Source organism: Zingiber officinale, chromosome 2B (genome assembly GCF_018446385.1).
Source record: "Zingiber officinale cultivar Zhangliang chromosome 2B, Zo_v1.1, whole genome shotgun sequence".
Taxonomy (NCBI): domain Eukaryota; kingdom Viridiplantae; phylum Streptophyta; class Magnoliopsida; order Zingiberales; family Zingiberaceae; genus Zingiber; species Zingiber officinale.
In genome coordinates this window covers 116,677,756-116,749,844 of record NC_055989.1, presented here as the reverse complement: position 1 = coordinate 116,749,844, position 72,089 = coordinate 116,677,756, and the positions used below count along the sequence as shown (strand labels likewise).

Genomic DNA, 72,089 nt, shown 5'->3' with positions numbered 1-72,089 from the left:
CTTGGAGTCAACCATTTTGTAGTCTAGGAATCTGCTCACGATGAACTTCTTGGCCCCACATCCTCTGTCTTGTACTTCTTGTCCGGGACTCTCACAGCTCCTTAGTCGTTCTCTTCATGCTATACACAGCGTATAGCGAGTCGGTAAGGCAGTTGAAGATGTAATTTTGGCAAAGGAACCCAGAATGAGTCCATGCCTCCACTGCACTGATGGTCAGCGCATTAGCATCCTCAGCACGCTTGGGAGAGTCCTTGGTTAAGAACCGAGCCAGACTGAGCGTGGTCAGGTAGAAGAGCATTTTCTGCTATCACCTCTTGAAGCTTAGTCCACTAAACTTCTCTGGCTTTTTCATTGATTGACACAGTTCCAATCGGGGTGGAGGGGGCTTCATGTGTTGAGTCTGTTGCACCTCAACATTCTGTTCTGTGACCATCTCAACAGAATCAGATCTGTTTCAAGATTGTTGGACAATCTGTTGTCGGAGATATTAGGGAATTAACTGAATTGAAATTACACAAAATCAATTTTAACTTATCTGTCGAGATGACCTGAACTGATAATCTCAGGCTGCCAATAGGACTGGTTTTGCCAAACTTCCAGTGGTCCGAGTCGCAGAGTCGATGCAGTTCGTAGCAGAATCGGGAGTCGATCGCCGAGTCGGAAAGAGAATTCACCGAGTAAGATGTCGAGGCCTGCGCTCAACGCAGTTTCCTTGAAACAGATTTGCCCCACCTCCGGCTATGCTTCGAGGTTCTCTCGGGTCGTCTGGAAAACAACGGCAAAACCACGAACACAACCAAGCACTGATTGTTCGTGGCGAACTGAGAATGCACCTAAGTGCTATCACGAGTAGTTCAGCCGAGCGGATGCACGACTAAAAGAGTTTTTGTGGGAAAATACGGGTGGATAGAGGTTCGCTCCTTGCTCTTCCTCTCGCTTTCTCTTTCGCTTATCTTCCGCTCTACTCTTTGCTCAAGATCCAGCCTCCTTATACAGGAGCTCTCACCTTGCCTGTAATAAATGATCAAATTATGGTCATTTAATGTTGGGTTTAATGTCGTCATTAATGAGTTTAATGTCTTTATTAATGTCGAGACGTTACGAAATCATTATTAATGAGTTTAATATCGCCATTAATACTGAGACGTTACGAAATCACCATTAATTAGTTTAATACCGTCATTAATGTCGAGACGTTATGGAATCACCATTAATTTCACATTGATGCTTCCGTTACACTCTTGAGCATGTAGCAAAAAGAGATTCAAGTGGCAATATGTTGGTTCATTCTTTTGGGCAAATTTTGTCTCGACCGGTCTGACATTCGACATGCACAGGTTGTGCTCGCACACGAGTCAACCTTGGTTCAGTACAATTTGGGCCTTGGATTTGCATCCACCCCTGCACACTCACGCGTGAGAGAGTCTCTTCTCATACATATGTTTACAACATTAATGCATGTGTCATAATTTAAACCAACAATAAAGCCAAGAGACTTCTAATGTGAGACTAAACCTATGCACAATAGAGTATCTTCGTCTCCACCTCTTTATTCCATTCACATTTCCAACACCAATTGGTAAAGGTTGAAAAACATATCATTTTGGCCATGCCAATGCTACGTGAGCATGGATAAATGTCATTGTCCCTCATGCCGAGATAGGCTCTTTGTTGTCAATTGGTGAAGCCTTATCCTAACGTATCTTGGTCAATTTTGAATGATTCTTGTTCAATAAATCATCTTTCTATTATGTCTGCCGATCATGAGGAGAAGGTGAGACAATATAAAAAAAAAAGAAAAAAAGAGAGGGAGGTTAAGAAAGGAAAGCAGTAGCAAAGAGGATGGATGATATGAAAGTCAAAGAAACCAGTATGTATCCTTTCCCATACCAATGCCCCATCTGTTCTAGTTACAAATTAGTGTTGGTTCTTCTCCAACTCCCACACTGTTCTTTACTGATATGTATTTATTTTCAATACTTGTGTTTGTTCTAGTTTCAATGATACAAGTCCATTTAGTTTCAGTTATGCCAATATAAGTTTGATTCCATCAACACGCTTTAAAGCATACCAAAACTTTTTTTTTAATACGGAGTGTACTTTAAATATCTTTGGCACACAATATAATTCAAAATTAACTTCTTAAAGCAATCTAAATATGGCGTTGGTCATGTGTTTGCTAAATTGTTCATTGGAATCCTTCCCTCCTGTTTTCTTTTTAATTGATTTTGGAATTACATCACTGGATGGCGCGAGAGGGGATAATTCGGGCAAACTTGTCACTGCTTCATATGTTTGGTTGAAGATCTACTGCTTTTCTCTTTCTAAGTCATAATTGATCTTAATGCTTGCTGAAGTTACAACTAGACAAATATCACAAGATCATCAGAATAACTCTGAGTCAACTTGCTGGATGATGCTCTACACATCAAACGATGCTGAAATTTGCTCATTTGTTATGCACAGGTCGGTATGCAAAACTCATCCTTGGGCGTCATACTGGCAACTTCACATTTTGCATCCCCGCTGGTCGCTTTGCCTGCTGCACTATCAGCCATTATTATGAACATCATTGGTAGCTCTTTAGGGTTAGTGTGGCGATATCTGGACCCAACTGATTACTGATGCTGCCACGGGTGTGAGCCAGAAACAGTGACGTTGCTGCATGGCTTTGTAATCTCTTGTTGTACGCAGCTAGCTCATAAAGATATTGGCTTTATACATTCACTATTCTGTATAACTACAAGTACATTGAGAAATTGAAGCTGACGTAGATTAAAGTTCTTAGATAATTCTTTTGATCTGTTATTTCGTTCTTAATTGTTTTAGTATCCTACCAGTGTTCCTTTGTCGTTGAGCAATGGTTTGTTCTGATATGCATGTGCAATATAATGTTTGAATAATTGATGTTAGCGTGTAAATTTATGCCATAAGTGACAGCATGCCTTTCACAGTGCCACGATGATCTCAATACTGGAATAATTCATGTTAGATTAAAGATAAAGCTTTATCATCTTCCGGATTGGAAAGGACCAAGTGATAATTCTTTCAGTGTTAATGACAAAAAGAGGTAGAGGTGTAGTTTTTTTTATTATTATTTAAATTGAATGGACAAGAAATAGGAGATTTACAAGGAGAAAGAGTCTAAATTTAAATGTTTATACTTTGATTTTTTTAATTTTTGTTTAATCTTAAATGGCCTGTCAAATATAAAAAAGGGTGAGATGATGATGTGATGCGCCAAGTGGTTGAAGTAAGCAATATTGTTTTGTAAAATTAGATCTATATGATTAAGGTTATGTGCAAAGTATACGGATGTATGTTTTCTTGACATTAATATTACAGGTGCAATGGGAAAGTTTAGTAGGTGTTGGTAAAAGTCCAAGAGGATTGAGGTAGATCGAATATCTCCATGTGTTGGTGGTGGATTTGGAAGCTCATCAATTGTTCGCAAATGAAATCTCAGTAGGTTAAAATGAAAAGGATATGAAGGCAGGCTTAGGAGTGAAGCCTCTTGGTAAATGAGTATGCAATGGTAGTTTTCTTATTTAAGAACTTGGCTCATGGAGAATAAACTTTGTCATGGTCGATCCTAAGCTCAGATAAAGAAGAAAAGTTGTGTTAGGTTGCAAGTCAGCATAAGACATAGACAAATATTATGTATAGATTCATCAACTATCGCGCTAATACTTGGTTGTTCTTCGAAAGGAACGTATTACAAAATTTAATTACAAAATCTCAATAAGAGTTTTCACATCGTAGATTGGATAAGAATATACATTTTAGGAATACTAATTGTCTTAGATTTGAAATATGCAACGTAGAAACACTCACTGCAAAAATAATAGAAAATATATAATGATTAGAAGAGTAATTATTATTTTATATTTATAAGAGATATAATTGGTAGAAAAGACAAAGATAGTGAATTTAAATTTTAAGTTATGATATATAAGGAAGAGTAAAATAAAAAATAGAATAGATATTAACGTGGATAATTTATTAAGGAATGAAGTGTTGGTGCATGCATCACTAATAATCGAACTTGTATTTTGATATCTGACAAATAGTTTAAAGTTAGACAGTATGTATTTGATATGAGTGATAAGTGTACAGAATAGTTGCCATGTAAAGTCCTAGTAGGTTAGGAGAACCGGACACTAGGCAACAAAATCTTAGTAGATCAGGAGAATCAGATACCAGGTAGACAAAGACTAGATGGGTCTGACAAAATACACTTGATGGGTAAGTGGATCGAACATCAAATAAGGAAAGTCCTAGTGTGTCGATCGAACACTAAGCAAAAGAAGTTCAAATAAGTCAACTAAACTGGATGTTTGACGAATAAGTAAGGTAAGTCCTGGAGAAACATTTCAGATTGGAAGGCAATGAGAATATGTCCCATTTGGGACAAACCACTCAGGCGATGGCCTGACTCGAAAACCAACTCGAATTTTTAAGTCGAGATTAGACAGTCTTATTGTCTATATACAAATATGCATTAATAACTATTTCTAACTCTATTTACAAGCTATCATTATTGTTATATCATTAACTTTATTTTGTAGAAAAATAAAGTCTTCAGTTGACTGAAGGGTATAATTAATCAATCATAAGAAGATAAGCATGACTGGTACAATCCAAATTGAAAAGAAAATAAAGAATTAGTTGACCGATAATGAGGATGAGTTGACCGAACCTATATGGAAATAGAGGATTAGATAAGACGGGATCAGGTTGCGAAGGAAACCCTGAGGATAAATCAACCAATCAGGAGGATCAATCGACCGATCCAGCGGATTATGCTATGATTTGATCTGATAAGCAAAGAAAGTTTGAGTTTAGTCGACTAATCTTTAGGTTCAATCGACCGAAAAATCCAGAAATCAAGTGTTGACTTATCGGGATTGGATCTGGATTAGTCGATCTAACAAGATGTTCAATCAATCGAACAAAGGCTATAAAATATGCTTGAGAATAGAGGCTCAACATCAATTCCAACAATCCAATCAAGTTATAAGAAAGCCTTTCAATCTTCTACTTTACGAAGCAATCGTTGTTTGTCTATGCTTCATTAACATCCGACAACTTACATTGAAACTCCAATATAAAAATTGTCAATTTTCTTTATTGCATTCATTTTATTAACAGCAATAGGAGCTTGTTACTCTATCCTTTATTTCTGTACGAGGTCTCTCTGCTTCTGAAATATTATTTAAAAGAAGAACATTAGTTGATTGTCTATCTGAAAATGATTCAAGGGATTGTAAGCCTTGGAGTAGCAGTCGCTGACTGTGAACCAAGTAAATCATTGTGTCTGAATCTCTATTTACTTTTCTGTTGTACTCTGATTTGTTAATATGGTTTTTAAAAGTGCAATATTTACCTCTTATCGCCTTTCCAATCCTACACAGAGTAGTAAGAGTAGTTAAGAAGATAGATAGGATTATACCTCTCAAGATAGTGATAGTAAAAGAAATTATTATATACTTAGCATATATTCACGCCAAGTAGGATTAGATGAAAATATTAAATATATATTTTGAAAAACGCTGATGAGGCAATAATTTTTTTTATCAAATGAAATGGTTTTAATAGGAGAATGTGTAAATGAGGGGTATGATTTTGGAACAAGAAATGAAGAAAGAAATTATATTGGATTTTATAATAGCATATGAACTTATAGAACCTAATATGCTTTTCAAGAAAAGAGAAAACCCCCTAGTTGCATTCAAAAGTGGGAACAATAAGATGCAATTGACTTTCTTATGATTAGAAAGAAGGATAGAAAAATTGTAAAGTTTATAAGTTCATCCTTGAAAAAAACCTAACCACCTAACAAAGGTTAGTGGTACAAATATATACCCCAAGCTTAGAATCAATAGAAGAAAAATATACATGACTCACAGGATCAACAGTGGAAGTTAAAGGATGAGAAGTAAAATATCTTTAAGAAGAGGACAAGAGTACAAGTATTAGGAAAAATATAATATGACTTAAATATGACATGACATAAGATGTCACCAAATTTGAAAACGGTGGCCAAGAGCATATTTGGTGAGTCAAGAAGGCAGATATCATTAAATAAAGAATTTTGATGTTGGAATGAGAAAGTATAAGAGAAAGTGATTGAAAACTAAATAAACTATAAATTAATTTAGATTTGTAAGAACAAAAAAAACTTTTAAGAATAGAGTAGTCAAGAAAGATGTCAACAAAGTAATAAGTGAAGCTAAGAATGAAGTTTTTGAATGCTTATATTGATAGCTTGATACAAAGAAGGAAAAAGGAACATATATAGAATACCTAAAGTGAAAGACAGGAAAATACAAAATCTTACTCAAATAAAATGTATTAATAATGAATCCAATATGATAGTAGTGAAAGATGAGGAAATAAATAAGTATTGAAAATGTATTTTCATCAATTTTTTAATAAAGATTTTAGTGACCAACTTAGATTTAAGTAGGTTAGAGTAGTATAAAAATTAAAATTTTTATTAAAGAATTCATATTTAACAAGTTATTCAAGCATTAAATGGATATAAAATGAAAAAATGGTCAGATAAAATGATATTTCAATAGAGATATGAAAATGTTTACAAAAGTAGGGTATTAAATGACTTATAAAATTATTCAAATTTATATTTAAAATAAAAAAAGTCTAATCAATTAAGGGTAAATACTAATTTAGTCTTCTGTATAAAAATAAAAGAGATATATAAAATTATGTTAATTATAGGGATATTAAGCTAATGAGTTATAACATGAAATGTTAGGAAAGAATGATAAAAAAAAATAAAATTAAGGAGACCAAAAAGATTGAAAATTAATTTGAATTCATGGCTGAAAGATCAATGATAGAAGTTATAAATCTTATTAGGTAAGTGATTGAAAAGTATATCAAAAAAAAAAGATTTACATATGATATTCATTGACATAGAAAAAACTTATAATAGTATTCCAACAAAAATTACGTAGAGAATTTTAAAAAATAAAGGAGTTTGCGTAGCATATATTAAAATAATTAAGGTATGCAATGAAGTAGGCTGACTTGACACTTGGGAAAGGAATGAAAATTCATCCTCTTGCAGCCTTGTGGCTTGTTGGATCAGTTGTTTGTATGCTCCATCCATGATGCCATGCATTTGAGCTGCCTCAAGCTCCTCCTTGGCACGCTAAGCACGTTCTAATATATGATAGAAATGTTGCCTATTGAGGGAGACCTGTTGAGCTTTGAAACCTTTGAGTTTCTGCTTGAGCTGAAACTGTGATGTGCCAAAATTGATTGTTGCTCCATGTCTCCTCCACTAGTTGTAGAAACCTATCATGAGATGCTCGTGCACTGTAAAATTTGAACGCCTTTTTGGCGACGAGACTTGGTGTGTGGTCAGAGGGTGCCATGAACTCTGCAAAGCAACCAGCTTTTGTTGCCAATGACTCTGTCAAGTTTGGAATAGATGTGCCCATTAGTCCATGTGAACTTACAACCCACTGATGGAAGGTCCTCCAATGCATTTTCAGTGATGAACCTGTGAAAGTCTTCAGTTTCATAATTTGTTACTAGTAAGCCACCTTGTTTCTCCTCAGCAGACAGTGTGTTGAAGTCTCCCAATATCACCCAGGGCCCTTGCACCATGTTGCTAATGCTGTGTAAGCTTTCCCAAAGGGACCTTCCACTAACGATGGAAATTAAGCTTGCCATAGATGAATGTGGCCATGGTGCTGAGTTGAGTCACCTTACAGCAGACTTTGCAGTGGACCATTTAGTCTTGCCGACCGCATGATTGTAATATCATTGACAAAGGTATAAAGTTAAATCTATGTTGGACTAACATTATGTGACAAGCTAAGTATCAAGCGCAGATTTATCTTGACACTGGCATTGTAGATGCAATGGAAAAGATCAACAAGAGTTGACAAAAGTCTAAGTTGGTAATGGATGACTATACATTTGAAACAAGTATTGGAAATGCTGGCAGAATTTGAAAGTCCAATAGGCGTTAGCACGGTAAGTTAAGGTGGACCAAATACTAGACAAAATGAAGGAACGCCCAAAGGTTAGACCTCTTAGCAAATGAGAAGTCTTAGTAGGTTGAGGATGATTGAATATTAGAGAGGGAAAAAGTCTAAGAGGCGATAACAACTGAGATCCATTAACTAATGGTAAGAAATAATCGATTGATGACATGTTCAACCAATGAGGATGACGAGATCTTGATCCGGAGGATTTGATTACAACTTTGTTTAGTCCAGACAACTGATGGTAAGTACCAGTCAATTGATGAACAAGTTAACAGGTGAAGTAGATGAATTAGATGACATATCACAGTTGAATCAACTGATAAAATGGAGCCATTGACTAACAATCAATAAATAATCAACTAAAGACAGTAACATTCAAATAACAGCTATTGCAGATAAAATTCAAAAATAGTGGATTAGCCAACTAATCGATAACAACCAATCAATTAATGGTGATCAATTTGCAACTATAGAAGGCAAACGAAGGCAACTTGAAGAGACCATCCAATAATTATTCCACAACATTCAAGTGACACCAAAGAGTGCTTTCCACAACATTCAAGTGACACCAAAGCGTGCTGTGGTTTTCAAGTTTATTGTCTTATTGTTTCTATTCCATAGTTTTCGTTATTATTATTATTATCGTTGCTCTATTTGTTTTTGATTTTAATACTATTATTCTCACCCTATGTTGCTCTAAATCATTTTTTATATAAGTTTATATACCTTTAAAATATTTTCAAAAGAAAAAATATTATAATTTTTAAAAAATAACTCACCTTATGAGCTCATAAACAATGGAGCATAAATTGAAAGTTTGTAAATGCTTTATATCTTTTTATTTCATTTATAATTAGCTGACTAAATTCACAGCTAAAAGATATATATTTTTAAAGATCTAAATGTTTAACATAAATATATTAATTAAGAATGAGATAAATTTATAATTTTCATGATTTACAATTAACTTGCACCCTAAAAAATTTGTCAAAATGATATAGGTATAACAAGATGATTATAAACTAGGGATGCAAATGAACTAAAGCCCCTCATGAGCCACTTGCGAGCGACTCGGTCAAAACTCAACTCGAGCTTGAAGTTGACCGAACTCAAGCTGACTTAATTAGAAATCGAGCTGAGTTTGAACCTAATTATTACTAGCTATGTGGCTCATCCAGCCAAATGAGTCAATAACAATATATATTTTTATAATATATAATATATAATTTATTAATTTATTTAATAAAAAAATCAATCTCAAACTCGAGCCCATAATTAAATATCGAGCTCGAACTCAAGCTCAATTCTACATGCTCGAGCAAATTCGAGTCGAGTCAGTATAAATCGAGTCGAGTTCAAGCCAAGGAAAAATAGAACTAGCAACAATAAATAAATAAATATCTGCCTGTCTTGATAGATGAATGGCTCGTATTGGAAAAATGCCCAGCAAAAAACTCAAGCTATTATATGATTTATATCTAAGAGCTGCAAAATTGACGACCAAAACATTGATGGAGAAAAGGGAGGATAAAAGTTTGTCTTAAGATTTTTAAACAAATCTACAGAACAAACCCAATAAATATCAACTACTTTAAGAAGGATTAAGGCCATACCTACTGAGACATCACGCTATTAACATAGACCTAAACTGACTCTTTATCTTATAAGTGGTCTGAACAAATTAGAAACTTAACATCCTGCCAACCTAGTCAGATAAAGATAAGCTCCACAAATTTGCAATTACATGAAGAAAAAGACAGAAAGAAGCATTATCTTAGGAAGGTTGGTTTGTGATCAGACCAACAAGCCACATGACTATTGAGCCAACAAGCCAACAGATGAGCAGGAAGATCAAGAGACCAGCCAAGATCGTGAGAAATGGTGGGCCATCAGCATTAGTTTTGGTAGTAGCTTCTGCGTTTGAATTGTCCAAAGAGAAAATTAGTGGTATCCTGTGCTTTGCATGGAAGTTTGCCACATTCCCTAACCTGCAAGGAAAAACAAAATTCTATGGTGATGAACTCTCGAGTGCATGTTCAAAGACAAATCACATCACTGACTTCCAAAAAATGGTGATGCTAGAGGTGGCTTGACAATAATGAGATATAAAGTATATTGTGCATAAAGGTCAAACTCTTAGATATAAAATATTTACCAACACTATAAAACATAATTCTTTTTCAATTTTTAATGCATGCTGGTCCATCCATATTAATTATTTTGTTAATTCTTCTTATTAGTAAAACTACATTCTGTCATACTCTTAACATTTCTAACATTGTCAGAACATTAAAATAGATATATTTTATCACATCAATATAATTACTAATTTCATTTATTTTCCAAAATCCACCACAATAATTGTCTAGAAGATAGGACTCTTTCATATGCATTTTCTCCTCAGAAACATATGTTTTTTAAACAGAATAAAACTCGTATACATATCTTTCTTTTTTATTTATCCTTAAATTGCAATTTTACAAAAATATCATCTTGATCTTTCAGATATGAAACCAAATTGATTGTAAGAATTGGGCATCTCTTATTCTCCTCTCAATATCTCTTTCTCAAAATTTTATGGTATAACTCACCATCTTGAGAACTCTACAATCAAAAGAAATATTGTATGTCACCTTTATTTCTATCAAATAAGTAGAACAGCTTTTTCCTCCATTCTTCTAAAACCTTCTTTAAGTCTCAAAATGTTAGCGAATAACACAACTAACCAAATTATATCTTAATCTCATAAACTCCTTCAAACCACAATAGGAATACAATCCAAACTTACACTTATCTACATTCATTTTTACTAAAGCTTCCTTAGCACAGTTGATCTAACAATGTGATCAAATTTTTTATTCCTAAATTTTCCATCTCTAAAACCAAATTATGCAAAGCTCATTACATAATACCTTGTAAGAATAATGTTTCCATCCATGTATAATTGTATTGTCAGCAACAAGAACCATTTGATTTTTTCATCTTTTATGCACTAGTATTACCAAAGCCTTTACATTTCTTTTTTTTTCCCTATAGGTTTCACAATCTGATAAATAGCTTACTCTCCGGTCTTAATTTCTAGATTATCGTGATTATCGTTGAACTTAGAATATGCTTTAAACTTTGCTATGCTTATACCTTTTATGCCTTTAGTTACATTGTACCTATTCAGATTTTCTCCCTTTCTACAAATTTGTAAGACTTTTCTTACTAGATTTTTTTTTTCCTTTCTACACATTTATAACTGTAAGGATTTTCTTACTAGATTTGTCTCTTGAGAAAAATACATGTAAATGAAGCCACAGAGACAGAGAGAGAGAGAGAGAGAGAGAGAGAGATGAATGGGGTTCCACATAACTGAACAAGCACTAAAAATTTTGCAACTTAGAAGAACTAAAAAATATGTTGGACGTTAGAGAGCCAAAATGAGGATTCCTACTTAAAATTTCACCTTTTTCTATTGTGCATAAGGATAATCCTCCGCGACAATTAGTATCAGGTGAGGTAAGCAGCCAAATCCATCTCAAAACACACACACACACACACACACACACACACACACACAATGATCCAATGAAGAAGATGAAAGAATCTGGCAGGATCCGATCATTGCCCACACCCTTAGCCGTAAGATCAAGTATGAGGAAGAGTAACTGGTACCTGAAAGCGAGACGAGGGGTTAAAGGAATGGAACGTGGAATAGCTCTTTTGCCCCGAGGAAGGCCATAGTAGCATCGAGGTCGGCTGGGAGAAACTGCAACGACAGCTCTGGCGAAAGCCAAGGCACCATCGGAGGGAATGGTCGTCATCAAGGCAGTGCGGTCGTGGTACTGGATAAGCCAAGGGATGCAGATCATTTCGCATAATCCTGATAAAAGGGCACGCACAAACTTGGAATTAAATTATATATAAATAAATTGGTTGTTAGCTGTAATTTTTTTCTACATATTTTATTAATAAAATAATTCAAGGCATAATCTCTATTTTTTTATTTAAATAATTAAGATATCCAACTCTCCAATCGATGAATCCCGAAGATGATGAATCCCGTCTCCTTGGGACGATCTAGTAGCTAGTACATGAGATATTGTCATTATGAAATTTAAGGTTCAAATTTCGGTAAAGTCGAGGTAAATACCTCTCTTATGTGCTAGTCATTATTCCAAAGACTGGTAGTCGTTCATGATTTACCTTCTTCGTATTGGTCTTAAGACGGATTGACGAGGGTACTGAAAATGAACATATTCATCTTTTATCACCGAAGATATGAATCCAAGTCCATATAGATAAATTTTGATGGACAATCCAATATCACTAATAGTTGAAGTATAAGAGCATCCACATCAACTACCCTATCCAAAGATTTTACCATAAATTTTGGATAGGGTAACTAAAAACCCTCTTCATTAGTTATCCTATCTATTCTTTAAATTTAAATTTGATGAATAATGATTTTCTAAATTTAGGGAATGAAACATCTACTCTAAAAATAAAATAATATTTCTTTTTAATCTCTCTTCTTCACTCAATCTCTCTCCTTCCATTCATTTCATAAATATAATAATAAAAAATAGAAGAAAGAGAAGAAAATAATAAAAAAATTAAGGATGATAGAAATTTTAAGGTATTTGATGTAGTGTGTAGTGAAAAGTAATTATCTAAATTTAATAAAGTGGATTATTTATCTTAAATTTTAGATATAGTAATAGAGAAATTGATGTGGATGCATGCATAACTGTGAGCATCCAATTCTCGTTATTTGACGGTCCTACCTATCGCTTATTATCGTGGGCGCCGAGATTTTGTACTATTACATGTTTTATTAATAGAAGCAGATTCATGCCAAAATTTGAAAATAATTATACTCTTTAAATAGAGTGATTACTAGGTATTTATGAATTATAGATTCATTGTATAATGTTCAAATCTATTATATTGTTTGAAAAAACTAAAATCTTTCAAAAAAAAAAAATTATGGTAAAGTTGCCACTAGTAGGGCAATAAACGAGTCAAGTCGAGTCAAATTTTATAATATTAAGCTTATTTGATAAGGCAACCGAGCCGAGCTTAAAATAAATTTAGCTTTTGAAATGATTGTTCAAGCTTGGTTTGTGGTTTATTTTTTACGAGTTTTAGCTTGTTTGAACCTTGACTTGAGCTTGGTTTGTTTAAATGTTATCAAACTTTTAATTCATGTTTAGCTCGAGCTTAGTGTTGGTGCGGTTAGCACTAACGGTCTAATCCAGATTTTGAAGAATGACAAAATAGATTAAGTTAGTTTTGTTATTGATCTAACACTCTGACTGAGTGTGCAGGAGAAGCCCAGACAGGTCGACGGGCTGACCGGATGTCTGGCACGAAGCCCAGCTAGGTCGACGGGCCAACCGGATAGCTGACATAAAGTCCAAACGGGTTGACGAGCTGACCGGACGTTTGGCACGAAGTCCAGATAGGTTGAAAGGCTAACCGGATAGCTGGCGCGAAGTCCAGACGAGTCGAAGAGCTGACCGGACGTCTGGCAGGTAAGTGAAGGTAAGTCACTTGAAAGAAGTGACTGCGAGGACACATTCTTGGGAAGGGAACTTAGGCGCCGATCTGACTTAGAACCATTTCAGAACTCTAAGTCGAGATCTTGACTAGATTCCAGTCTCGGAGAGACGGAATCTAATTAACACTCTTTTTGTTTATTATAACTATGCTAATACTTTGTTTTGCAGGGTAATATAAATTGCATTTTGTCTCGGACTAATCATTTCTTGCAGGAGAGGACTTCCTGGAGAAAAAGTGGTTCGAGCGCCCGGAGGTCTGGGCGCCCGGGAGGTCCAAGGTCCGGGTGCCCGGGAGGCCCCCGGCCGCTCGGAGACAAATATTATCCCTAACATCGCTGTGTCACATGGAGTTCACTGGTTGTCTCGGCTACGTCACTTCAGGGTGCCCCGAAGGGCTGCGGGCGCCCCGAACCTCCTATACAAGGAGGGTCAAGGCTGGAGCTAGAAAATTAACTCACAATCTGCATTCTTGCGCTCCTGCGACATTACGACGCTACTCCGACAAAGTGTCTTTCCGTTTTCTTCTTTTCTTTATTATTATTGTCGGAGTTTATTTTAGCATTTCCTGTACTTAGATTTGTAATAAGTTTCGAATTGCTAGTGAATTGCCCATCGAAAGCATCTTTATGTGCGGGCCTTGGAGTAGGAGTCGACAAAGGCTCCGAACCAAGTAAAATTGGTCTGTGTTAGCATTGCTTTCTATTTCCGCTGCGTACTCGCTACGATTTATTTTTAATCGCTATTCACCCCCTCTAGCGAACGCTACGATCCAACACTTAGTTCATTTAGATATTATTGAGCTCTCAATTCAAAGTTGTTTGATTGTTTAAAACTTTTAATTGTTTGATTGATTATTGAGTTTGATAATTCAAACTTATTTGTTTCTATTATTTTATTTTATTATTTATTTAGCAATTGATAAGAGTTTTATTAATGAATATGCTTCATAAATATTATTTATGAACATTGTTCACGAATGTTGTTTATGAATATTAACGAGCTGAACATATATGTGTTCAACCTTGTTTATTTAGTTTAACGAGTTGTTCAAGCTTGTTTGTTTAATTGATCTTGTGCATATTAAACGAACATAAATAAGCTCTTACCAAGCCGAACACCAAGTTTGTTCATGAACGCTTGGTTGATTTATAACCCTAGCCATCGGTTAGCTCGAATAGGTCAATACTCTTATGATTATATGACTTAAAAGAATGATTTCTTTACTTCAATGTTTCCTACTTATGCTTGCCCAACTGTCACGCCCCGGAGGAGTCCCTGTCTGAAGAAATTTCGACAACACCTCCCCTGTACGGTGGACAATATGAAACTTTCTACATACACAATATACATCAGCCACAGGCGGCTGAAATATATACACACAACCACGCAGTATATATATATCATCAGCCCACTCGGCTGGAACAAAACCAAAACACGGAAAATGACAGAAACCAAATACAAACCAAAACACAAAGACTGCTAGCCGGCTAGGCTTACACAACCAACAACCAATACAAAACATCACATACAGCATCAACACTCCGAACACAAAACCGGAACACACAAAGTCAAATACATACATCTCATATACCAAGATCAAATAACAAAAATGCGGAGATATGGCTTCTGATGTGACGTGGGGACCAGCAGACAGGATGCTCTATGCGACACTATAAATAACCTGGTACCTGAAAAGATAGTGTCAATGGGGGTGAGTTCAACAACTCAGCGAATACCAATGGACATGAGTAGTAAGATATATCTAACAGCAATAAACATGGAATACAACTTCCTAATCATATATAGGGAATATGCAAAACTGAAAGGTAACTGAGGAAGCTGTACTCACCAGGAACTCCTATCCAGACAAAAGGGTCGTCAACCGAAAGTGTCAATAATCCTGTATGCAGGTCAAAAGTATGCATCCAACCAAAATGCAGCAACCAAATGCAGCAAACACAATCGTAAGAATATAAATGCATCAATGCATATGATGCTAATGATGCGTCCTGGTCACCCCTGACGCCAGTCAGTCATCTCACACACCATGGTGAGACCGAGTGGGTAGGGCTGTGACAACTGTGTCACTGCTCCTGACGAGTGACCGAGTGGACGGGATCTCTCAGTACTCTCCTGTGACCCCAAATCATAAATGGGGAGCTCAATGCTCTCATCTCCGGACACGATGACGGGAGGTATCTCTGCCGGCTCCGACCAACGGAGCCAAACAGAGTCCACCGTCAGCCGGCTACTACCCTAACAGAGCAGAACTGCCGGCTACCAGAGTCACCGACCAACGGAGCAAACAAGAACCGCCACACACCGCTCGATATACCACTAATCCATGAGTGGTGGTGTGCGCAATACATGTAATGGCGATGTGCTCAACCATAGTAGAGCCGATAATCGCGCAAGGATGCAATCATGATGCATGACACTAAGCATGGTCATAAACGATCAACATAACCATATCCATATGTATAAAATGAGTAAAATCGATGGTCACATACCAAGATCTAGAGTACACGGTCGATAGAATATCAAAACCTATGTCCCGAACATAATAAGTATGGAATGTCCCGATCAGCATAAAGAAAATCCATATATACATAATATGGGTACCACAGTATCAGTATGTCAAATCCACGGATCTAGGGTATACAGGTCCTCTATGGTATAACAACCTAGATCCTAAACATATCCCCCTTCCATAACATATGTACCTACAATATGCACAGATCAAAGCCACAAGATCTAGGTACACGAATCATATATGATATACCAATAGAAATACACAATCCAAGCATGGCATAAAAACCTAAGTATCAGATAATTTGGATATACATGTCAGAAACAAAAATCCAGAGCCTAACCCTAACCTCAGTAAAGCATGGTATGTCACTCTAGAAACTAAGATACTCATGGTAATAAGGTACTCATGGCAACAAGATACTCATGGTAACAAATCACGAGATATAAGTACGGATACTTCACAGGTGACAAATCTAACATGCTATGGATATCAAGCAGTGACATACCAAAGGCAAACATATTCATTGCTTGTAGTTATAAAATACTATGCATATCCAATGAAAATATCATAAAAGATAAGTCAAGAGGTACCCGCCTCAGATATAGAAGAATCGTATCCAGTCCAAATCCGACATCGAGATACTCGTCATGCGTCAAAGTCCTCAAGCTCAGCCATCAAGATTGTTAGTGGAAATAGGTCCTGCCGAACCAAGGTAAACTACTGAAATCCACCTCTCTGCTTTGATCAAAGCCGTTGTGCACCAACTGGAATCCCATAGTACACCGAACCTCACCTCACCACCATGCTTATCGATCCATAGCACTCAACCTCACTGGAATCAGATCAAGATGAGGTTACAGATCAACCAAGCATTCCAAATTAAATCAATGACCTAATACCTAAAATCAACCCTTACCTTCATTCGGTTGTCTCCAGCAGAAGTCACCTAATCCAAACCATGAAGCAGAGTATCGAAGATACCACTAACCCCCCAATCAGACAACATTTGCCAAGACCTAGCACCGACAACGGACCTAGGGCACGGTTTGAAGAGAATCAGTGAAGAAGGATCAAGAATTGGCACACAAAACCCTCAACAATCAACCAACAAGATCCCTTACCTTCACATCACACCTAGGGCACAGCCTGTCGTCGTGTGGAAGGAAGCAAAAGACATCGGTGATGTAATCGGAAGAGAGGAAAAACTCCAGAAACCTTCCTCTGTCATCGACGCACGCTCCCGGCTTTCGAATCCCGATGATCTAGGGCAGAGGATGGGTCGCCAGCTCTGCTCGGCGTCGGTGGAGATGCGAGGCTCGGCGGCGGCGCTAGGGCAAAGGTGACAACGGCGCTGGGGCAGATCTGAGCTTGGTTCGGCTGGTGCTCGTGCGTCGCCGCCGCTTGGACAGGGAGGACGAAGAGATCGGCGAAATTCCTCTTAGCCAGCAGTTTTGTACGCAAGGGAAGGAGATAACCGGCGCCGAGCGGTTAGGGCACTGCCGTCGGGTCCGAGGGGAAGGCGTCGGGGATAGCTCGGGCTCGCGGGAGGGAAACGGAGGAAATAAGGAAAAAGAGAAAACAAAATAAAAAGAAAAAGGAATTTAAGAAATAAACATTTCCTCACTTAAATGGGTAATCCAAACAGGCTTTTCCCGGGCCCTATTTTTATCCCCGTTAACTCATCCATACGAGCTCCGAAAAATTCCCGGAAAATTTCCAAAAATTCCAGAAAATTCTTTTATTAATATTCGCCTATTTTTGGTATTTTACATTCCCAACTCTCCTAAATTATGTCTTCTTCCTCCCCTTAGTCAAGCATTGCATTATCTTCTTTGGCAATTTTGTAAAGAGCGTACATACTTCTTCTCTCTTTCCTATCTTCTCTTGCATGTAAATATATTTTTTCTTGGATGTTGATTTTTAAAAACCAACACTACATTCTAACACACCAATACCACTATATTATTATTTTTTAAATCAACACTACAACTTAAACACCAACACCATTAGTACTATTATTATGTTGATTTTTTAAAATAGTAAAAAAGAGTATATTTGGACTCCTTAGTATGGTAGAAACCCACGAGAGTTAGAATATGTCAAATCAAAATTCTCTAGGTCCATTAATAAGTTTTGATCGAAATCCATTGATAGACCTAGAGATTTATATTTCTCAAAAGGTGACATATAATAGAATAAGGTAGTATAGTGAAAGTATTTATGATGTCTATGCCTTGTTTTGATATCTCTACGATATATATCCATTGTCTTAAAGTCATAAACTTTGAAAACCTTTTTATCATTATTGTTAATGACTTCAAATTGATATCTCTAAGCACATATATACTCTGGAGCATTTTAGAAACTTGTAATACTTGGAATGAGTCTAATAAGATCTCTCTAGATCTATCAATAGACTGATGGACTTAGGATATTTGAATTTATGAAAATTTTTCTTGAAATGAAATATTTGAGTGTATAAAAGGTAGATATGGTTGTAGGACTAGTGCTATCAATCCGTCTTTTTCTCATGTTTCATCATTTGTTCTATCAAAGTTAGTCGTTGTAGCTGAAATATGATAAACAAACAATAAAGAGCAACACCGCCACTTTACTTAGCCCCAGAGTCAGAATGTCCAAGGCCTAAGTACCTACTAGATCTTCTCCTTTTCGAAGGCAAAGAAACCGCTTATAGATTTATACAAGCGCAAGATATAAAAGAAAGTACAGGCTTGTAAAAGAAATACAATCAAACACTGTGACCTGATCCAGAAATCCTGAGCGCAGCACACCCCTCTTGGAGCTTTCTCGGTCGAAGAGTTTTGCCTTGCTATCTTTTCTTTTGAGCATAGAGAGAGAGAGAGAGAGAGAGAGAGAGAGTAGTAGAAGAATAGTTGTCTGGAACGTCATGCTTGAGATTCTTTTTATAAGCCTCATTCGGTCTACCGATAAGCCTTATTGGTATACTAATCGTGGATAACCCTGATCCTTACGACTGAGTTTATCATGCTCTATGATCTCTTCATTATCAAGTTTATCGACATACCCATCCTTGGGATTGGTCTACCGAACTAGGTGCCACATCATCAATTCGGGTCTGGACCCAAACTCGGTCACCTGAACCCTATCGGTCAACTGATCTTTGGGATCAGTCTACCAATCCTTGGGATATGCTGACTAAACCAATCAGTCTATCGATCCTTAGGATCAGTTGACCAAACCAGCTTGGGTCCGGTTCGACTCGAGTCAAGTCTGGTTCACTCCGGACTTGGTTTGGCTGCATCTGGTTTGCGTCTGTTTACTTCTTTAGTCTTGTTTTTAGCTCCAGGTTCCTATAAGATACACATACAAATACAAACAAGATATAGGACTAAAAAGCACAATAGAAGGGGGGGGGGGGGGTTAAATATTGCTCGTCAAAAAAACTTTACAAAGTTAGACAGCGGAAAATAAAACAAGACAAGAAAGACTCGGACGGTTTACTCAGTTCGTAGCCTAGCTGACTACTAGTCTAAGGCTCACAATCCTTTGGACCATTTTCGAAGAGGCAATCGACCAATCACTAAAATCTCCTCTCCGAAAACTTTTGGAGAAGGATGAGAGCATACAGAGATGAAGGTGATAGTAACAGATAGTTATCCCTTTAATAGTAAATGCATATTATTAAAATACTAACAACTGAAGAATGAAGTTTGGGCATAGGTTGTTGGAGAGCTTGTAGGTGTAGTAGTAGCAAGACTTGTACAGACGAAGTAGTAGAACAGAGTATGAGACTTGGAGAGAATTGATTGTCCAGTGTTTGACTATGAGACTCCTTTTAATTTTTTTTATTCCGTCGACTAATCCTTTTTCGGTCGACTGACCTCTAGAATTTGGCTAACTTCACGTCTAGCTTTTGATATGCCCAAATCATATCTTCCATGAAATCTGCCTTTATCGGTCGACTAAATGCCAATTCGGTCTGCTGAACAGCTAGAACTTCCTTTGTTTCCCGATCTGATCTAATCCACTCTTCACTTACAAAATGTGTTTGGTCAATCGATCACTTGTTTAGTTGACTGAACTCTGTCATTTCCTTCCAAGCATGATTCAATCTTATGTGATATCTGGTTACCAAAATAAATTCGATAGGTTGATCATTCTTTCGGTCCGTTGAACCATTATTTCGTTCTTCAACACACTTTGAATCTGATATGTTCTCATCATTGGGGATTGGTAGAGTGAACTACTTGGTTCTGTTGACCAAATCTTTGAATCATGTCAAACTTCATTTTTCTACAAAATAAAGTTAACATAGTATAATAATAATGATGATCCTGTAAAATAGAGTTAGATATAACATGCATATATAAGAAAGAGACAGATGAGATTGTTTGATCTCGACTTAGAAACCTCTGTTGGTTTCTTTAGTCGGATTAACACCTAAGGTTTGTCCAACCGGGACACGACTTCATTGTACTCTTTTCTAGGAGTTTACCTTAACTTATCCTCTAAATATATGGTCCTCCAGACTTATTTGAACTTTCTCTAGTCCTGCTTATTATTTGATCAACCTGATTGATTAAGACTTTCCTACAACACTGAGTTAGCACAATAGATATAAAATAGTAAAGTAAAGCAGTGTTAATAATATTTAAGATTCGTTGGTCCAGTCGACTATGGTCACACTTGTTTGGAGTTTACTCTTCCAAAACTTCTCATCTGTCTAACTCCTATTAGGACTAATAACTCGGTAGACTTCTCACCACTGCCAAGCCTTCAGTCACCCTGACCACTTGGACTTGCTAGTCACTCGGTAGACTGCTCACGACCACCAAACCTTCAGTCACCTTGACTACTTGGACTTGATATTTACTCGATAGACTACTTACCACTATCAAGTCTCCAGTCACTTTGACCACTTATAATTATTAGTCACTCAGTAGACTACTCACTACTACCAAGCCTTCAGTTACCTTGACCACTTAGACCTGACTAGACTCCATTAAATATATTATCAAATAAATATCAAAATTATAGAGGTTGATTGTATCAACACAAGAAACCTAGCCTAATCCTACAAGTCTATCTGACCTACTAGGTTTACCTTTTGCTTGAAGTTCACTCTTCCAAGATTTTACCACCTAAGGATCACCTCCTAAGAATCAAACCACACTTTTATAAGTCTACCTGACCTATTAAGCTTCTTTCTTGGACTTCCTCTAAGACTTCATCACCTAAGGTCCACTCCCTTAAGATTTCCCTTTGCCAAACATCTGGTCACCTTGGCTTGCTTGGACTTGCTAGTCACTTGGTAGATTACTCACCATTGCTAGTCATCCGGTCAACCTTGATCTGATTAGACTTTCCCTTGCGTAACATATGGTTTTCTCTTAACCTGCTAAGGCTTTCCCTTTTCTATTATCTAGTTAGAACATTCTTTACTAGTCATCTCGTCAACCTTTGACTTGACTACACTTCTCACTTTCAAACATCAAGTCTTTTTTGAATCAACCCTGAGTCAAACTTGACCAAACCTTGGTATATTATCAAACATTGAAACGATGGAGCTTGATTGCACCAATAATGGTGTGCAAGCCTTGTCCTAAGCCTCGTAAATGATGTTATGGTTTAGTGTTAATTGTCACAGACTCTGGTATTAGGTTTTGAAGATCAACACCACATTGGTTCTATTATTCGAAGAATAGGACCACAATGTTATGATGATATCATAAAGTATGGTGTTGGTGTTGGAAGATCAACATCACTTTATTTGAAGAACAAGACCATAGTGTTTTGAAAGTTTAACCTTTTGCTGTGAATGCTTCAAGATGATAACTAAGGGCACATTTGTACTGAAAATAAATTAAGAAATTTGTACCATTTAGAATGGATCCGATTGCAACTTGTTAAGTTCATCAATGGATTTTGACTAAAATCCATTGATGGACCTAGGGAATTTAAATTTTTAAAAAGTTGACATGCAATAAAAGAGGGTAGTGCAGTGAAAGTATTTATGGTGTCCATGTTTGGTACTAACATCCCTGCGATAAATTATGTGTATGTATCAATTGCCTTAAAGTTTGAATCTTTTGATCACCACTGTTAATGACTTCAAGTTGATATCTTTGAGCATATATTGACTTTGGGATACTTTAAAAACTTGTAACACTTGGAATGAGTCCAATTAGAACTCTCTAGGTCCATAAGTGATATCTTTGGGCATCTAGAATTTATCACGATTGTGATATGAATTTTCAAAAGTAGAATCAGAATCAAGATAAATGATTCCTAATCGTGCCATGGGGGCATAAGTTTTATTATAATCTAGTCTCTCTATTTGATTAAATCTCCTAGCTACTAGCCTAGCCTTATTTCTTACAAATACTCCTTTATTATCAAGTTTGTCCATAAAAATCCATTTTGTATTAATAATTAAATTTTCTTTAGGTCTAGGAATCAAATCTTATACTTGACTCTTTTCAAATTGAGTTAATTCATCTTGCATTATTAAAATCCAATTCGGATCAAGCAAAACATCCTCAATTGATTTAGGTTCAACTTGGGAGATTAAAGCTACTTGACTTTCTTCATTTTTAAAATATGATTCAGTTCTCACCCCTTAAGAAATGTTTTCTAGAACTTGATCTAAAGGATGATTTGAACTTGTTCTAGTGGATCTTGGTACATGAGTTGTGTTAACCACATCTTGAAGTTATGACCCTTCTATTTCAACCTATTTATTTTCAGTTTCTTCCTTAGCACCCACTTGATCATTGCCTTCTTCTAAGCTTAATTTGTTAAGTTCAAATAACACATCATCATCGATTTTTTTTTTTGTTGAGTTAGATGGTAATTTTTTTCCTTCAAAAACCACATTCAAGGATTTTTCTACTAAGCGCGTTCTTTTGTTATAAACTCTATAGCTTTTACTAGAGCTAGAGTATACAACTAGAATACCCTCATCAACCTTAGCTATAAATTTTCCTAATTGATCCTTAGTGTTCAAAATATACACTTTACAACCAAAAATTCTAAGATGCTTAATTGTTGAGGGTTTTCCAAACCAGAGCTCATGTAGAATTTTGCCTAAAAATCTATGTATCAATGCTTGATTTTGTATGTAACATACGATATTTATAGCCTCTGTCCACAAATGACTAAGAAGTAAGTATTCATTCAGCATACTCATAACTGCTTATTGCAGGACCCTATTCTTCCTTTCCACAATTCTATTTTATTGTGGTGTCCTAGGACTTGAAAACTCATATTTGTATCCCTTTTCTAGATAACATTTTTAAAAAAACTATTATTTTTAAATTCATCTCCCTAATCATCTAATTTAACAATTGACAAATTCTTTAAAACCTTGTAGGCATCCATTATAGATGACCACAAACAAATTCTTGGGAATGCTTTAAGTGTATACCTAATAAGGTCTCAATTGTCTGCACTTGCTCCAATTGAATGAAGTCCATTGAGGAGTTCTTTGAACCTCCCATGAAGTTAGCTTACCATTTATCCCTTCTTCATTGTAAAATTCTGTATTTGTTTGATAAGGAGGTCTCTCTTGGCAATCTTGGAGTCTTTTGTGCCTTCATTCAGTTTGATGAGCTTATTCCACAACTTTTTGACACTTCTAAATGGACCCACTTTGTTTAGCTATTCTGCAGCTAGTCCATATTGAAAAGTTACTATCACCTTCGCATTTGACTGCTCCTTTTTCTTTGTTTGGTAGTCCATCTTCTAAATTCCATAATCTTTCCGTCATCCACTATAGGAAGTGTGAAATCCTTAGTCACAACAAACCACATATCTATGCTCATCATTAAAGTAGTATTCCATGTGGCTTCACCAGTATTGAAATTTTCTTCCATCAAAGAAAGGCAGATGAGTTGTGTTATAACCCTCTTGTATATATCTTCAATTTTGTAGTTAAAGCTTTGTTCCTTTGGAAGTTAGTCCTTTAGGGTAACCTTGTTTTGATACCACTAGTTGGGACCGATGCAAGCTAATTCACAACCTCCCAAGGTTATTACATCCAAGGCATAAACGTATTATTCTACCGCCACTAATAATTTTTCTCCTTCTCTGACTTAATCTCGAGGTGGAGAAACCTTTTAGAATAGTGCGTTATAGTTTATAGCTCAATGAAACAGTGAAAAAGAAGTGAAGTAAATTAATTAAAGCACCTTGATCACAATAATTTTTTCTCTTTTCAATTTGAAATTGTTGAGAGTAGAGTCTTTGAGCACTTGAGTTGAGTAGGAAATTCAAGAACCAATGCATGTCCAGAATGAAGCCAAACTCTCATTTTTAAACAACCTTCAGTTAAGCTTGTTTCTGCACCTTTTTCCACCATTAGTAGACTGATTTTACCTATCAATTGACTGTTGTAGATGTTGACTATTGACTTTTCCATTGAGCAGTCACTAACTTCTGATCTGCAACTAAAATCATTCTGACATTTGAATATTATTTGATTGCTAGAAGGGGGCAATCAACTGTTATCCACTAGTCAAGTTGAGCAGTTGGATCAAATACCTTCTGTGCTCTCAAATGGTCAATCAGTCTATTGATTCTTAATAGCAGACAAAATGTCAATCAATTGAGTTGTCTAGTCAAGATGTGAACATTCTTTTCACTCCAAAATGTGCTCAATTGAGTTTCTCAGTAGATTGTTAGGGTTATTGTGCAAAACTCTGATTCGTGTTTACACATCAATCGACTAATCAACCCTATTAGTTGAATGATACACAAACCCTCAACTAGTTTATAGTTTGAAGCATCAATCGATTCCTCATCTATGGCAATCGACTGTTAACATGCAAAACTCTCAATCTGTTTAGGGTTTGACTCATCAATCGATTGCTCGATAACAACAATTGACTATTGAGTCCAAATTAGGGTTTTGCAATCCTAAATCCTAAATTGCAAATCCCCCTTCAATTTTATAGTGCATCAATTCACTAAGACATGATATTAGTCGATTGATACATCATTTTCAACCATTCTAATAGTCGAAATACGCATAACTTCACTATTCTCGTCCCACAAATACCTCATGCTAGATGAACCTTCTATCCTTGGACTTTAGTGTCTAGGTTTCATCATCTCCAGATTTTCATTCACCCTACATCCAATCTCTTGATCTGGTTGAGCTCTTTTCATTTGCCAAGAGTTTGACTCCAACCTTCTTAGACTTTCTTGCCTTGAATTATATCTTCAAATTTGCAAGGATTTCTCCTTGCCAAGAATCCAGCCTCCAACCTTCTTGGACTTCTCTGCCTTGCATATGGTCTCCAAACTTGCTAGGACTTTTCCAGCACACTCGTCACACAAGTGAAATTTCATAATTTACCTTAACTTAACTACTATCAAATATCAACACTCCATATCTAGGACATCATTGCACCAACAAAACTTTCTTCTTCCTCATTTTATCTTGGTGTAAATTCATCGCTTGGAGATGTTGAGGGTTCACATTGCAAGCACTCAAAGGACGAAGATGGTTTCTCACCCTCACTATTAACCATTATATCCACAATTTGAGTAATGATATACATCTTTTTTCTTAGTTTGTGCCTCTTTAAATTCAATCACTGCTTTAATTTCCACAATCAATTCAATGTCTTGATATGCTTGTCCTTTCGGAAACATTCCATAAACTTTAATTAGTTTCTTCCATAAATCCTTTGCATTTGTGCACTCTCTAATCTTGCTTAAAACTTCATCAAGCAATATATCATTTATAATCTCCTTAGTCCTCTCATTGGATCTGAACCTTTCAATGCATTCATGTCCACTTTTTCTTGAGTATTTTTACCTTAATATATGTTGGAGCTTTGAAGCCTTTAATTATCACCATGATTCATTATCATCTTCTAAAAACCAACATTTGTTCTACCATACTCTAAAGTCAAGATATGGATGACAGACATTGTCCTAAGGATGTTAGTCAAAATCCATCTAGAACATCCGCTTGTACCAATTGTGTGATTGTGTTGGTTGATCTATGTCAGGCTAGAAGGGAAGGTTGAATAAATGGCATCATACAATTGAATTTGTTGCACAAACCAAAGTGTCAATAGTCAAGTGTAACATTGTGTATTATCCATATTAACTATATGAATATAACAAAAATAGGAATACAAAAATAAGATAACACAAACAAGTTAATATAACATTATTCAGATATCCCCCTCCTAATCCATGACCTGACACATTTGATGTGTCACCCTCATAAAGTTTCTCTAAAACCACCCCTTCACAAGAGGTATTAGGGTAAGCCTATTATAATACTAATCATGGGACATTAACAAATATCCTTCCTCTCAAAATACAATAAAGTAAAAAATCCAAGTAAAAAAGAAGAGTACTAAGAGCGAACTCTCCAACCTTAATAATGCTCTTGAAAACTTTTGAGTAATGTTAGCACTTGATATGAAGAGTATTAGGAATGCTTTCATGCAACATCATACAACTCAAAATGCACTAACCTTATTCCATGTCGTTTGATCCTCCGTGCTTACGAGTCTACCTTGTTCTTGGTCACCCAAGTGTTCATTCAACTCAAGTTAACCCTCTAGTCCATCGAGTGCACTAAGCTTGTTCAATCAAATGCAACAACCTTACTCCGATCCAGTCAATTAATTTTCACTACGAATGCATTTAATCTCATAATGAAATATTGTATCAAGCCTATGCTTATGGTATAATTAAGCTCCATTTACTAGCTAGAATTGATAGTACATTTCTTAAATAATCATATATATTAGGCCACCATTTTCCTCCGCAAAGCTAGCTTCTTTGTGTTTATGCTCTTCTCTCTTAGCTTTAAAATCATCAAATATCCAACAAGAGAGATGAAGGAAATGAATTGATACAGAATATTGACCGGCACGATCGAGTGTATTTACTACGTACGATAAGAGGAAGGAAATGAAAAATCTTGGTGGTGAGTCTTATCGTCCGTGGGCGTGGGTGGTCTTCTTGCTTCAAACTCCGATTCCTCATCCCTGTCCGAGTGAGAAAACCTGGGCGACGCCGGAGCGCTCTCTACGTCGGTTGACTTGGCCTTGAACTTGGAGAGCAGGTGCAGGGGCGACGACCCTCGGCTGGGTGTAGCCTCTCCGTCTCCACTGGTCAGCCCCGAACCCACGTCCGCCCCTGCATCCCTCAGCCTCTTCTTCCTCTTCGCCGCGTCTCTCCATTTCTTGAGCGCTTTTGCTGTTTGCTCCTCGAATATTGCCTTCTTCATGTGCGACCCCATCTGCCAGTATTCATCATTCATCAGCCATTCATCTCGGTTAAATTTACTTTAATTTAAAGGCAATATTTAATTAAAACAATTCAGCTAGCAATTATGAAGATCTATAGATGTTTGTCCTACTTGTGTCACCAAAGCGTACAAGGGGAGAGTGATGTAGCTGCACAAGACCTGTAGAGCTATCCCCATCGCCACCTTTACCACCGTAAGCCAAAACTTCTCGTAGAAGCAGGATTTCAAGCTGAATTCGTACTGCACGGACCCTCAAACTGCTGAAACTGATTTCTTTTTTCCTTAATTTCTCATATTTGCGAGGCAGTTAACTAATGACTTACCCATGTCCATAGAAAATGTGACATTTGGAATGCGTTCTGCATGCAGAATACAACAGCCATTCAAATAACAAACTGATATTATATATGGTTAATCACAAACAGAATCGAAGGAAGATTGATTTCACAAGGAATGAGTTGGAGATGAAGTTTATATATATATATATACCTCGAACAAAGTCAGATGTATGAGGAAGAGGATCCACTGAGGCCTGTTGAACCAAAAGTACTTGTTGCTCGGTTCGACCACCGGAGCTCCGATTATTATGTTTGTTCTATTCTGAATCTCTTGAGCCATTTCCATAATGACGAGCTCTAGTTTCGTGCCGACGAGTAAAAGAACCTACGATGTAATTCTTTTGGCACTGTAATTTCAACTCATTGATAAGAATAAGAATATTGATTATAAAAGGAAGAAAGAAGTGGAGTGTCCTACCAGAAGTGGGACAAAGGATACTGTAGCGAGTGTGTAATATCCTGGGATAGCATTTTGTAGAAAAGAACAATTAATTACTAATCCAACCATAGTTCGTTGAAATACTTTTAACTAATTATATTTACCATTGATATCTAGAAGCAGAATGAATATTGCGAGAATCCACAATGGAGGGCTGTCAAAAATCCACATGAGCAGGACGTTAATTAATTTGTTTCTGTTCGAGAATTAATTAAAGAATAGATGTCTGAAGGTAATTAATTAATTAATCAGCTGGACAAACCTGATGCCAACGACAACTTTGAAATCATCCTCCAGGGACCTTTTTATGTACTTGTGGAAATTAAAATTGCTGTTCGGAGACAAGTGCGCCTGTTGTTGTTATTGTTGTTGTTGTTGTTTATGTCAAGAATGAATCGCATTAAAACAATACACTAATTAATTACTTACTTAAATTACAAGATTCAGAAGAAAATAACAATGGAACGTGAATAGAAGAATACATTTATAAAGCCGTGGCGCATGGTCAAGTAGTCTACTTTTGTCACTGATCCAAAGAACTGCCTTATAAACGCCACCTGTCATTTTAAAAAATATTAAATGAATGATGCCTTGGCACAATCAAATTGGTGTAGCTCAGAACAACCAAAGAATCAAAAGATGAGAAGCATTGAGATGTCTAATTAGTCAGAGGAAGTTGATTATGTAGGTGAAGAGTGAAAGATGTCATATAGAATGAGTCAAGGGATTAATGCATCTAAGAAACTTATGACCTAATAGGAGATGTACTTGTGGGAAAAATGAAGATGCAAAGGTAAACACTTAAGTGAGTTATGACAGTCAAATGACTTTTACTTTGGAGTTCAAGGACACTTTTATTTAGGCACAAGACTCGATCAAGAAATAAGGGGTTTCAGGATTATAGTTGATGATCTAGTTGGTTGGAGGTTTATCCCAATCAACTAATGTGATAAGACAACAAAGGAGTCTACTCAGCCTAAATTACTGATAAATCAAATATTTCTATTTGAGTTTTATGGACTCGGCACTCGATTGACAAGAATTGAGTCGATTGATTTACTATTTGATTTGAAAAATAAAACTGTTTGAAGATCTTGTCCGGTGGAATTGATGATGAGGTTTGATTTACTTGGATTGTCAATGAGTTAATGGAGATAACATTTAGCAGATAATGATCCTGTGATCTACATTTCAATCAACTAGCGAAGGAGAATCAGCTAGGTGAAACTTATCCAAACATGGATTAAATACTATCAAAGCAAGGACGCTTGAAGATTGATAACGAAGCCATAATTCTCATACCATTTCATAGCAGCTCCACAAAAAACTTTTTCTATTTTTAGTAGGCTTTAATGCTTAGACATTAGATTTTTATCTTTATATCTTTAATCTTTTTATTCACAATTATTAGTTTTTCAATTTTAATCTTTTGTATAAATGATTTTTGCTCCAATTCTGGCAACGAGAAAAATAATGGGTTTGTCGAAGGGTGATTCACTTTAAAAGTCAATAAGCTATGGAGTAGGAAATGAATTATGGAATAAATGAAATGGGATGAATTATTCCTTAGAATGTGTCATTGCATCTCAAATTATACATCTAATAATTCAACCAAAATCATAAAGGAAATGAATTATTCACATTCCATTTCACTTTACCAAATTAAACACACTTCCTTGATCTTTATATTTTCTTAAGATTTATATAGTTGAAATATTCAGATGGGATTCAACTCGAACTCCTTTTGTGTGTATATATATATATATATATATATATATATATATATATATATATATAGACACATCAGTATAAGTAATTCATCAAAAACCATAATAGAATCATTCAAGTGGTAACCATGTATTCCATCCTTTTGAAACAGTCTAAAACTACAATTCGGACAAAATTATGTTGGTTTATTGCCGAAGATTTTGAAGAAAATTATTGAATTTGAAATTACAAAATCACATCAGTCTTATTTGTTGTGAGACTAGAGTGGATAATCTCAAACTGTGGCGGGACTGATTTCTACCAAATGTTATCGAGTTGGGACACGAGTCGCCTAAGCAGACACTGAGTGGGGAGAAGAAGATGCTTGGTATAGCAGAGTCAGGATAATTCTTTTGAGTGGATCTCTAGTGCTCCTAAGTGGATGGATGCCGAGTGGAAGTCGAGTACTCTTGAGTGGATGGCAAGCCTTTCGAGTGGCTGCCGAGTCAGGATGCAAGTCGCTTGAATTGCCAAGTTGGGAAATGAAGATGCCCACTGGGAAAGGTTCCCGATTTCTCGGAAATTGAGACGTCAAGGTTTGCATTGAACATAGATTCCTTAAAACAAATTCGTCCCACCTTCGGCTATTTTTCGAGGTTATGTCAGTCATTTATTTCCCAGGATACAATAGTCAACTGTGATCCCCATTAAGCACGGGTGGTCGTGACAAACTGAGAGGTACCTGAATGCTATCATGAATATTCTTCTGAGCCAAAAATGCACAACAGAGATGATGAGAGCGAGGGTAACAAAGGTGGATGGAGATTTCTTTGATATAGTTTTCACTTCTGTCCTTTGCTCAAATTCTAGCTTCCTTATATAGAAGAGTCTCTTCTTTGGTTGCTTTAAATGACTGATTAAAGGTCATTTACTATCATTACTGTCCGGATTGAAATGTCAGCCGACCAGTTTAGCATTCAACGCGTGCAGGTCATGCTCGCACATGACTTAACTTGGTTTAGTGTAATTCGAACTCTGAATTTGCACCCCTTCCACACCCACACGTGGGAGAGAGTTTCTCCCCATGCATTTGTTCACATCATATATACACGTGCAATAATATAAACCAACCAACTAGTCATTTGTTGAGAGACTAGAGTGGATAATCTCAAGCTGTGGCGGGACTAATTTCTACCAAGTGTTATCAAGTCGGGACACGAGTCGCTTAAGTAGACACCGAGTGGGGAGAAGAAGATGCCTGGTATAGCAGAGTCGGGATAATTCTCTTGAGTCGATCTCTAGTGCTCCTAAGTGGATGGATGCCGAGTGGAAGCCGAGTGCTCCTGAGTGGATGACAAGCCTTTCGAGTGGATGACGAGTCTGGATGCAAGTCACTCGAATTGACAAGTTGGGAAATGAAGATGCCCAGTGGGAAAGGTTCCCGATTTCTCAGAATTGAGACATCAAGGTTTGCATTGAACATAGATTCCTTAAAACAAATTCGTCCCACTCTCGGCTGTTCTTCGAGGTTATGTGGGTTATTTATTTCCCATGACACAATAATCAACTGTGATCCCCATCAAGCATTGGTGGTCGTGACAAATTGGGTGGTACCTGAATGCTATCATGAATATTCTTCTGAGCAAAAAATGCACAACAGAGATGATGAGAGCGAGAGTAACAAAGGTGGATGGAGATTTCTTTGATATGGATGACCGGTTTAGCATTCAACGTGTGCAGGTCATGCTCGCACACGACTTAACTTGGTTTAGTGTAATCCGAACTCTGAATTTGCACCCCTTCCACACCCACACGTGGGAGAGAGTCTCTCCCCATGTATTTGTTCACATCATATATGCATGTGCAATAACATAAACCAACCAACTAGTCATAAAACTTCTAATGTGAAACTAAAAATTCATACACAAAGGACCCTCCTTCATCCACCTTTTATTATTTTCCATTCAAATTCCAACAAATTAGACTATATTGAGTCATGAAGCAAGGATATAACGATAATCAGAACGAAAGCTGTTTGGTTTATTGTAAGACTCACAATCCATCTGATGCCAAGGGTGCTTGAAAGGCCCATGTGTCTTCTGACAAAGGAAGTTTGGTGGGTAAACCTAAACCTTGAAGGATCTGCAAGAAATAAATGATGGACACTGATATCAGTTCTTAAACCAATTAACTGCATATATATTGGCATGACAAGATCAACTCCATCTAGCTACCATTTGAGAACTGATATTGCTGTGAGTTTGTCTCTAACTCCCATGTTTTCCATTTCTTCATCTACCAACAAGAAGAATGTGCTAGAAATTAAATATTGGTTGCCCAAAAGAGTAATTGAAAACTGAAATGTCTTGTGTGTGTGTAATGAGAATGTCTGAGTACTTACTTTAGCTTGTGCAAGAGCCACAGTGAGAACACTGTAAAGAACATGAAGTACAGCAAGGACAAATATGAAAATGTGTAGTTGGTGAATTCCAGACTGTGAGATCAATGATACCTTGTCCTGCAAAAATACCACATTCACAATTTGAGGAAAAGTACTTACTGCTCTGACAATTAAGATTTTCACCATATACTGAATTTGAATAGATAGTTTTGAAAAGTTTACAATGAACACTAGACACTAGTAAAATTAGTTTTTACAAATATAGAATCAATATAGAAGTATTCTAATCTACAGTTCACTTGCTTGTTCTGTTCGAAGTGTGCTAATTTTTTCTTGCCACAGTTCACTTCTATGTGTTTTGTTTCAAAGGGATCTACTGAAGTTTTGGCCAAATATATGCTACTTATATTATCACACAAGATTTTGATATTTTTATAATAAGCTCAATAGCTTATGTATGCATCATCCAAAATAATTATGTCACACATTCACTCATAGTAGGTTATTAGTCGTCCGTGATTTACCTCCTCTGTGTTGGTCCTGGGACGGATTGGCGGGGGCGCTGGGGGCGAGCATATTCGCCTTTATGCCACCATACTTGGCCTCAATAGATGATAGTACAATACAATATTAGTTTCAACTACTTCAACTAACAAGAAAAGATTCAAAAAATTGACATCCTCCCACTTGTACACTTCTTATCCAATTTGCCACCTATCTAATCCAAATTGATGTTTCTTACCAAATTTAGTGCATTGGTGCTTGGATATTAAGGGCCTATATTAATATTACCCTTAAGGTATAATGACAACTACTACGTATACATATGATTCTTTAGCATACGATTGATATCATATATATAAATCAACCGTAAATAAAATATCTAGTCTATTAATGTTTAGGTAAAGTAACCTACCAATTATATTCCAAAAATATTTTAAATTCATTTGCTTACCTTTGAAGTAACTATCCATCCTAATAATAGTGGTCATTGTAGTTGCCTACTTCTTGACAATTTTCATTCAAAACATCCTAATAAGTTTCTAGGAATATTTGGTTCGCTAGACATGGATTTCCTCCTTAGTTTGTTTGATTTGAAGCCCCAAAAAGAAAATTAAATTTTCAACTAAACTTCTCTCAAACTCACTCTCCATGAAACATGAATAAACATAGTTAGGAAATCTTTATTTGTTGACCCAAAAATGATATCACCACATAAATTGTTGGTTTAATCAACCTCTATGGCTTCGATATTTGACAATATACCTATGTTTGGTTAGATTTGACCAAGAGTTATCTAAACAAGACCGGATATTTGGAAGTAAGAAGTCTTGTTAGGTCAAGGTTGACTGGATGACTAGTAAGGGTGAGAAGTCTACCGAGTGACTAACAAATCCAGACATGTCAAGGTAACTGGATGTCTGGCAAGGGTGAGAAGTCTATCGAGTGACTAACAAATCCAGACATGTCAAGGTAACTGGATGTCTAGCAAGGGTGAGAAGTCTACTGAGTGATTGAAAAATCTAGGTAGGTCAAGGGTGACCTAATGCTTGACAAGGGAAAGTTCTAGCAAGATGTTAGGTAGTGAAAAATCCAAGTGGGTTTAGAGGATTCAAGGCTTTGCAAAGGAAAATCCTGGGGGTGTGAATCGTAGGTGGTGACAATATAAGGAGTAGACCTTAGATGGTAAAGTCTTAAAGGAAGTCCAAGCGAGAAGCTTAGTAGGAGAAGATCCGCCTCCGAAAAAGTTCCGAAAAGGAGAAGATCTAATGGACGAGCGCTTCTCATACTAAGGTTTTGGACGTACTAGCCTTATGGTGTTGAGAAGCAAGTAAATCCACGCATCTTTCGTATTATTGTTTGAATTATTTATTATTTTTCTTCAAGTACTAATATGATAGAACAAACAATGAAAAAGATGAAAGCGATGAGGATCATATTCTTCCCCGCCCCCTCTATCGATTACATAGGTCCTACATAAATTTGGATAATAAAGATGTCATTCTCACAAGACTTTATGATGGGATCTACATGCCCACTCTTAGAGTCTTTGGTTAGAAAGGTAGATACTTTATAATACCAATCCCTAGGTATTTCTTTGGAACCATGCAAAATTTTCTTAAACTTAAACACATGGTTTAGATAATCTAAATACCTAAACTCAAGTAGTCATTCTACACCTCTTTCTTAATGAATTGTTTCGAAATGTTGACTAAAGATCCATTTGATAGAGTACAAAATCTTTGAAAGTGGCAATTACTTGAAGCTTCTAATTGATTATAGATGAGCTACATGTGTGTAAGTCTCATCATACCTAATCCCTTAAATTGGTTGAAACCTCGGGCTACAAATCTAATTTTATTTCTAATCATAATTAATTTATCATCTAATTTGATCCTAAAGATCCAACATATATCAACAATGTTACTATCTCGGTATCTTGGAATTAATTCCACTCCTATTAGATTAAGTCAATTAATCTTGCATAACTTGCACCCCGTTTGGGTCTAGTAACATTTGACCTATGGCTCAATTTGGGATACCAAGTCAAAATGAATCCATAAGTTCTTAAAATATGACCTAATCCTTAATCTGAATACTTAAACTCAAGTGGTTATTACACATACATCTCTTTCTTAATGAAGTTGTTTAGAAATGTTGACTAAAGATCCATTTGATAGAGTAAAGAAGCTTCTAATTGATTATAGATGAGCTACGGGCACGTAGGTCTCATCATACCTAATCCCTTAACTTGGTTGAAATCTCGGGCTACTGTTCTAACTTTACTTCTAATCATAATTTATTTATCATCTAATTTGATCCTAAAGATCCAACATGTATCAACAATGTTACTATCTCAAGGTCATGGAATTAAGGCCTAAACTCGAATCCTATTAGATTTAGTCAATTCATCTTGCATAGTTAGCACCAGTGACGGATCCAGAAATTCAAGTATGGAGGGGCAGATCATGATAAGCAAAAGGCGGTATCGTCCATTTCCACCGGTGGAAGCCTATAATACTAGGGGTTCCGCGGGCGACTGCCGATGCCGCCCCTCACTGGATCCACACCTGGTTAGCACCCAATTGGGTCGAGCAACATTTGACCTATGGTTCAACTTAGGATACTAAGTCAAAATGGAGCCATAAGTTCTTAAAATATGACCTAATCCTTACTCCTTATGAGATAACTCTGACAAATTATTCCAATGAATGACTAGTGTTAATTCTATAACTCCTAGATGGTTGAGTTTTTTTTTTTGGGTGGGGGGGGGGGGGGGCGACTGTCGATGCCGCCCCTCACTGGATCCACACCTGGTTAGCACCCAATTGGGTCGAGCAACATTTGACCTATGGTTCAACTTAGGATACTAAGTCAAAATGGAGCCATAAGTTCTTAAAATATGACCTAATCCTTACTCCTTATGAGATAACTCTGACAAATTGTTCCAATGAATGACTAGTGTTAATTCTATAACTCCTAGATGGTTGAGTTTCTTCTTCCACACTCAAAATTCCTCTCAGCTTTCTTTTTGCATGTCATAATCCAAATCATCTCTTACTTCCCTTGAATAATGCCCTCTAAAATTGTTTTTTCAATACCATTGGTAATTTTTGTATTCATTTCTTTATTGATATATTTATCAACTTGAGAGCACCTAAGATATACACTAGTAGTCTCATCAAATATAAAATTAGAGGATTCCTCAACCTCAAGGGAACACACGACGAAACGAGACAAAAATGAAAATTGATATTCACCCTTCTATTGATCTGCATCAGTCCTACAATTGGTATAAGAGTTTAGAGGGCTCTTGATTAGACTAATCGCCAAGGGAGCTAGAAGGCCAGAGTGGGAGAAAAAAGGTATGATGGTGAATTTACTGTTTAAATTGCATATTATCTGTTTCAAGTACAGGGAAAGATGACACTATAAAAATAAATACCCTACTTGTAAGACTCAGGTGACACAACCGGGGGCAAAGGAGAAATTGATGTCAAGAATCTAAAGGAACAAAGTGCACATCGTGTGCTTCAAGTGATTCGGACATTACAACCATGCCCGGAGAAGAAGATGAAGAAAAAGTCAATAGAATTAAGGGAAACAATTAAGGTTAGTACATTTTAAACTTTCAAAAAATCTTCTTATGCAGATAAGTTAGATAGATCTAGCAATTTGACTAACCCAAAAATTATTAATAATATATATTTAAAATTAAATAATTCAGAATTAATTAATATTGATAATAGACTTAATCAAGAAAATGACCAAGTATCTAGATCAAATTAATAAAAATCTAGATAGGATATTTGATTTATTCAATCAAGATAAACGTAAGTTGAATAATTCAAATTCAACAAATTCAATTAATTTGAAATTAATTAATAATCAAAATAAATCCAATTTGAATAAGTCTAATTCCAATAATTCAATTAAGTTGAAATTAATTAATCACAAAATAAGTATAATTTAAATAATTTAATTAATTCTTAAAATAAATCTAATTTGAATAAGTCTAATTTGAGCAATTCAATTAATTCAAAATTAAGATAAATCTAAGTTGAATAATTCAAATTCAACAAATTTAATTAATTTGAAATTAATTAAAAATCAAATAAATCTAATTTGAATAATTCAATTAATTAATTCTTAAAATAAATCTAATCTTAAAAATTTAAATACTAAAAATTTAAAATTCTTAAAAATTCAAACAATAAAACTTCATATCTTAACAAAATAAATTCTAATCTTAAAAATTCTAAATTAAGTTTTAAAAATTAGAAAAATAAATTTTGAAATCTCAAAAAGACTAATTTAAATTTTTAAAAAATGAATTTAAAATTTAAAATTCATAAACCTAATTATAATAAAATACGTTTTATTTATGAAAACATGACTAATTGAAATCTAAATTCAAAAAAATTAAATCCTCAACTTTTAAAAATTTAAAAAAATAGGGAAAACAAATTAATACTTTGAAAACTAAAATAAAATTATTAAAAACATAAACTTGGGTTACAAGTCTAAATCAAACACAAATTAAGAAACTAAAAATCATAAACCAAGTTATTAATAGAGTACATTATATTATGGAACTACTTAATAAAATTATACCAAACGAAACAATAAAATTAATAAAAATAAAAATGTATCAAAGTGGATTATCATATTCGCGGTTAAGAGTATATAAAATCAAGAATTTATACATTATTAGAAACCAAAAATTATTTGATCGACTTGCTTGATACATTACATACTTGTCATGTACATGCATACTTTGATATATACATATATAGGGCAAACGGTTAATTTGATTCTTGACAACATAATATTAGGACACGGTGAGATGATAGTATGTTAAGGGCACTCAGTTTAAATATATCCTGGTTGATACAGAGTATCATACTTAATGCACTCAGTTGAGAGGAATTGACTAAAACTATCTCATCACATTCTAAACTAGTTAACTAGAGTTTTGCACTAAGTTAAGTGTTCGATTTCTTGAATTGACTTTATCTAAGGAAGTGGTCATTGATTTGATTATGAATATCCTTATGCCTCACCATGACTTGGAAGCCAAGTCTAGAAATATCCACTTTATTGACCAAATGCCAAACTTAAATTTAACATAAGGTCAAACAACCTTTCTCAATTCAAATTTAATGCTAATTATCTCACAACAACTTTAGGTTATTGTCTATTGGTTGTACTGAGATACATATATAATGAGTGAGATGATAAGGACAATAAATTAATTTTTTTTAAAATCTATAGAATTATTATCTAAAAGTAATTTCAAAATAGTGATTAACATAGTGGTGTTTAATGAATTTCATGATTGTATGGGTGTGATTATATATATTTTTCAAGAATCTATATACCTTTGAAAAAGATGCTTGTTGACCAATACTTAGAGTCAACATCTTTAGGTCAACATTGCACTCTTAGACCCTTAAGACATATAGGTATATCTTCTTTGTGGCTAGCAAGAATGTCCTAGGGGAGTATTAGGTTAAGAGGAAGACCTTATTAAAAGATCAAATTTTCAAAAGAAGTTTTTAAAATATATTGATTAAAATATTATTTTTTGAAACAAATTTTAGAAATGCCTTGAAAATTACTTCAAATTTTTTTTTTTGAAAATTCTTTGAAAAATGTTGACAAAATTACCTTGAAAATTATTTTGAAAAATAGTTTGGAAAATATTTTGAAAAGTCTTTGAAAATATTTAAGATTACTTTATTTAAAAATTCTTTGAAATTGTTCTTTGGAAAATATTTGCAAAAAGACTTTGAAAATTATTACTTTACCTTGAAAATTATTGAAAATGACTTTGAAAAAAATTTACTTGAAAAAATTCCTCGAAAACTATTTTGAAAAAAATATTTGAATATGACCGTGCAAGATTTCTTTCAAAATCACCTTTTGCAAAAATTGGAAATAATTTGAAAATGTAAGATTTTGAAAAATATTTGAATATTTCTGTGCAAAATTTCTTTAAAATTGCCTTTTCAAAGGTTTTTTCAGAAGTGTTAAAAGTTAGGTGACTATTTTCAAAGAAAAATTTGAAAATATTTTGAAAATGGAAGACTTTGAAAAACCATAGAAATAGACATTGTTGAACATATTTTGAAAAGGATCTTTCAAAGGTATGGATGAGAATATTTGACTAAGAAAAATATTATTGTTGGTGCAAAACCTAAGAAGAACCTTAGGTAACTATCTTTTGATGTATATTAAAGGGGGAGAGGAAGGATTAAGTTAGATAAATTTATAACCTCTCAGTTTGGTATAAGACCTTTAAAACCTAAGTCTAACTTAAGAGTATTATCAAACATTAAAGGGGGAGAATATTAGTACAATCAACTTCCAGGATTTTGACGTTTGACAATATACCTATGTCTAGTCAAGTTTGACTAAGAGTTGATCCAAATATGATCAGATATTTGGAAGTGAGCTCAGTCTAGTCAGGCTAAGGTTAACTAGATAACTAGAAAAGGTAAAGTCCAGTCAAGTCAAGGGTGACCAAATACTTGGCAAAGGAAAATCCTATGAGAGTAAACTCAAGTGATGAAAGTCTTGAAGAAGTGAACTCTAAGAAAAAGGTAAGCCTAGTAGGTCATGTAGACTTACAAGATTAGACTTGACCCTAAGGGAGTGGACCTTAGATGGTGAAAGTCTTAAAGGAGTGAACTCCAAGTAAAAGGTAAGCTTAGTAGGTTAGGTAGACTTATATAATTAGGCTTACATGCTTTACTTGTGTTTTGTATATTGTTTTGCATAAACCTAGAGTTGGAAGGAAAATAGAGAGCAGACAAACACAACTAGATGATACTGGAACAAGTTTGGAGTAAATTAGACTTGATTCAGGTTAAACTTGGACCCAAGCTAGTTCGATCGATCGGTTGGATTCAGTTGACCTAGTTTGGGTTCAGACTTTAATCGCTGGCGTGACTTGGTTCAGTCGATTGGAAAAAAATTTCAGTCGATCGATAGATCTGATAACGATGAGATCGCAGATTGTGATAAACTTGGTTATGGGGATCAGATTTGATCAAGTTTGGTAGACCGATCAAGGCTTATTGGTAGACCGATCAAGGCTTATAAAAGAAACCTTGGGAACAAAGTTCGGAACATTAATCTTCATATTCTACTCTACATCTCTGCTCGTAAAAAGATCTCAATACGTTGCTCGTGCAATCAAGGAAGTGCTAGGAGGACTGTGTTGTACTTGGGGGCTTTCAGACTGACTTATAAGTATATGCTTAAACTATGATTTTGTATTTGTGCTTGTAAATTAAATTGTAAGAGGTTTCTTAGCCTCTGGAATGTTCTAGAAAGGAGAGACACATAGTTGACTCACGCTTGAGTGTGTAGGCCTTGACTGCATTAATCCTAAGGGATGTGAACCAAGTAAAAGTTCTCGGTGTCATGTTTATTTATTGTTTATTTAATTCCATTGCAAGTTCTTGTCTAATAGAAATAAACACACGACAAAATGATACAAAAATGAAGATTGATATTCACATCCCTTCTATCGATCCGCATATGTCCTACAGTACTAACTCTGGAAGTTAGGAACCAAATAAAATACGGGTGTCTTTGTCTTTATTTTATTCCGCTATAAGTACTAATCTAATAGGACGATAATCAAAGATGAAAGCAAAATTGGATAGTTGATCCCTTCCTTCTTCCATGTCCTATGGTCTTACAACTCAATCATTACAATGATTGTTGTTTTAATTTGTGAGATATTTTAGTTGACTAGTGAGATGATTCAACTAAGAAATAGACTCAGGCTGATCAACCAACAAATAGAATGTTTTTATCCGTTGATGAGTTAGCTGGACGACCGATTGATGTATAGTAGCAAAGCTAGAAAAAGTCATTGTGCTGACAAAGTTGTGCTACAAGGTCGAATGACCTAAGAGCTATAATAGACTAGTGGTCATCCAATTTTACTCTAAGATAATCCCAATTTACATACCTACTAAGGATGTCAATTATTGTCATCATCCTTAATTTTAATTGTATGATATGAATTGATACAACTTGAAATTAATCATGGCATGACTAAAAACATGCATAATCAAGTAAATAAGATAAGCTAAAGGCATGTACCAATTATAAATATATAGATTTAACCAAATGACATAATTTAAACATGCTTAAGCCTATCATGTATCAATTTCTAAAAATGTATCAAAATGAAAAGGATAAAATTAATCCAATTTGGCACATCTAAAGATCTCAAGACCGTGTATCAAGTTTTTTTCTTAAAAAAAATATTGTGTATGCATTTTAGACATATACCTCTAGCTAATTATCAATCTTAATGCATGAATCAATCCTAATGTCAATTAACTCAATTTGAGTATTCCACTCATCCCTACTTATTTTTCACCCTCTAGAACTTCTAGAGTAGGATTAGAATGTTCATTTCATAGGTATCTCGATAACCCCTAAAATACTCAAAGTGCAAACTTTATCAGGGTTAACGACTCTTCCAATTATAGTTGTCACGTCTTAAACTCATTTAGCATGATGGAATCACACTCTTGTGGATTTAATAATTGTTGGACCTCCTTCATTTTTCTATCACTCCAAGACCTAGATGGTTTCCTTGACTTTGTTCCATAGTCAAAAGGAACCTTATGATTGGATGACACACTATCATTTGACTTCACTTTGTATCTCAAACAACCACTCTTGTTATTGGACAATTCTTTCCTTCTTAGACTTAAGCTTACCTTCTTAGACCCTTTGCTATCTTTTTAAGGGTTTTCTCTAAATGATCAAGCCTTTTCTCAAACTTAATTTTTCTTCTATAACTCTCTAATTCTAAATTATTCATCCCTATTGTGAATTTGTCTAGAATTGCCCTAGGAGTATCATTTTTCTTAGTCCTATTATATGAAGTACTAAAATCATAAAATTTAGCACAAACATGCTTCCTATCATGATCATAAGGTACTTCATTAAAGATAGCATAATTGCATGATCATAATAACTTTTGGTTTACTTTAGGATCTCTCCCTTAACTTGAGCTTCCTCTCTTATGCCTCTTGGGTTTCCTTCCATTTAGATATTGGTTATGGTAATGCCCCTTCTCATTCGATGCAAAGCAGATAATGTGGTTCTTCTCTATTAGTATCATGAATGTGGATCCTCTAGGTCTCTTCTCGATCTTGGGTGCCACTTAGATCTTCTCCTTACAAAAGTAGGATATCGATTCTTGTAGTATCCTCATTCCCTACTCTTAAAGCATATTTTATGATATTTATTAATTGAAATTGATATACCTTTAAGTGTTGGTTCCTTAATATTTGGAGCGGAAGTGCTCTTCTTCCACTTGATTCAATGAGGTGGATGACTCATCAGTTTTGACTTTTGAGGTTTAAATTAAAACTTCTTGCCACTCTAGTGCCAATGATCTCTCCTCCTCATCACTCTTGGCTGAAGAGGTCAAGGCTTCCTCAACATCCTCCAATGTTGAGCTTTTCTTATCCTTGAAAGTTGAACACTCTTTATCTTAGAAATTTCTTGTTCTTGAGCCAAAGAACTCCTTTGCCTTGGGCTCTTCCTCTTGTTTGATCAATTCGGTCCATAGCAGATGAGTGCCCTCATATTTACCCATCTTGCACCAAATCTCATTTGCTAAAATATTAATCAACAAATTCGTTACCCTATTGTTGGCTTTGAATTTTTTTGACTTGCTCCTCAATCCACTTGTTCTTGAGGAGTTTTCCCTTCTTGTCCTTGGAAGCTTCAAACCTTTTCCTCAACACAAAATAATATTCAATGTTGACTTGTGTAAAGTTCTTTATTCTTGACATCCATTAAAAAATAATCCTCTCCTACTCTAAAAAGTGGATGGATCCAAATATTATATTCAAATCCCTTTGAATTTCATCTTCATTTTGGTTGGTTCTTTCTTGTTTCTAGCTTTTGCTCTCTTGTTGGTTAGTCCTCAAAGAACAACCTTTCTCTAATATCAACTATTAGAAATATGATTATGGATAGAGTGGGTGAGTAAAAATTCAATTTCTTTCATGTGTTCATCAACACTCGAGTTATTACGCTATGGAAAGTACAAAAGACAAACTCAAACAAATGATATACATGGTTTGTCAGGCTCTGGTTCCTACTCCATCAATTATGAACCATCTGTGGATCACTCTCAAAAGTCATCTATATTTATTCTTTTTTGATACCTTTTATAGGTGGAGAAACCTTTTACAAAACCTAAGCTTATAGCAAGACAATACAAATGATAAGCACAAAAAATGCATTACAAAGAAAAGATTAAAACAGTGCTGCTTTGGATTGATCAAAGATGACTCAAGAAAGCAATAATACTCGCTCAAGAAATGATTGCAAAGACTCTTACCTTTAGCCTTGTCTTAAAGAGCTCTTGTTAGTTTCTAGAATTCGCATGATCAGTGAAATAATTACTTGAGTTGACTAGTTACTTTAGTTGAGTTGAGTGAACTTGCAAATAGTTGACTGCTTAGTTTGTAATGACTACTTGAGCTAATTAATCCTCCTTCCAATCAATTGTTCCATTATAGCATCTACATCATGAACTAAATATATCAAATCAATGATTCTCTTCCTAGATTACTATGATAGCATCAATCGATTGATCTCCTTTATTGGTCAATTGATCATGCATCAATTGTGATGCAAGATGATCAGAAGATTTTTATTATTACTTTTGGTAATTTTTACTTTTTTTGGTATTATTAATAATTTACGTATTTTTAGTAATATCTGTCTTTATATTTTTTTTGTATATATTTTGAGTCCATTTAGAGATTTTAGAATTATGAGTCTTTTTTTTTATATTAGTATTTCTTTCCTTTCTTTACAAGTTAGAAAATTGGGAACTATATGTTAGGATTTATTTTCTTTCTTTGGTATTAAGGTTTAGACTATATATAAGGGTATGTTTAGTTGATGTTGAAGAGAAGATTTTTGGTTTAGTAATATGTTTGGTAGTGTCATATTTTTTTTATTTCCTGATATTCCTCTTCAAATTAATAGGTTCTAAAAGATTTTTTTGATATTCGTACATGAATCAATGGATTAAATGACCCACAAGATAATCGTCATCCTTTCTGGCATTAGTTGGTATCAAAGTCCTCCTATGGTGGCAAAAGGTGACTATGCTCCCCCCCCCCCAAGCACCCCACCAACCCGTCCCATGGATGGTCGTCGTGGTTGTAATCAAGGTCGTGACAGGCAGGTTCCGGCTAAGTAAGTCTCACACCATAGTTGTAGGAACCAAGATGAGATACTTGAATATCTATAGGACAAGCCACATAGTCATCCCAATGTCTAGCGGTGCAAGATCTTAAAGATCGTAAGTTTTTTTATTTTAGTTTGGATAAAATTTTTCTTGAGAAAGATAGGCACGACATGATCAAAATAGTTGATGATCCAATTTATGATAATGGAGTAGAAGATATTGTAACATAGTTCGATACATCATCTAAAAAATTATTCACTTGGGGAGATGAAAACATTTACGATAGTCAGGCTGAAACAAAAATCTTTATGACTCTTATAGTCAACATGGTCAAGAAGGAAAATCTATTAGCATCTCAAGGTGTACCCATCATTCTTAGTAGAACGAGTATGGAAACCTCATTAACAAATATGGAGATACATGTAAACAACACCTTCAATGGTGTGTGAATATGGGAGTATCATAGATCATGTACCAACAAGTAGACGCTCCAAGCTTGGAGATACATGTAAACAATACATGCAATGGATTCTTGATGCAGACAGAAGATTGGATAGGATGGCTCCGAGCTTGGGGAGAGAGTCAACCACATAGATTCACTGAAGATGTAGCTTATGCAGTGACTTACTTCTTTACTCCTAGATGCACTTATCAAAATTATTTTATGTATCATGGATGAATAAATTTTAGTCAAACTTTAGGAGGTCCTTTCCTAGTAACATCATATGATTATGATGCTCCTTTGGATGAATATGATAACATAAAGCAATCCAAATGGGGACACTTAAAGCAACTACATAGTGCCATCAAACTGGTAGAGAAGTGCTTGAGGGACACGAAGATGGACAAGTGCAGTATCCATGATATTGTGCTCATCGGCATATCTATGAGGATTCCCAAGGTCCAATAATAGTTAGTAGATTTTATTAATTTTGTGCCAGATGATCTTCCTCCTGAGCTATCACTTGAAACTACTCTAAACTCAAGGACAAATTCTTTCAACCTGGCATGAATGATGCAGGAGGATTTAAAGATTTTTATATTACTTTTGGTAGTTTTTTACTTTTTTTAGTATTTAAGGTATTCTTGGTAATTTAGGTATTTTTGATAATTTTTATTATATATATATATATATATATATATATATATATATATATATATATATATATATTGAGTCCATTTATAAATTTTAGAATTATGAGTCTTTTCCCTTTTTATTAGGATTCCTTTCCTTTCTTTACAAGTTAGGAAATTAGGGTCTATATGTTGGAATTTATTTATTGGTATAGTTAGCACTAATAATCAAACTTGGGTTTTGAGGTATGATAAAAGGTTAAAATTAGATTATGTGTGATCATTGTATTTACCAAGTGTGTAGGTTAAATAACTTGATGGGTCTAAAGGACTTGATACCAAGCTGAAGTCCAGTTAGGTCAGGAGGACCTGATAAATAGCAAGAAGTCCAGATAGGTCAAGAAATGTCATGATATCTGGTAAAAAGTCTAGTTGGATCTACAGAACCTGACAACTGACTGAAATCTAGATGGGGCATCTGGCAAGAATATCTGGTGGGTTAAGATATGCGTTAAGTAAGTTTGCAAATGATAAGTGGATGTAAATAACTGGAGGAGAGATCCAGTGAGGACGAATCCCAATAGGACTATAGGCGTTGGTCCAAACTAGATCCATTTTGGAAGTCTAAGCTGAAACTAAGACTAAATCCTAGTCTTGGTAAAATAGGATCTAACTTATAAATATTATTTCATTATATGTTCTAACTCTATTTTGCAGGTTTTTTTATCATTGGATTAACGTATTTTTATAGGAATTAATTACAAAATGTCAATCTCAGATAAATAGTGCTCGAGGCACCTCAGAGCTAATTGGAGGTACTTCAGATGAGGCATTGGAGGTGTCTTGGATTGGATGGAAGCGTCCTTGCACTGATAAGCTTCACAGATGAAGTTTCGTCTATTAGAGATGCCTCGGAGGTGATTGGACGTGCCTCGGAGTTGATAGAGGCACCTCAGAGCTATTGGAGGCACCTTTAAGTGGATAGAGATCATGATAAATGTGAATCAGATCAGTGCCATTGGAGGCGCCTCAGGTCATGGGAGGCACCTTTAATGATCTCTATAAGGCAGTCTTGGCCAACAACTAAGAAACAACTTCTTTATGAGCTTCCTTGATCTTTCTACTATGCCATTTTCGTGCTTCTGCTATGTTACGGTGCTGCTATGCTCGATTACTGCAGACAGACCAACACCAACACATGAGTTCAATCAAATTCTCTGTCTTCGTGTTGTGTAACAAATTTTATTTAATTCAATTATTGCATAAGGAAGTATAGGTTTGTTATACTTCATTCTTTTCTGTATTCGATTATTCTACTGAAAGTTTATCGGTAGAGAATTTTAGTGGATTACTTATTGAGAAAGATCCAAAGGGTCTGAGTGTTGGAGTAGAAGTCGTTGAATGCTCTGAACCAAATAAATATTCGTGTGCTATTTTTTTTTTTTTTTTTGCTTATTCTCATTTTGCTTTTTCTGTTGTGCACTTTTTTAAAAGAAAATTGAAAAAGAAAGTTCTTTTTTCAAATACATATGATTCATCCCCTCCTCCCCTCTCACGTACATCGGTCCTACATTATTTCCTATCTTTGGTATTAAGGTTTAGAGTCTATATAAGGGTATGTTTAGTAGAAGATTTTTTTTAATAATATTTTTGGTAGTGTCGTATTTCCTTATATTCCTTTTCGAATCAACAAATTCTAGAAAATTGTTTCCGATATTCGTACGTGAATCAACATATTCAATAGTCCATAGGATAATCGTTGTCTTATCTGGCGTCAAGTTGACTATCTAGTCAATTGACTACTAAAAAGAAATATTCTATTTATTTTCATTCTACTTAAGTCGACTAAACTATCGATTGCCTGATACTTTGATTTCAACCAACTCTAAGGTTGAGTATCATAATGCCAAGATACTCCATGTCTATGAGATTTTGTTATCAATATAGTATAAGTTGACCTCAATTTACTAGAATTTTAATTAATGTCTAAAGGTTGTATCTTTAGGAGTTCATCCTATGCCTAATATTGGTCAACCTTAACATACTAGGATTTTTACTTTTTAGAGGCCTAATCTCTTGGACTTTATCCTTTGCTTAGTGTCAGTTGAACTTAACTCACAAAGACTTCCTTTTACCCATCCTAGCATCAAGTCAATCTTGGTTAGCCAAGACTTCCACTTACTTAGCCTAAGGTCCACCTTACCCCACCATAACTTCCACTTGCTTATCCTCAACTCTAACTTAACCTATGAGGACTTTCATTTATCTAACCTCAAATACACCTTGACCCATCAAAACTTTCACTTGTTTAGTATCTAGTCAATCTGAATCTATTAAGACTTCATCACTTGTCTAGTATTTGGTTTACTTTGACTTACTTATACTTCCATTGCCTACTAAGCATCAAGTCTACCTTAACCTTCCTAGACTTTCATCATATGTCAAGTATCCAGTCAACCTTGACTTCCTTCGACTTCTATAATCAACACCCATTGGACTTTTCTCTTATCAACTTCTATTAAATTTCTCTAATGCTAACATCAATTATGTTGGTGTAATCAACCTCCAAGGTTTTGATAGTTTGATTTAAACAATATGTTTAATGAGAACTTAGTTAGGGTTGATCAAGTTAAGTGTAGAGTCCAAATAAGTCAAAGATAACTTGATATTAGAAAGTACGTGAGAAGTCTAAATAGGGCCAGATACTTGATAGTTAGTGAAACTCCTAGCGAGACTAGGCAAGATAAGTCCTAGTGAGACTAGGCAGTTTAAATACTAGTAAGACTAGATAGTACAAATTCTAGTTGGGAACTAGGCAATGGTAAGTTCTAGTGGGAATAGGCAATACAAGTTCTAGTTGGGAATCAGACAGTGAAAGTCTTAGTTTGGAATAAGACAATCAAAAGACCTAGTGGGACTAGACAATAAAAGTCTTGGTTGGAAACTAGGCAATAGAACGACCTAGTAGTACTAGGCAATGGAAGACTTGGTTGGAAACCAGGTAGTTGACGAATTAGTTGGAACCTAAGACCTAACTGGGAACTAAGTAGTAGAAGCCCTAGTGGGACTAGGTGGTGGAGGACCAAGTTGGGAGCTAGATAAACCAAGTGGGGAACTTGGTGAAGTTCAAGAGGATCAGTTGGGAGTAGAACACTTGATAGTCGAATTCCTAGTGTGTCAGTTGGGAATTAAACACTTGGCAAAATAAATCTGGTAGGTTAGGTAAACTAAGTATTAGATTTTGCATGTTTATTTTATAGGAAACTATAGCTGAATGAAGGCTTGGACGGTCGGAGTGTGTCCGAAGGTCGGACCAGTTGAGAACTGGTTCGATTGACTAGAAGTTGACATTATCAACTTTGAGTTCATTGGTCTTCGGATGAGAGTTGACTGAGATCTAGGCAACCAAAAGGGTTCTTGGCTGGAAGTCGCAAAGTTAGTCTGATCTGTAGTCGAAGAAGAACGAGCTCGTAGCAAAATCAACAGAGGTTTAGTCGACCGGAAGAGTGTTGATCAAGCTCTATAAAAGGGGAGTCAAGACAACTTCTTCAATAATCACCTGCAATCAAAGCTCCTCATTTAGCGCTCAAAAAAATCTACAAAGCTCTCTGTTCATACGATTCAAGAAGCGGCAGAAGGAGTATCACAGTACTCAAGACTTCAGGCCAAATTGATTTGCTTGTTTTATTTTATTACTACTTTATTTATATTTGTAATTGTGGTTTGTCAAAATCTATAAGAGGTTTCTTCATCTCTAAAAAGTATTCGAAAATGAGAAAGACATTAATGGATTCACATTGATTGCATAGCCTTAGACGTAGTATCCGGGGGTGTGAACCAAGTAAATCCTATGCCTCTTTATCATTATATTTATATTTTATTATTCCTCTATGTTACTAACAACTCTGATAGATAAAGTAAAGAAGCAGACATATAAGCTATTCACATCACCTCCAGCATTAACACAATCCTACATATTGAACTTTTCATCTTCATCAAATGTATGGTTAACCTCGATCTATTTAGACTTTATTCATTGTCAAGTATCTAGTTAAAACTTTACTTGACATATCAACATAGTTTGTACTTACCTCAATCATATTGCCCACAATATGATTGCACCAACATATTTGTCTAAACATATTGCAATTGTTTAAACATCAAAATACAAACTTGAGCATAATTGCTCTATTATTTTGCAGCTGCTTACTAAATTTGATTGTAGACTTAAGTAAGCAATTTCATGATTGACTATTTACCATCCCTTTCTAGTCTCACATTCAATCCAACAATGATGCTATATATGGCATCATAAATTCCAAATGTGATGGGAAAAATTTGCAACAGGTGCCATATTTGATTAGTAAAAAGTTTTAATATGCCAAAATCATGTTTTGTTATAGATGTTATACACCAGTGATGGATTTGTGACTATATTGCTATCATAAATTTGTAAATATCAATTTCTCATTGTTGGCTTTTTTATGACGGGGTATTTACAATGAAACTTTTCAATTTGTTTCTGTAACAGTGGCCTTTGTGATGATATCTTGATAATTATAGTGTGGACCCGAAAAATAGATGGGAGATATGATAAGAATAAGAGTATTTATAGAGTCTGACTCAATTTTAGTAATTGATTCATAGGGAAGCTAAGGCTTAAGAATAAAATATAGATAGTTATTAGGTCACCTTGAGTTATACTTTGGATGTATCACATAACCCAATTGGCCACATTCATAGGATGCCAACATTTGGCATCATAGTACTTAAAGCACTTTGTCTCAAGTCCAATAAATAGAGCCTACAATAGTGAATGGAAGGTGTTTTAATAATATTTAAAGCAGCCATTATAATAGTTATTGCAACTTCCATGAGCATTATACATTATAAAAAATCTTTAGATCAAGCATCCTAACACCATCTTAACCTTTGATTACCTCAATGAGTATAGAGACGGATTTAAATGAGGGCTATCCTAAGCTATAGCCCAACCCTATTGCCCAACTCAATATTTTTTCAAGCGGACAAATTTAATTTTAACTTACTATGTTCTGTTTACGTAATGCTCTGTCGCTCTGCATATCTCTCCGAAGACATCTTCAAAGATAGGGATAGGTGGACAGTGAATCACGTAACCCTAAAGTTTAAAATTGTTCTTCTTCTTTTCTCCTTCATCCCATCCATATCCGCAACTTGTTGAGATCTGATCGTGTGATACTTTGGTTGTGCGTGAGACCAACTAGCGTGACCGCTACAGTGGCCACCGCTCCACGACCAAAGCATCATACAACTATTGTCGCAGTCATTGCTATGAAAGCATCATGTGGTCGCTACCATGGTCGCCATTGTGCGGCCAAAGCATCACGCTGTCACAGTCGCCGCCGCCGTCACGTGACCAACATTGTGCCACTGGCACCCTGGTTTTGTGTGGTTAAGTTTTTTTTTTATTCGGCCTATGAGTTGATTTTGTCTATTTTATTCTCAATTTATAAAATGTCTTCAGTAAGTTGTTATACTATACTTGATTTAAAAGACGGAGATGTGCACATAGAAACCTATCATGACAGCCAACATTCTCAGATTCAGTATCCATTAACAAGAGAAATTCTCAATAATACACTGCACCTGAGTCTTGAACTTTAAATTCCTAATCTATGATTAGAGGACTTAACCATGACACCCTACCCCACCTCGGGGGCAGGACCTAGTTCATTTCAAGCACCTTATCTTTGTTGAAATGTCTTAATTACTTTATCTGAACCAGCATTCACAGGTGCCCATGACGAGTGACCTAATTAAAGATGAACATCGACCCATCTCAAGTGAATCATAGTCGCATTCTTTGGGTAATTAATTGGTCTCAGTTAAGTTTGACTTGTCCGTCTTCTACTATGATTCCATGAACGCATTTGTCTAATAGTCCCTTCGGGACGGTCTAGTGATTAGTACATGAGGTGTTGCCATCATGAGATTTGAAATTTGAATCTTGGCAAAGTCGAGGTAAATGTCTCTCTTATGTGCTAGTCACTATTCCAAAGGCTGTAGCCGTCCGTGATTTACCTTTTCCGTGTTAGCCATGAGATAAGTTGATAAGGGCGCTAGGGACGAACATATTCACTTTTTGTAACCATGAACACCAAAACTAGATTATTACAAAGTACAGGGTTCATCTATCAATATTCAATCTGTTATAAACCGAGTACCAGCCGGACCATATATAATAATATTTTTGAAAGTGTCTCTAGTACTAAAGCCAATCCTCCTCAAACAATTCTCATGCAGTTGGCAAGATATACTCATTATTCTAATATTTATCATAGAGATCGATCTAAAAATGATACATAGTTATAGCCATCAATCATCATTTATATATAATTAGGCATTTAAATATTAAATCTTTTAAAGGAATAAAACAAAGCACACAAACTACATAAATAATCCTTGCTAGTTAATAAACTCTTACCCCGTAATTAGAACAGGAATCTGAAGCGGACGCTCCAGCCAAAACACGACGAAGAGCTCCTTCTCTCTCATGCCATAATAATTTTCTTCGACCTGCATCTGCTCCTTCCTGTGAGTAAGTTCTGCTACACGGCAGCATGATGGTTGCAACTTTAGCGGGCACACAGATCCTTGAGATGGGGCCTTGCCCAATAGTGAGCAGCAGCGATATGAAGCCTAGCAGCATTAATTCTGCACAGATAGAAATTAAAAATCGAACTAGGCTAGCAAGTATTTTTGCAACTTTGTATAAATGTATACAGTGTACCTGCTTTGATTTTCTCTAGAGCCTCATTCATGGCCTTCTTCTGCTTTTTCTGAAACCACTGCCACAAACATGAGACAGACGGAAAAATAAGTAAACCCCAGCCTTTTAGTCATTCTTAATAATACTAATAATAATAATAATAATATATTTTTAAAATAAATAAATTATTTTGTTATTATTTTCATCAATTAAAAAATATTTTCTGAGTTTTTCCTTTTGAGCTTATAGAAAGCCATCTGGACTCACCTCATGTGATTGGTTGATCTATATATTTAAATAAATTGGACTAATATAAATTGACTTTAAGTCGCAAGTTGACAACGCAAATCAGACAAACTTACGAACAAGTCAAACAAATTGGTCGAACCAATCAAATTGATTAACTTAGACCAACTAAATTAACCAAATCAATCAAATTGATAGCTAGGTTTAGACAAATTAGATTGACCGAACCAATCTGATGATTGACTTAGACCAATTAGATTAATTTAACCAATCAAATATTGATTGAGTTAGACAAACTAGATTGGCCAAACTACTTAAATTAGTTGATCTGATCAGATTCATCGATAATTAATTTATAAAAGTATTTTATAATTTTTTAAAAATAAATTAGTTTTGTTGTTTTCATTTATTAAAAAAAGTTATTTGAGATATTCCTTCTGATGTTCGAGCCTATAGAACTATTTAGCCTCATTAAGACTTTTCAATTGGATTGACATGCTTATCGAATCCATCTAGAATAGTTGAGTCGCTCAAATTTATCTAACTTGCTTAAACAAATTAGACAAACACTAGATTGACTAATCCAATTGATTAACCTGCAGTAAAGTGGACAGACCAAACAAAGTAGATTGATCTGACCATCTAGATTAACCGAACAAATCTGATTGACTAACTTGATCAAATTATGACCCAAATTAGATTGATTAGTTGAATCAATCAGATCGACTAACCATCTAGATGAAGTTGTTGGTGTAATCAACCTTTGAAGTGAGTTAGCTCGAGTTGGATTTCGATATTTGATTAATATGTTTGGTGGTTGAGAGTGAGATGTTCAAGTGAAGGGAGAAATCGTTGGAGGAGGAGATTGTTAGTGCAATCAATCTTGGGTCAAGTTGACCAAGATTGATTTGGGTGTAGATGATGAGATTGTTGGTACAATCAATCTCGGGTCAAGTTGACCAAGATTGATTTGGGTGTCAATGATGATTGAGCAAAAAGTTAAATAGGTCAAGGTTGATTAGATACTTAACAGTGATGAAATCTAAGTGGATTATGGATTACTAAACACTTGAAAGTTAGAAGTACAATAGGGAGTTTACAAAGGCGGAGTTCAAGTGAGTCATAAAGGACTGGACACTTGGTATGAGAAGCGAAATTCAAGTGGGCTATGGAGTGCAAACACTTGGCATGAGATGCGAACTCCAAATGGGTCAAGGTTGAACAAACACATGATAATGGTAAAGTCCAGACATATCAATATTGATCGGATGTTAGGCAATGATGATGTCCTCACAGATCAAGATTTATTGGATGCTAAATAACAGTGAAGTTTTGACAGATCAAGATTGGTCGAATGCTAAATAATAGTAAAGTTTGATAGGTTAAAGTTGACCAGACGTTAAACAAAGGAAGTTCTGACAGGTCAAAGTTAACCAAATTTTATATAAAAGATGTCTTGGTAGGTTGAGGTCAACTGAATACTAGGTAAAATGAGTATTTAGACTTAGTAAGTTGAAGCAGAGATATTAGTCGGCTGTTATGAAATAAAAATCGACTGATGAACTCTGAAACTATGAATTCGGAGTTTGAGGAAGTTTAAGGGGGTTTGTGATGTGATTAATCGACTAATGACACTTACAGCGAACAGAAAATTTCTAGGTCAATTTGGAAACTTGACTAATTGTCATCAATTGATTGATGGAGATTATCATGCGATTAATGACATCGTTGGAGCAAACAGAGAATTTCTAAGTCAATCTAGGGACTCAATTGTCATTGCAACAGTCGACTAAAAATGGTATAACAGTCGATTATTATCACTGATGATGAGCTGGAAGAAGCCATTGAGTGGTCAAAGTTTGATCATGTTTAAATTTAGACAGAATAATTAATTGATGAGAGTTAGCAATCGATTGTTAGGTAGTTTTTAGCCCTGACCTGAGACCTATAAAGATGATATCATGGAGAATTTTGGATGCCCATTCTTTGAAGTTTTGTGAGAGAGTACTACCACATTCTAGATCTTCAAGAGGCATTTTAAAAGCAATCAACAACAAGCAAAGTAAATATTTCATGTGTAAATTATTTATATTATATTATATTATATTCAATTTTATTTTTATCTTTGTCCCTCGAATAATGACAAGGGAGGAAGCTCAAACCTAGAGGAAATTTCTAAGGAAAAATTGAAGGTATCATTTCATAATAAAATTCCTTTGTTTTATGATAAGAAGCATGTTAGAGTTAAATATTATGATTTAAGAACTTATCATCATGAAAATAGAAAATATCATAAATCTAAGGACAACTATATTATATCATGCAAAAACTACCTTACCTAATGATAGGAGGGTAGAGAGTGATCTAGGCAAGAACCCCAAGAAAGGTAGATATATGCCTAGAAAGAACAAGGTCTAACCAAGACATGAAAATCAACAATTGAAGAGTTAGAGATGTAAAATCAAATCTTGAGGTCAAGACTTAACAAATCAGAGAAGACTTGTAGTAAAATGAAAAATACGTTTAAATGGTCTAAGAAATTAAATGTTTGGGTAGCCAATAACTATATATGGACAAGAAGCGTTTGTGATACACACCAAAGTCCAAAGAGAGTATGTCATCCTATTATAAAGTTTCATATAACTATGAAACCAAATCTAGATCTAGGAGTGGAGTCAAGGTTATAAGGGAGATAATCCTTAGTGTTGATCTTGATGAGATCAACATGACTAGGGCTTCTAAGAAATTTAAAAGAGTCATTAAAATGGTATCTAGAGAGGTTATCTTTAATGAATACCTAGTAACCTAAGAAGCTTTAATAGGTATTGTGTTCATGAAAGTATGACCACATCGGGCTTAATAGCCAACCTAGATTGGAAGGGTAGTTAATTCAATCATAATAAAATTGACATTTTAGGCATTTTCAAATATAGTGATATCTTGAAAATGAAACTTCAAATTTTTTATTAGGAAATTTTAGTCTGTGTCAATAAAAATTGAGTTTTTAAGTTGATCAAAATTTGGCATGGTATGATAAAATCTAAAAGTCTGTCAAGTTTGCAGTTCTGACATACTCGAGGGAGTTTCAACTTTTATTAAATTTAATATTTGGAATAATATTAGATGATGATGCTTGGATTGGAGATCTAGATATTTTTGCAATCATGTTATTTATGCTTAACATATTTGTGTGTTGATACATGCCATGACATCATGTCATATATATACATGATTATATATTTATTGTGCAGTGGTTGAGACATGGAGTGTTGTCACATGAGGTCTTGGGATCAAAACTCGGTACGTCTGAGCATGTCTTTCCCCATGCCTTGACCACCTACACTAATGGCTAGTAGTCATTCATGATTTACCTCTTTCATGTTAGCCTAGGGACGGATTGACAAAGACAACCGAATTGCCTTTTGCCACATGATTGTATATTTATTAGATCATGCCATGAATTGATTTCTTTAATTTCATACATGGATTTGATAAATGAAACTCAAATGGGTTATAGAGTACCAAACACTTGACATGAGACATGAATTCCAATAGTGTCAAAGTTGAGGAGACACTTAGCAATGGTAAAGTCTTGATAAGTCAAGGTTGATTGAATGATAGACAATGATGAAGTTCTGACAAGCAAAGGTTGATCGAATATTAGACAATAGTAAAGTCCTACTAGATCAAGGTTGACCGAATACTAAATAATGGTGAAGTTTCGACAGGTCAAAATTCATTGGATGCTATAGATAGTAGTGAAGTTATGACTGGTTAAGGTTGACCAGATTTTAGGCAATAGTGAAATTTCAACAGATTCAAGGTTGATCGGATACTAGATAAAGAAAGTCCTAGTAAGTTAAGATCAACTATATATTAGATAAATTAAGAATTCAACCTTGGTAAGGTTGAAATAGAGACATTAGTCGACTACTAATCCTTAAACCACAAATTCAAAATTTGAGAGGTTTTAAAGAGGTTTGTGATGTGATCAATCGGCTGATGTGGTTCATCAGTCGACTGATGATATTATTGCAGTGAACAGAAAGTTTATCGGTTGATTTGAGAATTTCATTAATCGTGGTGGCAAAAGGCGTCAATTTGTCCTAGGGCCAATACGGATGAGGTAAATCACGGGCGGCTACTATCCTTTGAAATAGTGACTAGCACATAAGGGAGACATTTATCTGGGTTTTGCCGAGATTCGAACCCCAGACCTCATGATGGCAACACCTGATGTGCTAGCCACTAGACCCATTCGAGGGGATAAGAATTGATGGAGATACCGACACTATTAGAGCAAATACAGAATTTTTTTAGTCAATCCAAGGGTTCGACTGTTATTGCAACATTTGATTAATAATGGTCTAGTAGTTGACTATTGTCAATGCTGAGCTGAAAGAAATAGTTGAGTGGTGAAAGCTCAACAACGTTCGAATCTCAGCATAGTAATTGACTAATGTGAGCTATCAGTCGACTGTTAGGTGATTTATAACTTCAAGCCTATAAATAAGTGTTTCTTAGAGAATTTTGGATGCTTGAGGGAGAGTGTTGCTACATTCCAAACTTTGAGGAGGCATTTCAAAAGAAATCAACAACCAACAACCTAAATACTTCATGTGTTAATTATTTATTTATATTATATTTGTTTTCATCTTTACTTTTTATTTTGTTTGTATTTACTTGTAAAAATATCATTGTGAGAGTTTCTTCGCCCTCAGAAAGTGTCAGAGAAGGAGAAAGTATAATAATGATACCGCTAGGCTGTTAAGATGTGGAAAAGGAATTGGGGGTTTCGAACGATTATGTTTGCTTTGTTTATATTTCAACTCTTTATATACTAGCTCAACGAACGAAATTGAAAGATCAAAGTGAATCATTATTTAGCCCCTCTAGCGACGTCATCGGTCCCAACAGAACTCGCTAATCTACCTAGCCTAGTTAGATTGCTAGCTCAATGGGCCATCAAACCAACCTAGCTAGCTTGACCACTCAACATCACCCTACTCCTAATTGATAAACTACTCAGAACTATTGGTTCGCTAGGGCCAGCCAAAGCTCTAATTATACAGATTAACTTTTTCGTTTGGATCAATCAAATTATTTGTCGTTCTGGACTTATCTAGCTAGAAGTTGCATGAATAATTACGATGGCTAGAGCGTAAAGAGTAATTTAAAAATAAAATAATCTATTTTTCAATAAATAGAGAAATTCTTTCTATATATATAATTTTTACCTGAAATTTAATTATTAATATACAGGGTTATAGCTAACACATACATACATACATACCTTGCCGAGGTTGTTAATGCCATGCTCGATGAAGATGGAGATGATGACCATGAGAGCGACGACCACGGCCACCGCCCACGTCGGTGTGTCCATCAATGACCGCTCTCCTGCACCACCTCCTGCCATCGATCTATCGCTACACCACTGCAAATTAAACTAACAAACCAGACCCTTTCGATTCTAATTCAATCCCTTCCTAGTCCCTGGCCTCCCTCTTTAATTTCTTCTCCGCATGCATGATGCATCCAATATATTGCTTAACTTATAAGAGGGAAGCCGATGGACGATACAACTAACGCGCAATTTGGGATGCCTCCAAAAGCTTTGGAGAGCACTCATCGCCACTTTGTTTTCCAATGAATTCTTTACTTCCATTGATTTGGCCGGCCGGCCATTAATAACAGAGTGGAGTGGATCGACTTAGTCTTAAATTTTCCTCCATGTATATTATATTATATATTATATATATAACGTCCAAAATATTATTGCATGGCCCATGTTTAAATGCCAATTCATTAATTATTCAAACGGCCTCTAATTGTTTGTCCTTGGCCTTTGTCATTTCCATTTTCTTCTTCTTTCTCTTGTTAACAATGCGTAATCAATTTTGAAGTTAACATGCACTAAAACAGGGAGGACGTAGACACGTAGTTCTGTGATTAATTAATTAAATTAATTAGCTACTTAAATTAATCAATATTGTAGGGACGTAGCTAGCCTAGCCTGATTCAGTGAGGTGAAATTAACCTACTATGAGATTTGGCACTTCGTGGCATCGCATGATATCCCGGCCAACTTAGTGATCACGGTGGGCCTTCTTCGCCTTCGTTTTTTTTTTTTTGAAATGCATGGGATCTTGATCCTCTACTATTTCTTGCACTTATAATATATAATTTCTACATGTTTACAATATGAGCCAGTTTGTGCTTGCTTCTGGTATTCATCAGTATATAGTATTATGTCCAACCATCAAAATGTGTCTCCTTCTTAAGGACTTAATTAAAATGAAATTCAACTCAGTCTAGACACACTACAAGAAAAAGGTGTATTAAAGGTAAAAAGAAAAGAAAAAAAAGATTGTTTTGGTGGATTCTTTTAGGTTTGTCTGCTGTCCTCCACGACGGTTATGTTCGATTGAACTAGTTGCCCTACAATGCCGAGCATGTCTGGGTGCCCCTGATAGCTTCACGCGGTTGCATGTGGCTGCGTCCAAGCACCCATGGCTAGACCTCCGGGTGCCCAAGCACACATCCGAGTGCCCCTATAGCTACACTCTCATTTCCCTAATGCATCCTCCCTTGGTCAAGCCCTCTAGCACTACAAAAAATGTAGGAAATAGAGACCGGATTTATCCATCGCTATTCTTGTTGGAAAAAATTGAATGAAAACGCGACGTGTGGGTTGTAGTCCCACAACGATTGAAAGCAAGGCTTTCCGACTGATTCGAAACAAAGGGGGTTGGAAATCCAGGACCCGGATGACATCAACCCGAGGGGTATTTTTGTGAACCTCATTATTTGTAACATCAGTCAGACAACTTGTTGACCAACATACAAGACAAGGAATGTCGCTAGCTTACCTGCACGCCACGTGGCAAGCTTGCCTGCTCGCCACGTGGCAAGCTTGCAAGCAAGCCACAACACGTGGCAAGCTTGCAAGCAAGCCACAGCATGCATGCAGGCAAGCCACGTTGTGGCTTGCTGGCAGTTTTGGCAAGAATGCAAGCCACGTTGTGGCTTGCTGGCAAGCATGCAAGCCACAACGTGGCTTGCTCATTGGGCTTGCTCGTTGCAAGCAGAGAAGAGGCAGAGGTCTATATAAGACCATTGAAGCTTGAAGCAAGAGCAGAGAACAAAAACTCGAGCTTTATGTGAGCTTTGTGTGAGAGAAGCATGTGTGTGAGAAGAGCACATGAGCACTTGCTTCCCTTCCTCTTTGAATCCCCATGTTTTCTTCCCTTCTGTTGTGTATTTATTTTGCTCAACAGAAATAGTGATAGTTTTCGGATCTAGTTCAGATCGTCACGACAACCAGTGCTCGGTTGTGTACGTGATCCTGCCGTTTTATCCTGGGAGACAGACGTCCACCTAATCCTCGGAGCACCGTGGAGGGGCCGAATCTGTTTTAAGGAGACAGCGCTCTGCTGGACTCGGCATCCACTTTGAGTTCGTGTTGCAGCTCCTGACATCCTGTCAACAACTCTCGGCAGCAACTTGGCGCTGCTCGACAACTCACGGTGTCCGCAACTCACCTACTCGGCGCTTGGATCGACTCACTAGAGTCGACAGTTTGAGATTATCTGCTCAAACCTTCTTGATTGTAAGTACTTGTGCATTTGGTATGGACTCAGAAGCGTGAAACAGAGCTTCTGAGACGATCACACAAAGATTGTAACGGGTTTATTCCCAACAAAACTTAAAACAGATTCGTTCTGTTACGATGGCGGCAGAAAATGTTGAGATGCAACAGGCTCAACATGTGCCGGCCTCCTCCGCCCCGATTGGGAATGTGCCAATCAATCATGGGGAAAAGCCAGAAAAATTCACAGGAGTGAATTTCAAGCGGTGGCAGCAGAAGATGTTCTTCTACTTAACCATGCTAGGTCTGGCACGTATCTTGACCGAGGAAATTCTCAAGGTTGTTAAGGGTGTAGATGAGGTGAATACCCTCCTTCTGCTCGACAAATGGAACGAGTCTGAGTTCCTCTGTCGAAACTACATCCTTAACAATCTTGCCGACTCACTCTATCTTGTGTATTGTGAGATAAAAACGGCAAAGGAACTGTGGGAATCTCTGGACAAGAAATATAAATCGGAGGATGCTGGGGCCAAAAAGTTTATTGTTGGTCGTTTCCTGGACTATAAGATGAGTGACTCGAAGTCTGTAATCAGTCAAGTCCAGGAGCTTCAAGTACTCTTACAAGAAATTCACTCGGAAGGTATGACTTTGAGCGAAACCTTCCAAGTGGCAGCTATCATCGAAAAGCTACCAACTGGCTGGAAGGACTTTAAGAATTATCTGAAGCACAAGCGGAAGGAAATGAACCTGGAGGAACTTGTTGTTCGTCTTCGTATAGAAGAAGACAACAAGAATTCGGAGAGAAAACTGTTCTCTCAGGCTACTGTAAAAGCCAATGTTGTTGAGCACGGACAAAGCTCAAAACGGAAGCATCCAAAATCTTCCACGACGCAACCCAAAGGACAAAACATGAAAAAGAAGTTCTTAGGGAAATGCTACAATTGTGATCGTATGGGTCACAAGGCTTCAGACTGTAAAAGGCCAAAGAAGAAAAAGCCTGAGACCAACCTGGTAGGAGAACAGGATATGGATCTCTGCGCCGTGATCTCTGAAGTGAACCTAATAGGTTCCAATCCTCGGCAATGGTGGATTGATACTGGAGCCACCAGACATGTGTGCTGCAACAAAGAGCTGCTCCATAACTTCGAAGAAGTCACTAGAGATAAACTGTTTATGGGGAACTCAGCAACCTCGGACGTCATAGGCCAAGGAAAAGTGGTGCTGAAAATGACCTCGGGCAAGGATCTCACTCTAAACAATGTGTTGTATGTTCCGGAGATTCGAAAGAATCTAGTATCCGGCTCACTGTTGAGCAAGCATGACTTTCGCATTGTGTTTGAGTCGGACAGAGTTGTATTGTCCAAAAATGGAGTGTTTATAGGAAGAGGCTATGTATCTGATGGGCTGTTTAAGCTCAATGTAATGGCCATTAGGCTCGAGATAAATAAAAATGAAAGCTCTTCCACTTATATGCTTGAGTCTTCGTGTTTGTGGCATGGTAGACTAGGACATGTTAACTATGATGTGTTGCGTAGATTAATAAACATGCAAAGCATACCTACATTCCACCTTGACCCAAAACACAAGTGTGAGATTTGTGTTGAAGCAAAAATGACAAGGTCATCCTTTCAACATATTGAAAGAAGTAATGAACCACTTGACCTAATCCACACTGATGTGTGCGACCTAAAAGGTACGCCAACATGTGGTGGTAATAAATATTTCATCACTTTTGTAGATGATAACACAAAATACTGTTATGTGTATCTTCTCAAAAGTAAGGATGAAGCTATAGAGAAATTTGCTCTCTATAAGAATGAGGTTGAAAACCAACTTAATAGGAAGATTAAGGTGGTTCGAAGTGACCGAGGCGGCGAATATGTGTCACCGTTCGCTGAGTTGTGTGCTGAACATGGGATCAGACACGAAACAACAGCTCCTTATACTCCTCGGCAAAATGGAGTTGCTGAGCGAAAGAACCGAACTCTTAAGGAGATGATGAATGCTCTTCTCTTAAGCTCTGGATTACCAGAGTCCATGTGGGGGGAAGCTGTGTTAACAGCTAATTACCTTTTAAATAAGGTGCCCCGGAAGAAAATAGATAAAAGCCCTTATGAGTTGTGGAATGGAAGACAACCGTCCTACAAATATTTACGAATGTGGGGGTGTCTTGCCAAAGTGTTGGTACCTGATCCAAAACGGATTAAGATAGGACCAAAGACTGTTGATTGCATATTTATTGGATATGCACAAAACAGTGCTGCGTATAGATTTTGTGTGGTTGAGTCACACATACCGGAGATACACAAGAACTCGATAATCGAATCGAGAAATGCCTCGTTCTTTGAGCATGTATTTCCTTTTAAGACCCGAGAGGATGCTAGCTCCTCAAAACGGGCATATGAAACACAAGACGAAGAAAAAGATGAGCAACCAGTTGAGGTTGAACTTAGACGGAGTAAACGAGCTCGAGTAGGAAAATCCTACGGATCGGATTTTATCACTTTCATACTGGAAAGTGAACCCCGGAGTTACTCAGAAGCAGTAAGCTCGTCTGATGAGCCTCACTGGAGAGAGGCAATTGCATCTGAGATAGATTCTATCTTGCAAAATCACACTTGGGAACTCGTGGATCTTCCTCCGGGAAGTAAACCACTAGGGTGCAAGTGGATTTTCAAGAGGAAAATGAAGTCAGATGGCACAATCGATAAATACAAGGCTAGATTGGTAATCAAAGGATACCGACAACAAGAAGGCCTTGATTATTTCGATACATACTCTCCGGTATCTAGAATAACTTCTATTAGAATATTGTTGGCTATCGCTGCTCTATGGAATCTCGAAATACATCAAATGGATGTAAAGACAGCCTTTCTAAACGGGGATTTAGAAGAGGAAATCTATATGGAGCAACCTGAGGGGTTTTCTGTGTCAGGACAGAAACACAAGGTCTGTAGATTGGTGAAGTCATTGTATGGCTTAAAACAAGCACCAAAGCAGTGACATGAGAAATTTGATAATGCCATGAAGGAATGTGGATTCAAGATCAATGAATGTGATAAATGTGTCTACATGAGAGCCACAGAGAATGACTATGTCATCTTGTGCCTCTATGTAGATGACATACTTATCATTGGGAGTAATGATAAGATAATCAAATCCACTAAAGATATGTTGAACTCAAGATTTGACATGAAAGACATGGGGCTAGCTGATGTGATTCTAGGAATCAAAATTCTTAGAACGACAGAAGGACTTGTTCTTAGTCAGTCCCATTACGTGGACAAGATTCTTGAGAAATTCACCAAGGGTGATACTGCGTTGGCACGAACGCCGATAGATACGAGTCAACATCTATCGAAAAATCGAGGTGAAAGTATCTCGCAGATAGAGTACTCTCGAGTGATTGGCAGTCTGATGTACTTGATGAGTTGTACTCGACCAGACTTGGCCTACGCAGTAAGCAAACTGAGTAGATACACGAGTAATCCCAGTGTCGAGCACTGGAAAGGGATAACAAGAGTACTGAGGTACTTAAGGTATACTCGTGACTATGGACTGCACTATACAAGATATCCTGCTGTAATAGAAGGATACAGCGATGCAAGTTGGATATCTGATATAAAAGACTCTAAGTCTACTAGTGGATATGTCTTCACTCTAGTTGGTGCAGTCATTTCCTGGAAATCTTCTAAGCAAACCGTAATAACCAGATCCACGATGGAATATGAGTTTGTAGCTCTTGACAAATGTGGTGAAGAGGCTGAATGGCTACGACAATTCTTAGAAGATATTCCACGATGGCCAAAACCTGTGCCGGTGATTTGCATACATTGCGATAGTCAATCAACAATTGGTCGGGCACAGAGCCATCTGTATAATGGTAAGTCTAGACATATACGTCGTAGACATAATACCATTAGACAATTACTCTCAACTGGAGTTATCAATGTTGACTATGTGAAGTCAAAAGATAACCTAGCGGATCCGCTAACCAAAGGGTTAAATCGAGAGTTAGTTGCAAGCTCATCACAGGGAATGAGCTTGATGCCATTATCAGCGATCAGTACAAAGGACACCCAACCTATGCTGACTGGAGATCCCAAGAACTAGGTTCAAAGGGACAACTAATTTGCACTGACTAGACACACTGTAGGGGAAGCCCCATGAAACAGTGACGAGACCAGGATAAGCCGATGGGCTTTTAATGATAAAAAGAGAGTAGATGGTAACTCTTGAGTGATCACCTATGTGAGAAAGAAGTGAGGCCGCTTCGAAGAGAATTGGAGGCACAATTCTGAGAGCTTCTCACAGAACCAGGCGTGTTCATGGCCAAGAACGAACACACTCATGAGACCTGAACTATATCAGGGAGAGTCTTGGGTAAGATCTGTCCATGCTTACACCAAGGGCCGAACAGTTCAAAGACATCACGTCTACTAATCAGCCAGTGAGCAAACAGAGTTTACAAGGGAAGGTTCAAAGGGTAACACCTACCTATCCTATACTTGACTCAACTGTCGAAGACTATCACAACTCCTTGTTTTCATTCATGTGGGGGATTGTTGGAAAAAATTGAATGAAAACGCGACGTGTGGGTTGTAGTCCCACAACGATTGAAAGCAAGGCTTTCCGACTGATTCGAAACAAAGGGGGTTGGAAATCCAGGGCCCGGATGACATCAACCCGAGGGGTATTTTTGTGAACCTCATTATTTGTAACATCAGTCAGACAACTTGTTGACCAACATACAAGACAAGGAAGGTCGCTAGCTTACCTGCACGCCACGTGGCAAGCTTGCCTGCTCGCCACGTGGCAAGCTTGCCTGCTCGCCACGTGGCAAGCTTGCAAGCAAGCCACAACACGTGGCAAGCTTGCAAGCAAGCCACAGCATGCATGCAGGCAAGCCACGTTGTGGCTTGCTGGCAGTTTTGGCAAGAATGCAAGCCACGTTGTGGCTTGCTGGCAAGCATGCAAGCCACAACGTGGCTTGCTCATTGGGCTTGCTCGTTGCAAGCAGAGAAGAGGCAGAGGTCTATATAAGACCATTGAAGCTTGAAGCAAGAGCAGAGAACAAAAACTCGAGCTTTATGTGAGCTTTGTGTGAGAGAAGCATGTGTGTGAGAAGAGCACATGAGCACTTGCTTCCCTTCCTCTTTGAATCCCCATGTTTTCTTCCCTTCTGTTGTGTATTTATTTTGCTCAACAGAAATAGTGATAGTTTTCGGATCTAGTTCAGATCGTCACGACAACCAGTGCTCGGTTGTGTACGTGATCCTGCCGTTTTATCCTGGGAGACAGACGTCCACCTAATCCTCGGAGCACCGTGGAGGGGCCGAATCTGTTTTAAGGAGACAGCGCTCTGCTGGACTCGGCATCCACTTTGAGTTCGTGTTGCAGCTCCTGACATCCTGTCAACAACTCTCGGCAGCAACTTGGCGCTGCTCGACAACTCACGGTGTCCGCAACTCACCTACTCGGCGCTTGGATCGACTCACTAGAGTCGACAGTTTGAGATTATCTGCTCAAACCTTCTTGATTGTAAGTACTTGTGCATTTGGTATGGACTCAGAAGCGTGAAACAGAGCTTCTGAGACGATCACACAAAGATTGTAATGGGTTTATTCCCAACAATTCCGTCGCTATATATATATTTTGAGATGGAATAGCGACAAAAAGTGTTTCGTCGTATAGATGTCAGTCGTTGATACTCTAGCAACGGATATTTATATTCTCGTCGCTAAATATAACGACAGATGTCTGAATTTAGCGACGGAAAATTAAATTTTCCGTCATGAATAGTGACAAAAATTTTCAATTTTCGTTGCTAATTGATTATTTTCTGTATCAAAATGTATCGTAAAAGGTATCGTACCTGTGGTTGTATCAACGGGACATTTGACTTCCCATCGCTATTGGCGAAGGATATTGAAAAATCAGTCGCTATTAGCAACAAATATTTAAAAAATCCGTGGCTATTAGCGACGAAAAGTCAAATGTCTGTCGCTAATATATTATATAGATTACAAAATTCTCTTTTTATTTTTCTATTTTACCTGTTTATATATAAATATAAATCACTCCAACCATCACAAGCAATAGTTTTCACAATAAACTCATAATACTTAACAACAAAAATCATAATAAACTCACTACACGTCAACAATTACAACATAACAGACTCACAACACATAACAAACACACAACATATCACAAATAGCACAAAAATCTAGCTGAATTAAAATGAACTAGATACATAATAGTAAATCCAAACACAAGTCTGAATCTAATACAAGATAAAATTTGTCCAATACAAAATAATCCAATACAATACATTATACTCAAAATAAGGAACAAAATCATCTCTATGTCATGCATGAAATTTCATTGAGAATAGTTATGAATAGAAAATGTGATATTAAACTACGAAAGATATAACTACTTATAACTAGCGACTCTCATTTCCCTAGTGCATCCTCCCTTGGTCAGGCCCTCTAGCTAGGTGCCTGTGGCCGTCGTATGTACAATAAGTTAGTGAATGAATTTATAAATGAAGAATATTTGAATGGAGTTGAAAAGTTTATAAATTTTGCCAAGTGAATACATATACAATGACTAGTTGATTTGATATTAATTGAATTAATTATACGAGAATTATTTCAATTAATTTATCTTGATTATTAATTAATTTAAAATTAATTAAATTATAATTTTTTAATTTTATCTTGTCTATTAATTAATTTTGGATTAAGGAAGGTTGTCTGACCTTTGTATTTGATTCAAACTTAGTTTTGGGTCCGCCAAGTTGGTATTTTTAGAATAAGCTTCTGGGCTGTAGTGAGCAAAGAGTTACCAAAACAACCAATCCAAAGAACTTAATACTAAGTTTTAGTCTAACTAACTCATATTAGATTCGAATAGTTTCAACTAGATCCACTAAGTTGTAAATGCCCATGATTTAATCTACACATGTTTCAATCAAGTTTCCTTAGCCTACTATCATTCTAACCCTTTCCAATGCTAGGTTGTTAGGGTCAATCAAATCTTTCTCCTATGTTTGCCCTATCTATCCATTCTAAGTTGAATATGGCATTTAAAGTAACATGGTATTTAAATCATAAAATAAACATGCACCCCTAAATCAACGATACAAGTTTAATTGTTTCCTTCTCTGGATTACAGCCTTGATATTGTTTATCCAAGTAATGAATTTGTTCTTTAGCAATCCAATATTGATTGGTTTCTATTTTATTGATTAAACATGCTTTTGGAACTCATGCTTTAGCTCATTTGTTAACATTTCTATTTACTAGAGACGTGTAGATTCTATGTTGAGTGTTGATTTGAATCCAAGTTCAAATTTATTGTACACAACCTTTTGAGTTCCAAGTATCAATTTTGATTTTTGAGTTTTAATGTTTAACAATATAAGGTGCAATTATCTGTTTGGGGAGATTATTAATGTAATTCTCCTCTAGTCAAGATTTGATCAGTTTGATGTACGTGAAGAAGAGTTAAATAGGTCAAGGTTGACTGGATACTTAACTGGGAAGGCTTAACTGGAGATTAGGTAAAGGCAAGCCCAATGAGAAGGTTGGCAGAAGAAGAAAATCCAAGTGGGTCAATGTTGACCGGACACTTGGTGTGAAAATCCTGGTGAGTGGAGTCAGGTGAAAATCCTAGTGAGTGGAACTAGGTGATGGAAAGTCCTGGTGAGTGAAGTCATACAGTAAAAAATCCTGGTGAGTGGAGTCAGGTGAAAATCCTAGTGAGTGGAACTAGGTGATGGAAAGTCCTGGTGAGTGAAGTCATACAGTAAAAAATCCTGGTGAGTGAAGCCAGGTGAAATCCCTAGTGAGTGAAGTTAGGCAGATGAAAGTCCTGATGAGTGAAACCAAGTGAGAAGCCCTAATGAGTGAAGGTAGAAAGTGAGGAAGTTCTGATAAGTGAAACTAGACATTTAAAAATCCAAGTGGGTCAAAGGTTGACCGGACACCTGGTGATTAGAAGTCCAAGTGGGTTAAGGCTGACCGGACACTTAGAACGAGATGGTAAGTCCAAGTGGGTCATGGTTGACCGGACATTTGGCACGAGGAGAAAAATCTAAGTGGGTCTAAGGATTAACCGGACACTTGGCACGAGGAGAAAATTCCAAATGGGTCAAGGCTAATCGGACACTTGGACGAGATGGTAAGTCTAAGTGAGTCAAGGTTGACTGGACACTTAGCACGAGGAGAAAAGTCCAAGTGGGTCAAATGATTGACTAGGCACTTGGTGAAGAAGTCTCAACAGGTCATGGTTGACCGGATGTTGGGTAAAGGAACCCTAGACTTAGGTTTGGAAATTAGGGTTTGGTAATCAATTAGGCTAATCGATTACCATAACTTAAGTGATTACCCTAATCGCTTAAGCCATTTGATCGCAGAAATAGAATGAAACTGAATCGAACGGGGTAATCGATTTAGCAAGCCTTAATCGATTAGATCAATCGATTAACACTTTTCTGTGAGGAATCTGAAAGGGTCGTAATCGATTAGGGTAATCGATTACGACATGCTTAATCGATTAAGTCAGTTTTCGTGAGTGAACAAAAAGTTGTAAGTACCCCGTGATAGTTTTGATGTAATCAATTCAGTCAGCGAGAAGAATGACACGGGAGAGAGTCGACAGACTCGGTGCGTCGGAGGGACGAGACACTACAGAAGAGTACGCTAGCGGACGAGAAGGAAGTGTGTGACATTTCTAAGAGACGAGAAGCCAGAGCAGAAGGTTGCTTGAGAAGCCTGGAATATGGGTTCTGGTGAGCCCTATTCAAGATGGCTGAGATCACCTAAGCGAGCCAAGCCGGAGCGGACTTTCCGGATAGAAAGTCAACACTGAGTTGACTAGAGTCTGGGCGCCCAGAGCTATTTTGAGCGCCCGAACCACTTTGGTCTGGGCAGGGGCACCTCGCAGAGGCACCCCTGTTCGAAAGCGATCTAGGTGCCCGAAGATGTTCCAGACGCTAGGACCAAATAAAATATTATCTTTTGCCCATTGCGTAGTTGTTTGTGAGGAGATAAGATTTGCCACGCTGGAAGCGCCAGAGAGGGTCCGGGCTCCCAGACCGTGCGACGTCAACAAACCATCATTTTCGACTAGTGGGCTATAAATAGAGTCATGGTCTTCTCATTTTCGAACAACACACTCTGTACTTTAAGTTCTATTCAGTTCTTCACTTCCGAACTTCATTTTCGTGTACGAGGCTTCTCCACCTCCGATGTTTTGTTCGAGAAAGAGATTTTTTACTGAGCCTACTTTCTTTAGAGTAGCAATCCTCTGATTACCAACCGAGTAAAAACCTTACTTGTCTCGTACTTATTTTTCTATTTTTCTATTTAATTAAGTGTTTGTGTTAAACCTAATTGTTTGAGAAAGGTATTAGTTTGTTTTATTGTGCAGGGCAATTCACCCCCCACTTGCTAGACACAAGGGACCTACAATTAGTATCAGAATAAGGCCACCTCAAAAGGACTAACCGCCAATTGAAGTAAAGACGATGGCCGAAACAAGCATCCACTCGCCGAAGTACGAAGGAGACTTTGTAAACTGGAAGAAAAAAATGAAGGTATATTTTAAAACCGATTTTGATATATTTTTAATTTTGAAAAATGGTTTTACAAGTACCTACCGATAACAACGGCGAGATGAAAAAGAAGAACACTGGACGAATAAGGAACAAGTCAAATTTGTCGCAAATGGAAAAGAAGAATTCTATCTACTAAGCGCGTTGCCACCATAAGAGGTAAACCGAATCGGAGTCTACGAGTTTGCAAAAGACCTCTTGGAAAAATTTCTAGAGCTTCACAAAGGATCATCCAAAGACAAGCTCGCAAAGAGAGATCTACTTCATAACCAATTGAAGAATTTGCGACTAAAGGAAGGTGAAACTGTTCCTCAACTGCACGTCATGCTAAAGGAGCTAGTCATCATGAATCTTGAAGAAAAGGTAACCAACTGAGATTCGCTAAGGTATGCGTTAACGCTTTCCCTAGAACACTTGAATAGTCAACCCAAATAGATGCATATTACATCTCTAGGGACCTGGAGGTAAGTAATTTAGAGGAATTATTTTCTACATTTGAAATACATGAAACTAGATGTGCACATCTAAAGAAAGAGTTCAAATAGATTATACCTTAAAGGTAAAAATGGATGAACCAAAGTCCGAAACTTCACTCGACAATGACCAAACGACATTTATGGTAAGTTTAAAAAATTCTTTAAAGCTAATAAATTCAATCAAGTGCAGGCCAAAAGAAGAAAAAGGAGAGTGAGATGTTATCACTGCAATGAAGAAAGGTAAGTCAAAGATAACTGTCCAAAACTGAAGAACAAAGATAAGGACAAGGACAAAAGACTGACCCTAAAGAAGCACAAGAACCTAAAAGCGACATGGGATGAAACGTCAGAGTTAAAAATTAAAGTCTACGTCGTACTTGCGCTGATGGTAAGTCACGAAGAAGATGAAGAAGCAAGCTCATCTGAGATGAGCATCAAGAGCATCGATAAAGGGGGAGCAATGTCAGAAGAAAGCAGCACTACACGGAGAGCATCAAATAATGAGATCGACAAGGTAAGTCAGGTATGATCTCTACCTCCTGCTAAATTATTTAAATTTATAAAAATGTTGTCAAAAAATTCTTGTAAACTAGAAATTGAAAATAAAAAATTTAAAAAGAAAAATGAAGAATTAAAAATAACCTTAGCAATATTTTGTCGATTAGAAAATTTTGATGAGATAAAAATTGACAATGAAAAATTGAAAGTAGAAATAGAAATTTTGACAAATTATGCATGCTCACATGTTCAATAAATTAGAAATTATCAAGGACTTAATTGGTATTTTAGATATCATAAGGGTCAAATTATAGAATTATCATCAAAATATATTCTGAAAAAATTTCTAAGTAATTCTGTAGGTAGGAACCTATATTAGATTCCAAAATCATGCTTAAATTAAAAATCATTATACATGCTTTATTTTTAATTTGAATTCATAATTTTTGCTTAAATTTGTCACACATTTTTTTATATGATTTCTCTTGAAAATTAATTTATATTAATTTTTTTAGAGAAAGAAGGTTTCATTACTTATTAGTATAAAAAATTTCAAAATTTTTTGACATTTGAATTAATTTTTATGAATTTTTAACAAAAATTACATTTTTAATTTAAAACTATTTTGCAGTGTTATTTTTACAAAATTTATTTTTTATGAAAATTTATCATGTTCTCTATCAAAAAGTATTTTTAATTTTTTAACTGTAATTCAAATTTCTATGAATTATCTATCCAAATGCTAATTTTTAATATTAAAAATTCTTGAAAATTTAGTTTTTAAAAAATTATTTTTTTTTGACAAAAATACTTGCTTTATTACATTTAAAAAAAAATTATGACTTTTTGAGCTTAGAAACTATTTTTAAACATTTTTTTAGAAAATACAACTTTATGTAGAAAATAATTTATCATTACTTAAATCAATTTCATTTTTTTCGTAAAAATTTTATCATAGCTTTAGATATGTCAGCTTAAGTGTTATAAAAATATTCAAATTTTTTTATGAATTAAAAATAAGTTTAAAATTATTTTTTCCCAAAACTAATTTATAAATCCTAAAAGTTCAGATTTTTCAAACTTTAAAGTTCATTTTTTTTAATGTTCGCCATTTTTTATCTTTAGTGATTAATTTAGATTTATTTCCAAATTATTTTTCAACATTTCTCCTATTTTTAATATGATCAAAGGGGGAGAGTTAGAGATTAAGTCTAGGGCGAGGGTAAATTTTTTTACATTAAATGTTATTAATTGCATATTAAATACTTGCTATTTCATTGTTATTTATTTTTAGTTTATCATAACTTAACTTGGGTTGCACATATCAAAAAGGGAGAGATTGCAAGTACCCCATGATAATTTTGATGTGATCAACTAAGTCAAGTTAGGTCTTGTTATCTTTTTGATGTCATGTGTCTAAGTGTGCAGGAACTTAGGAGCACAGGAAGATGAGTGAAAGATGTAGATAGCGAGAAAAGACGTACATAGCGAGAAGGACTACATGAGAGAGAGTCAAGGGCTCGGTGCGTCCGAGGGATGAGGTACTACAGAAGAGTATGCCTGGTGCACGAGAAGGAAGTGCTTGGCGTTTTCGAGGGATGAGAAGCTGGAGCGGAAGGTTGCTCGAGAAGGTCGGAAAATGAGTTCGGAGAAGTTCTATTCTGGATGGGCGAGATCACCTAAGTGAGCAAAACTGGAGCGGACTTCCCAGATAGAAAGTCAACACTGAGTTGACTGGAGTTCAGGCACTTGGAACTATTCTGGACGCCTAGAGTTCGGGCGCTTGGAGCTATTTCGAGCTCCCATGCCACTTTGGTCCTAGTGG

At 36.1% G+C, this 72,089-nt stretch overlaps 3 protein-coding genes across 4 annotated transcripts in view; 1 reads left to right on the top strand and 2 right to left on the bottom strand.

Moving 5' to 3' along the window:
* Positions 1 to 2,792, top strand: part of LOC122046890 (probable sodium/metabolite cotransporter BASS1, chloroplastic) — a 19,613-nt gene extending 16,821 nt beyond the window's left edge. For both annotated transcript variants that reach the window (XR_006130416.1, XM_042607831.1), the window contains exon 7: positions 2,467 to 2,792. Coding sequence is in view for 1 of the 2 variants with exons in the window: in XM_042607831.1 (XP_042463765.1) it covers positions 2,467 to 2,625 (159 nt within the window). In the remaining variant the exon portion in view is untranslated. The remainder of the gene's footprint in view (positions 1 to 2,466) is intronic.
* A 6,661-nt stretch (positions 2,793 to 9,453) lies between these two features.
* On the bottom strand, positions 9,454 to 11,905 carry LOC122046889. The gene is made up of 2 exons (XM_042607830.1): positions 11,685 to 11,905; positions 9,454 to 10,012 (listed from the first exon to the last, which is right to left on the bottom strand). The coding sequence occupies exons 1-2, from the start codon at positions 11,879 to 11,881 to the stop codon at positions 9,799 to 9,801; spliced, it is 411 nt and encodes a 136-aa protein (XP_042463764.1). The 5' UTR covers positions 11,882 to 11,905; the 3' UTR covers positions 9,454 to 9,798.
* Positions 11,906 to 26,792: 14,887 nt separating this feature from the next.
* LOC122049460 (MLO protein homolog 1-like) lies at positions 26,793 to 57,749 on the bottom strand. The gene is made up of 14 exons (XM_042610841.1): positions 57,368 to 57,749; positions 51,850 to 51,907; positions 51,544 to 51,773; positions 32,252 to 32,368; positions 32,085 to 32,145; positions 31,907 to 31,992; positions 28,626 to 28,700; positions 28,406 to 28,494; positions 28,248 to 28,297; positions 28,123 to 28,163; positions 27,856 to 28,029; positions 27,690 to 27,725; positions 27,478 to 27,606; positions 26,793 to 27,357 (listed from the first exon to the last, which is right to left on the bottom strand). The coding sequence occupies exons 1-14, from the start codon at positions 57,491 to 57,493 to the stop codon at positions 27,004 to 27,006; spliced, it is 1,626 nt and encodes a 541-aa protein (XP_042466775.1). The 5' UTR covers positions 57,494 to 57,749; the 3' UTR covers positions 26,793 to 27,003.
* Positions 57,750 to 72,089: the final 14,340 nt, after the last annotated feature.

What these genes read in the sequence shown, in the direction of transcription:
- LOC122046889 (XM_042607830.1), bottom strand. Translation starts at nt 11,881, where the DNA reads ATGATCTGCATCCCTTGGCTTATCCAGTACCACGACCGCACTGCCTTG. An exon ending in ACCCCTCGTCTCGCTTTCAG is followed by an intron (nt 10,013 to 11,684) that starts GTACCAGTTACT and finishes TTTTCCTTGCAG; the next exon opens with GTTAGGGAATGTGGCAAACT.
- LOC122049460 (XM_042610841.1), bottom strand. Translation starts at nt 57,493, where the DNA reads ATGGCAGGAGGTGGTGCAGGAGAGCGGTCATTGATGGACACACCGACG. An exon ending in ATTCCTGTTCTAATTACGGG is followed by an intron (nt 32,369 to 51,543) that starts GTAAGAGTTTAT and finishes GTATTTTTGCAG; the next exon opens with GACAAGGTATCATTGATCTC. An exon ending in TGCGCCACGGCTTTATAAAT is followed by an intron (nt 28,495 to 28,625) that starts GTATTCTTCTAT and finishes TAACAACAACAG; the next exon opens with GCGCACTTGTCTCCGAACAG.